We start from the raw sequence: 72089 nt of genomic DNA, 5'->3' as shown, positions 1-72089 counted from the left end.
ACAATCATTCAATCAGTTAGGCTTTGGTTTAAATAATTACCATATGATATTGTGATGTGTCTTGCCATTGCATGGGCTGTAGGAAGTGGAAGCAGTGTTGGTGTGGAGTCTTGAAGGAACAGTTTTTGTAAGGGCTTGGGGCACCTCCCTAGAGTGAGAGAGTTGAGTGACAGGGATCCGGGTTAATTAACAGTGCATGGAGAAAAAGGGAGGGGTGGTCAGAAGTGGCAGTTGTTGCTGGAGTGAAAGGAAGACAGCTTCAAGTGGTGAAGGGAGCAAAAAGTTAAAGAGGTAGATAGGATGAAGGTGAATTATTTTTATTATTTTGGAGGTGTCCCCATGACCCAGACAATGGGCAGCGGTACGGCACCACGGCATAGTCAATAAAAAGCCAATCGGCATTTGGAAGACTCCCCCGGACAAGCGGCTCCTGAGTGTGTTTTTTCGACGGGACATCACAATATATACGACAGCAAGGCATTTTATAGAACGTACAAAATTAAAAAACAAATGATATTCTTAAGTTTTTTTTTCAGTTTGAGTGTGAAGCTAACAGTTCTGTGGGTACCATGTCTTTGCCCCTACACTTTCTCTTCGAACAGTCAGGATGATCGTTTTTGACTTTGTTTTTTAGCTGTGCCCTAAAGAAATCTTAAACTTTACAGAGTTAGAAACATGCAACACCATCTGCTAATTAATATTTATAATACCAAAAGGCAAGTAACTAATATTAAGGATGCATACACAACACAAACACTAATCTATGGAGAATCTAAGCATTGCAATGATTGTTTTGCTCAAACATCATCCAAAGGACAGGTTTTCAGAACCAACAATGGTCTTACAGTGTTATTTTGAATATCAGTGCAGTACAGTATTTCATTTTTTTCATTTTATTTTTTTCATTTACAAAAACACACTTGACAGAATGTTGCTACTTTGCAGTATGCCATTAATATTTATCATGTTCCTCAGACAGTTCACTTGTATTTTATATATACAGTATATATATAACATGTAAAATGTTAATAAAGACTTCAAACTTATTTTACAAAAGTTAGCAGCACTAAATGAAATATTTGTTTTAATGACCTCTATGTTGCACCTCTTTGTCACAGGGGTCTGACAATGTGTTACTTGGAATTCCTTTAGCCCCTGTTGTGAGGCAGTACTGCTGGGTGTGCACTGTTCTCCTGACAGCGAGGCTCCGGTCTCACTAATATGTGCTAATTGCATTTCCTCTTACTAGATGAGAAGAATGAAAGTGTTATTTCTAATCTGGTGTTACCAGCAAATTCCTCATCAAACAAGCACATGCAAGAGGAAGATCATAAAGGTATGAGGCATGTGCTAAAATAAACAAACAACCATGCTGGAAGCAAATGGAGAGAAGATGACTAGGGGCTACTGGGGAGGGACTGTGATATTAATGGCACCACACACAAAAAACCCTGTGGCAGTACATTTATATTCTGTGTCCTGAAAATTTGTGGGTACAGTCTTGACATATCACATCTGCTTTTCAAAGAAAAATGTAACAAAAGTACACCGGTCATCTAAAATTTAAAAAGAGGTTCTTTTCAGTGTTCTTTAGTGCATTTTATTGGTAACACTTTAGTTGAGGCATTGCAAATATGTATCTGTTACTCATATACTTTTACATGACAAGACCTTAACAAAGGCTTTTTTTTGTGTTTTATAACTCTTTCAAAGTATCAGTAAAGTAGTTATTCATCTCTGTGCAGTATGCCATATTAATACCTGGTGATATACTGGTAAAACTACATGTGAGTATAAAAAGATTTACAGGTCTTATATTGAAATTTGCAATATCAAAAAAAACAAAGGTCGAAACTATGCACACAGACTTGTATACCTTAGCTTTTTTTCTTTCTGTTATAGATTGTGTTTATTACAACCACACTGCTGTCTAACTTCTGAGCACCTACCTAAATTTCACCACTCTTTGGTCCAGGGGGAATGCCTCTATAAATATAGAAGACCTGGGGCCTCATATATAAACGGTGCGTATGCACAGAAATGTTGCGTAAGAACTTTTCCATGTTCAAATCGCGATGTATAAAACTTACATTTGGCGTAAAGCTACGCACTTTTCCATGGTACCTCATACCTTGTCGTACGCAAGTTCTCCGCTCGGTTTTGCAGACTGGTGGCCCCCAGTGTTACTGTTCCTGTGTGGTTACACTTTATTTTCCTGACGCGGCTTTATAAATACACTGAAACTAACCGCATATTGTTTATTAGTGTAACGCATCTGATTGTAATTAACTTGTAACAATATAATGGTCCAGGGAATAGCCATAGTATTCCAGATACCATAACTGCTTTAGCGTTGTTACTCTCACTGCACCTTCTTTTTTTTCTTCTTTCAGCTGCTCCTGTTAGGAGTTGCCACAGCAGATCATCTTTTTCCATATTACTCTCACTGCACGACTCGGAGTATTTATATCACTGTATCTGAGTGTGAATCACAGCAGCAGCTGATTGGAAAGAGAATTATTGGTATACAGTTTCATGGACACGCTGTCTCAGCCACTGCAAAACGCTTTAAAGCCTTTCCTGTATGGACCTCGCGGTTCAGAAACAGTTTCATCCCAAGAACTTTAAATGCACTTGATCAATTGCACCTTGTAGAACTGTTTGTACTTATAAGTACAATCACCCCACTGTAAACTTACACTACAGTTATAATATCTCACAACCTGAGCCACTTTATAAAGCGCGTATTTACATATGATGACGATATCATTTTTAAGGTGAAATGCAGCAAAATATGTTTATAATATTATACAGATAAAACTTTAACTTCATTTAAATAATCTACTGTATATTCTTCACTGGGAGTGTTGTGAAGGATAGAATAATTAAACATGTACTACGAAGATATTTCAATGTTACTTAAGTGTTTTGAATAATCGTTGTTCTAAGCTTACAGATGGCTTAACTTCTATTACAGGGCTCATTGTGTGGTGATTGGGTATTTGGGGAAAGAAAAGCACTGACTGCAGTGACAGCCACGCCAATATATATTTAATATAAAACAGAAAGATAAAATAACAACACAGCTAAAAATGCAGCGAAAAAGTTAAATGCTTGTGTCATGAGCACGAGGCGGCTATGCAGTGTCTGCAACGGACGTGGCCATCCACCGTGCATAAACTACCTTACTGACATTGGCAAGTGAAGGAGCTACCGATTCTTCTTCTGCCCAGTGCCACCACAAGCCTAGAGCCGCCCCTGAGTACTGCTGCAATAAATTATTTAATTGAAAGTCACACACAATCACTGCACCGTGAAACTCATGTTTAATAACGTGCTTTAACTCCTATCATCATAAAAATGATATCACGTATACATCTCAGTGTTTTAGTTACTCAGAGAGCTGTAATATCACGAATGTAATGGATTCTGTGTCCAGTTGGAGGAAGAGAGCCGGTTTAAGAAGCAAGTAGTGATTCACACACATAAAGCACATAGAAGATCAAATACAAAACAAAGCATTTAACGTGCTACTTTAATTACGATGTGATTTGAGAAACTGGTTAATTAAACGATTTTAAGATGAAGTTTATGATGTTCAACTTTAATGACAAAATAAACTGTGTGATTAAAGTGGAAATGTCGAGATTGAAGTGGATATTTCGTGCTTTTTCCCCACTGTGTGCCTTTTTTTCTCTGTATCCTAATAAGCTTTCGTATGACACTCAGACAGTGGGCTACAACTCGCCTTTTCACGGCGACTTTGATATGTGACTTCTTTTTTATTTCCGGCACTGTGCAATTTTGTGAACGTGAGCTTTCAAGTTTCTCCAACATGCTATGTCACTCGATCAACTTCCTTTTGTTGATTATACCACGGTTTATTTGAACAAATAGTATGTTTTTCCTTTGCCTCCACTTGGTATTCGCTGAAATTCTTATATTTTCCCCCGTGCTTTTCCCATTGTCTTTTCACAGAAGGCTGCACTTAAGAGCGATTTATATTCATTTGCATATTCAAAGAGGCATAATTCTGGGAGGAGTTGGGGCGTTACATAAAGCGCGTGCACGAGCGTTACTTTTCACGCTGATCGGGATTTATGTAGCGGAAGAACGTGGAAGTTGGAGTACGCACAGATTCCTGCATCTGGATTTTTCTGTGCACAAGCACATTTCGGCTTTTGTGCTTACGCCATGTTATAGTGCGAGTTCTACGTACAGCGTTATACATGAGGCCCTTGGTCTTGTGTCTCTTTGATGCTTAAGATTTATTATTCTATCCCAAACAACTATATGCCTGTTCACTTTAAGGCGTCGGCCCCTTCACACTTTGTGTGTGGAGTTTGCATGTTCTTCCTGAGTCATGTTTTTTTGTTTCTTGGTAGATATGCTGAAGATGTGCTGGATAAACTCATTATTGATTTAAAAATTCCCTGGTGTGATTGAGTAAGAGTTCATTTAGGAATGTGTTTGCATTTCATTTGGTAAAGGTCTTTTGGGAGATTAGTCTATGGAAAGATGAAACAAAACTGGAACATTTTGAATGACGTGCCCCATTAAGAAATAACTGATAGTAAATAATTTACAAAATTAAAATGTACAGTACTAGTATTGTCTGGTACATGTTGCAAGTTTAGGCCAAATGATAACTTACAAGAAAGTGTTATTTTCTGATAATGTATAGTGACTGATATTCTTGTGAAGGAGTAAATCTCCATTTCTGACATTTATGGAAGGCTTAAACATGAATTTGAAGATTCCTGTATGAGTGTTAGCAGCAACAAGCAATGGGTATGGCATTCTAAATATGACAACACAGATTTGCCCTACAATGGTTACCTCTGAACTATCTCTAAAAAATGTGCTCACCAGAGAAAATCAACATGATAAGGAGAGAACTGGGAGTTGAGACTGGAGTAGGGCATCAACTATTTAAGAACATCTGAAATGGAGTTCTACCATTAAGGGATCTTCAGAATTCTAGAATAATGGCCTCAATGTGTCAACCAGAATGGGAATTTTATACAGAAGTAAAAAAAGGCACATAGATTTGATGGACTTATCCTTGGTGGATTTCTTTTGAAATGGCCTTGTAGAATTGTAAAGTAGGGCACAGAGTATTATACATAGTTCCTATTGCTGCTCATCCTTATGCTTGCACTTACTAATTATTATATTTCACTAAAACTATATTAATGTGTATTTTTAAGAAATATTAATATGAGCCTTACTTAACATGTAAACTTTACTCATTATCCTAAGCTAGAAATTTAAAAAAAATTGAGAATTCATTTCAATAAACATTTTAGAAATGCCAGATTCATTTTGCTTGCTTTTACTTACAAAACCTACAGCAGGCACTGGATGCTAGATGATGAACGTTAACCTTGTGTTTGTTGCTTCTTTCACCATCACTGATTCATGATGTGACTCTCAGCATGTCACCTAGCCTGCCTTTGCTCCAACTCTAAACTATTATAATTTGCTGTTTATTATTTTTTAAGCTGCCTTCAGTATCACAATCATGATTTGGAATCATTTTGCACTCTAATATAATACTGCTATGATTATTTATTTTTACTGTAATTTTATTACATTTTCATGTCAACATTTCGTTTGGCAGTAAAGAATGTAGATGTAATAATGGACTGTGACCTAAACTTTAAATCACAGATTAACCATATCACTAAGACTGCGTTTTTATCTTTTACGGAACATTGCAAAAGTTAGGCCTCTTAAAACATTGCAAGATGTTGAGAAATTAATTCATGTTTCTGTTTTTAGTCTCCTAACTGATCTACTTAGGAAAGACTTTAATAAATTGCAGTTACTTCAGAAAGCCACAGCAAGAATCTTAACCAGAAAAAGAAAATCTGAGCACATCTCACCAGATTTAGCATCATTACACTGGTTATGCATATGCTTTAAAAGTGACTTTAAAATACTACTAATAGTGTATAAATAATCTTGCTCCTTCCTGTATTTTGGAGTTCCCATTCACCTACATTCCAACCATAGATCTTCTAATGGTGGCCTGCGTATAATTCTGAGAGCTAAGCATAAAAGAAACAGTGAGGTAGCATTTTGCTGTTATATACCAAAAATCTGGAAAGCTTTATCACTTGAGATATGTCAGGCTAATTCTCTGGGTCATTTTAAAAAAACTCATACAAACCCACTTTTTTAATTGCTTTTTTGTAGTGACATTTTATCCTTATAGAATATACAAGCATAGAATACTATTCTTCAAGCATTTGCACTCATTACTGATCTCTACTTTTCTCTGCTTTCCTTTCTGGTTCCTTTGTGGTGGCCACATGATCGAGGCACTGTGCAGCCACCAGGGATACTGGAATGAAGGCAGGTACCCCAGCTGTCCAAGAGACCCACTGTGTTGAACCATCTGCGATAAAACCTGGAAACAGTGAGGAATGACTTCAAAACATTTATGATACATAGAATGCCTTGTGAGAGATGGCTGGTCATTTGGCCTTGGAACCCCTGCAGATTTTAGTTTTTTTTTTACTTTATCATCTGAATCATCTTTACAAAACAGTATTATATATAAAGTACTCTACTTTTCTGCACATGATGCACTGTAGTTATTCATTATTCTTGTCTACTTTAACTGTTTTTATAACTATTTTTTGACATTTTGTAAAGCAATTTGAGCTACATTGAATGTATGAAAATGTTCCATAGAAATAAATGTTATTACTTTTTATGACTGTCATCACCGTTTTGTGATTAGTTTTTTTCTGAATGTGGTCATGTTGTTGTTGGCAACAGTGTTCACTGTCACATGACCCATTGATGTCATGACATATGACCACATTTCATTGCTAGTGTTTCAGATGGTGGTACATTATTGGAAGCATCCAAATTTGGATGTTCAAAAAAAAAAAACAATAATTTTGTTAATATTACAAAAATATTTTCTGTAGGTTAGAACCTGTTGTTTTCATTTTTGTCTACATATTTTTATTTATTCTTTGTTTTGAACTTTGACAACCAGTTTCTTGCATTTTTCTTTCATAATTGAATGAGTCTACTCTATGACTACTGTTTTGGTTTTCTTCTTTTCCAATTAACTAATTTCTTGTTCTCAAACTTCAAATATTCGTTTGTATGGAAATTCTGGTCACAACAGTTCAAAATCAACAATAATTAAAATATGATTTGATGAATGCTAATATTTTTAGGTAAAAGAAATAGAAAATAATGTTTAAAAGATATAAGTTGGAACTATAACGAATGTAAAGTACCCGTTAATGTAGTTCACTTCTTACCACAAATTTTTAGAATCTTAAATTTCCAAGCTCTTTGCCTATAACATTCAGCCACTAACAATAGCAAAGCAATGCCAAGATATTTTCTTTATGTCACAATTTTGCGGAAGCCATTGAGTTCCTCTTGGCAAGGCTGCTACCCCCACAACTAATAATTTTATGTTTATATATAGCTTTTGTGGTGTAGTATGAATATGAGAAAATACATTTTCAGAAAAAGTTAGAACATTTCCACTACTTTGCGTGTCTTTGGAGCTGTAAGAGATTAAAAATAAAAATTTGTTACAGCTGGATTACAAGTCTGATTTGTGACATCAGCAAATGGTTTAAAATATTCTTCCAAATCAGAGTTTCAAAGACTTAAATAAGGATGTTTAACTTAAAAGGCAGCACTGTGGTTGGCTGGGCAGTATCAGTATGTAAAGCGTCTTGGCTCCTCTGTTTTACCATGTACTGCAGAAATTGCATTTTTATCTTATGTATGTGTGCCCTTCCTCTGGGGACTCCAGACATACAGTATGTCAAGTCAGTTGCCTTCTCTATATTGCTGTTGTGTGCACAGAGTTCTTGCTGTGTGCAGCCATATGCATACACAATAAACTGTCATCATGCCTACTTTTTTGTGCTGCTTTGAACACATTTCTCCTGTGGTACATTCTCTTTCCTCCATCAGTCATTCATTAACTTACTGAAGCCTACTTAATATTGTTCAGGAACTCTGCAGTCTATTCCAAAGAACTGATATAATGGATAGTTCCAAATTATGGTTCTTTGCATTAAATGCTCCTATATAGCTTTTTTTTAGTACTACTTCAGTTTGTTTGAATCCTGGTCCAGTCACTTTGTGAACTTGCATGGTCACTTGGATTATGTCCTGAGTATTAAAGTTTTTCTCCAAAATGTCAAATATATGTGAAATGGTAACACTGAACTGGCCTCAAAAAAACTGTAGGGGTGTTGGCATCCATAATAGAGATGTGTCCTAATGTGTACCTAATGATGCCAAGGCAGGTTCTGGCTGTCCTCAACCTCAAAGCTGAATTAATCATGATCAGGAAATTGATATATTGAATTTTGGGATGGTCAATTAGCTGGCAATACTGCATCAATGTTTTCTTTATACATTATGATGTTTAATTATAATCTCCATATTTGTGGGGATTTTCTTCAGGAATTCCCTCATCACCATGAAAAATTAATTACCATCTTTGTATAGACTTGAAACAGAAGAAAAGAGTTCATAAAAAATGTGTATCGATGCTGAGCTCTGCACAAGTCATATCTATTAGCAATAAGTCAAAAACAGGTTGATTGCTGTATATTCTTGAAGACATTTCACTGCTCATCTGGGAGACTTCTTTAGTTCAACTGAGTGAAATTCTCAACCATTTAAAATCTTATTGGTAATGCACTCATTTCCTATAGTCCAGTCACCATGGTGTGAAGAACCTCCAGAGAGGCAGGTGTTAAGTGTTTTACATGACTGGAGGTGTGAATTGTTGTGAAACTGCTGGGGTAAAGGTGTTAGGATAGAATTTTATGTGGCTCATAAATAGTGTCAGAGGCCTCTCCCTCTGTTTAGGGATGGTGTTTCCAGTCTGACATGGATGGCCTTATTTACACTTCTTTATAGTCAGTGGATTAAAACATGTGTAAAGGTTTGTAGTGAAACATCACAAATATAGTGCAAGTCCAATGGTTTTTGACTTACTGCTAATACTCATGCCACATTCTGGATAACTGAAAACCTTCACATACATATCTGCACAAATTAGGTCAGGATGATAATAAAAGTGAACTTAATACAAGTTATGGTACTTGCTGGTACAGTATACATTCATATGCAAAATAAATGATTTTGGAATTTGCCAGGGCGCATTATGACTGTTGCTTTTATAATTGCCAAATGATATACCTACTGCCTTTTAAATTCCATATTTTTTACCATTTTTAATTAAATTTTTGTTTTTATCTGTGTATCTATTACTTTGTGAATCATGTGATTTTCCCTCAAGAAAGGTCAACCTTAAGTCTCTTCCATATGGAATTGCTGCCAAAAAACAAGATCTGTCCATTTCTTTTATTTATGCTAAAGTACAGACCTATACTTCTAAATATATGTAACTCAGAACGGTTCTGAATGTTATGTAAATGTTACAAAATATGTAGAACTTGGGAAAGTGCCACACAAAATGAAACATTTTGTTTTCAGTCACTTGAACTACAAGTGTATACAACTGGATTACAGTGAAACCAAATGTCAAGGGCACAAGCAGGAAAAATGTGAAAATCTGAAACTCATCATTTATGTTATTCATTTGAAAGTGTCCAGAGCAGTCTATCTCACCTTTATTTTTCTGGGTCAACTAAATAATCACCTGGCGGCCATGCAGAATTTGCTACAAAACAGCAGCCGTGTACCTAGAAAACGACACGACGATATGTAACAACATGATGAAAAAAAATAACAAAACAAAGAATAGTAAAAAAGCAGAAATAGCCTGGCATGGGGTTGTTCTTACCAATACAATCACAGATTAAATAAAGAACAATGTGACTGCAAGATGTAGATTGCAACTCAAAGTTAGATATAGGGAACACTATAGATAAGCCAGCATACATTTATAATGAGTCTCTGAATAGGATACAGTAGAGACCCTCAAAACAAAAGTGACTATAGCACTTAGAAACTCAAACTGGGTTAACAAGAGTACTACTCATGCTCTTAATAAGAATGCCAAAAACTAGAATGTAGGTGGGGTGTAATGAAGTTGTTGGTCGTCCAAACTGCATAGAAAGATGCTGCTAAAAGGTATAAAAAGCACATTTTGCCATTTGTGAATAATAGATGAACACATAAATAACCTTTGTGTAATGTATAAAATAGTTGTTTATTTGGCAAATAGAAATTCTGATCTGCTATGCAGAATTCGTATAAACATTATGTATACACATTTTATTTTTTAATAATAATATAAGATTCTAGATTACAACAAGACCTCATAATTAAACTTTGCAGTGTCAAAATCTTTGTGCACATTTGAAATTGTAACTTTAAAAAGAAAACTGCTAGTACAGTCATAAGAAAACTAACGAAAAGTTCAATCACTGATCTAGCAGGAACAGTTCTTAACATTATGAATAGATCCTCTTTGACTGGCATAGTTCCTGCGCATTACAGGTTTCAGTTATTAGACTATTGTTGAAAAGGTTCTGAAAATACTTAATTAGTTACCTAAATCAAATTCACCTTTTTTTTCTAAAGTACTTGGTGAAGTAGTTACCACACAGCTTCAGTCTCACCTCTTATGTTACTAACTAGCAAAATACCCGCGCTTCGCAGCGGAGAAGTAGTGTGTTAAAAAAGTTAAGGAAAAAGAAAAGGAAAAATTTTAAAAATAACATAACATGATTGTCAATGTAATTGTTTTGTCACTGTTATGAGTGTTGCTGTCATATATATATATATATTGTGGCAGTAGGGGGCAGTAGTGCACCCTCGAACCCTCAGGTACGACTCCTGTCACCAGGTAACAGTCCAAGACCTTTTATTATTTTCTTACAGTGCACCAAGCACCTTCCACACTCTTCTCAAATACACACACACCAATAAACTCAATAACCACACAATAACCTCTCCTCCTCGCCCAGACACTTTGCTCCTCTCCCACCCAGCACAGCTCAGTGTCTGGACTGAGGCAGCGTCCTTTTATAGCCCCTGACCCGGAGGTGTTCCTGTCCCAGGAGTCCACAGTTCCCTACTCCTTCCGGGTCAGGGCAATAAGTCCATTACTTCAACCCGGGAGCACGCCATACCTTCCTGTCACATGACCGTGACGTACTCCCGGGTCATAAGGCACAACGGAGCCCATAAGTCCCCCCACAGCGACTCCTGGTGGCGCCCAAGGTATCCAGCAGGGCTGTGTATAAACACCACAGAGTCCATAAGGCCCTGCTGGACCTCGGAGCACGATCCCGCTGTCTGGAGAGCTCCTCCTGTCGGCCTGGGGGTGCGGACCGGCCTCGGAAGCCGGCAGTCTTCCACAATATATATATATACACACACACACACACATATAAACATATCTACATATACACATATCTATATACATCTACATATATATACATATATACACATATCCATCCATCCATTTTCTAACCCGCTGAATCCGAATATAGGGTCACGGGGGTCTGCTTGAGCCAAACCCAGCCAACACAGGGCACAAGGCAGGAACCAATCCTGGGCAGGGTGCCAACCCACCACAGGACACACACAAACACACCCACCACACACTAGGGCCAATTTAGAATCGCCAATCCACCTAACCTGCATGTCTTTGGATCGTGGGAGGAAACCGGAGCGCCCGGAGGAAACCCACGCAGACACGGGGAGAACATGCAAACTCCACACAGGGAGGACCCAGGAAGCGAACCTGGGTCTCCTAACTGCGAGGCAGCAGCGCTACCGCTGCGCCACCGTGCTGCCTATACACATATCAACATATATATACACATACATATACATACATACATACACACACACATATACATATATATATATATATATACATACATACAGATAAATATACTCGTACATATATATATATACACACATACATATATATATACACATACATACACACACACTGACACATATATACATATATATATATATATATATAATATACATATCTACATATATATATAAACATACATACATACATACATATATATCTACATATATATATATATATACTGTATATAGCAAAATCCCCGCGTATACCACATTGTCAGTTCAGCAGTCCGGTTGTAATATGACCAAGCTGTGCACTGAGATTACTTTTGAGAATGCAACGTCTAGTTTTGTCCAGGAGGAAAGCAATGTTGCCTCAAATCAATGGCAACCTTTTGTGGCGTGTGTCCCTGAGACTTATTAATTGTCATCGTTTACTGGAAATTTGAGGCATTTGAATTGAAATGGGAGATCAGAGGGTATAACGGTGATGCGAGGAATACATTTAGCGTGTGGCACTCTACTGTTTTTTTGTGTAACTGCCTTCACACAGCTTCCCCGCTGCTTTAAAAACGAACGCCATATAAGGCAGTTGTTTCTCCTTGCTTTGCGGTTCTGTACTGTTTTATTGTTCATTTATTACGATACTTATAGCTTTTGTGTAGCTATTCGAGACTTACTGTACCGTTCAGGTACCCATTTCGTTTATTTAATCCGCGGCTTGTATGCTATTTTTTGTTCGTTTATCATGATTAGAGATATTTATTGATTCCCTTCTTTAGCTGACTGCCTGCTCATATAAGACGCTACGCCAGCTTTTTGTGAAGCAGCCTTTACACAGCTTCTCCGCTGTTTTATAAATGAACGACATATAAAGCCAACCTCTTTCCTTGCTTTGCCAAGAAAGCTGCCTTTTTATTCAATCCATGGGTTCTCTGCTGTTTTATTGTTCGTTTATTACGATTATTATAGTTCTCTTTATATATCACGTTGTCAGTTCAGCACTCTGGTTGTAATATGACGAAGCTGCGCAAGCTCACTCTTGAGAATGCAACGTATAGTTGTCCAGGAGAAAAGCAATCTTGCCTGAAATCAATGGCAACCTTTTGTTGGGTCTGTCCCTGAGACTTATTACTTGTCATCACGAAGCAGAGCCTTACTGGAAATTGGAGGCATCTGAATTGAAATGGGAGACCAGAGGGTGTAACGGGGATGCGAGGAATACATTGAGTATGGAGAAACTCTAGAGACAGCGTGTGTATTATCTTGTGGATTTTTCTGTAAGTATTTGGTGGCAGCGTGATGAAGTTGCTTCCACAAGACCGCATTAGCTGCGGAGCTTAGCTCAGAGTGAAATGAGGTGAATGGGAGGGGAGAGGATGACGTCACTTCCCCACCTGCCTCAACTGTCAATCCCCCCACAAACACAGTCTCTCGGAATTTGCATAAGCACAGCCCTTCACCAGCAATTTTAACTTAGTTAAAAAGTGATCAAAACTCTCGTTTATACCCTGCGTCCTCTCATTAAACTTGTATCCCGTATTAGTCGTGTGCATGACAAACGCCAGCGGCAGCCTGTCTATGAACTTAATTTAAAGTTTAGGTTTACACTGTGCTTTGTTTCCGAAGTAGCTGCAGTCATGAATATGCTTGTATGCGTCACTGTGCATGACAAACGGCAGTGGGAGCATGTCTATAAACTTAATTTAAACTTACGGTTGACACCGTGCTTTGTTTCCGCAGTAGCTGCACTTATGAATATGCTTGTATGTGTCACTCGCTCGCTTCTTATTGTTTCGCTGCCTTCTCAATTGTATAATGCATGTTTTCTTCAGCGCTCTTCCTTGTTTTCTACGTACTGCGCTCACAGTCAGTTCACGTGATTACGTGGGAGGCGTGATAGTGTCACACGAAACTCCGCCCCCACAGCCATCGAGCTGAACTCCATTATAGTATATGGAGAAAAATAGGTTCCAGTTATGACCATTACGCGTAGAATTTCGAAATGAAACCTGCCCAACTTTTGTAAGTAAGCTGTAAGGAATTAGCCTGCCAAATTTCAGCCTTCTACCTACAAGGGAAGTTGGAGAATTAGTGATGAGTCAGTGAGTCAGTGAGTGAGTCAGTGAGTCAGTGAGGGCTTTGCCTTTTATTAGTATAGATTATTTAAGAAGCTCCAGTTTGACTTTCACACTGATCATAGTACAGAAACAGTGTTGTCTCGTTTTGTAAGTAAAATTTTATTAGTTTCTATATTAAAGAAAGTGCTACAGTAATTATGTTTATAGATTTAAATACAACGTCTTGACAACAATGACCACTTCATTCTGTAACACAGGCTTGAAAATTAGAATGTGCTGTCAGGCATCGCCCTTATGAGGTTTAGTTCATATTTATCAATTCAGCTTCAGTATGTATAGAAGTGGGTTGACAGTACTCTGTCATTACATTCAACTAAATATGGTGTCTTGCAGAGCTCAGTACTCAGACCTTTACTGTCCTCATTTTATATGCTTACACTGGGAAGTATCACTAGAAAATATAGCATCCACTTTCACTCATAATTAATTGAGAGATTGTGAAAATAGAAAAAAAAGAAATGTAATTTCCTGGGGTGAATGATATAGACTACAATAATATTCTGTGAGTTGAGTTTTTTACCCACTTGGTTTAATTATTAGTGTAATTGAATAGGCATATGAATTTGACACCAGTCTGTTTTTAAAAACATACTCAGAACACTATTTAAAATACATTTTTCTAGTTTAAAAATATTGGAAAAACTAAATATGGAGGATACTGAGAAATTAATTCAAACGTTTATTTCTAGTCAGGTTAACTCCAACAATATGTTATTCATTGGCTGTTCAAACTGTTCTTTATTTAGCTTTCACTTAAGTAAAAGTGCTGCTGCAAGAATCATTATCAGAACTAGAATGTACAACCATATAACCCCTACCTTAATTCTGAGCTGGTTTTCTTTTAAACTTAGAACTGATTTTAAAATCCTCTTTCTTACAGATATAGCTTTAAATGGCCAAGGACCTACTTAACTATTTGAACTTACCATTAGTTACAAGCCAGAATGTGCATTATTACCTTAAGATGCAGGTCTTTTAAAGATTCTAAAAATTTCTACCTCATGTATTATTGGAGCATCCTAAAAAATCATAGCAAATCAATTCACTTCAGACTCCGTGATGTATAACTCTTGTTATACGGGGCCCACTGTATTCACACAGCACACTTTAGCTCATTTGGCATTGTGCTTAATGCTTTTGTTGCCTCATCACTGTATTTTCCTTTTCATCTATGCATTGTTTTTATTTTTTCTCTGCTGCTAGGCCCTGTTTGGCTGGTGGGGTTAGATGGGATGGTTGGGGTAGCGAATATGTGGGGGTAGTGGGTGCAAATGTGGTATATAGTTTTCCCTTTTTCAAATGACCATTTTTATGTCTGTATTAAATTTAAGAAATTCAACAAAAAAACAAAAATATAAGGATTAAATGTCCTGCCGAGAAATGAAGAAGTGATTAATTTACTGAGCTAAACTGTGAGAAGCATGTAAAAATATAACCAAAATAAATAAAAATAAACCAAAACTAGAACTGAAGATGAAAAAATAGGCAAAGAGGTCAAACCAAATGCAAATGCGAGAAGCACAATAGCAAAAGGTTTCTTTTAAGTATATTTAAAATGTATTTAGGAGGGTGGTATCCGCAGATCAGATAATGAAAGGAACCCTCAGCTAGCCATTTGTCCTGTTGCATCAATGACCTGTTTGTCATAACCCCTAGAAGCCACATTCCTAGCAGCATAGGAAACAGTGCCAAATACGGCTCTCAAAATGTTGTTGGTAAAAGGACCAAAAAATTAGCATTCGAGATGTAGAAAATACCAAATAAATTCAGGCAAAACCTTATCACGACATAAATAAAGGAATCTCTAAACAACAGCTAAGGATCCCATCGAATGGTCTGCCTGCTTATCATTAATTTTTTTTTTTTGCTATTTGGTACGCTGTATTAATCCCCGAGGGAAAATTGTCTTTTTGAATGACCTTCGGAGGTCAGAGCACAAGGTCAGGTATTCTACAGTGCCACTGGAGCAATTTTCAGATTAAGGACCTTGCTCAAGGGCCCAAGGGAGTAAGATCCCTTTTGTCAGTAACAGGATTTGAATCGCCAACCTTCCAGATACCAACACAGATCCTTAGCCTCAAAGCCATCACTCCACCCTAGTTCGGGTTATTATTATTACATTTAAAAGTTTAATACGGTGTCTTGCAGGGCTAAGGGCTCAAAACTTTACTGTCCTCATTTACTTGTATAAGAGAAGTCCTTCAGTCTTAGCTTTTAAATACAGGCTGAAGGCTCACGATTTTAGTCTAGCATAACCCAGTTATTGCTGCTATCTCTTCTTCTTGTGTTTCTGGTTGTTAGTCATTTGTACAAAAATACTACAAAATTTGTAAAAGTACTACAATAATTATGAACTCTTACTGACACTTGTCTATGCTGTTTCTCTTTTTGGTATCCTGCCATGGCACTCTGCACCACTATTCTCTTTCCAAGCTGTTTTCCTGCCCATAGGAAATACAGCAGAGGTACTGGAAACCTTAGAATCTGAAGACAAAACTACTGATTCCTGATATCAGACTGTCTATCATAACATAATACTATAAAATGCTACAGGGGTTGTGGGCAGCCAGAGGCTATCCTGGCAGCACTGTATGCAAGACAGGCACAGAACTGCCCTGGACGATATGCCTGTCCATCATAGGGTCCACTGACAAACAGCCATATAGTCACAAACACACAGGGGCCAATTTGGAATTACTAAATGTATATGTTTATAGAATCAATATTGTCATGGGCAAAATGCACTATGAAATTCTTATTTGTTTGGTAAAAATAAAGAGTACAGATACAGTAAATGTTTTATGATCCAAATATTGAAAAATGATAAAAATAAGTCCATTAGAAGTAAGCAGAACCTGACACCTGTTTCCAAATTAGTTGCAGTAACCCCTCCTGGATAGAATGTGTGTAGTATACAAGTGGCTGGATGTTGATTCGTCAGGATTACTGTTGGTCAGAGAAAATCACCAAATCGTTTTTTGCAGCAAATTTGTTTGGTTTGCTAAATTTTCCCTGTAAATTGACCATGCACCCATCTTAGGCAAACCTTTTTTTTCCTAGTGTACCATGATGCTTTGCGAGCCCAATCATATAGCTGAGCAGCCATGATGGATGGGTATATCACTAACCAATCTGTGCGACCTGCCTAATTTATGTCATGCATGCACACAACATTTGCATATGCGTACTGTAAGAGTACTCCGACTAACACATTATAGGGCTGCCGATGTGCTTTGCAGAGCATATACATACAGTATATGTGTTATGTCAGTACCTGATCTTTACTCCAGTCAGATTTGCATCCTGCATGCGAAAAAAAAGTACTTGCAGTATTGTAGTTTGAGGGATACATTAGCCAACCATAATAAGAATATTATGAAAATACTTTATTATTCTGCATGGATTCATTGTATGTTGGCCTTCACTGCTGGATTAAACATTGTGAACTTGGCCCGGACACAGACAGGCGGACATGTTGTTTAAAACCACCACACGTTTATTAAACACAATATTTACAATAATAATAATGGTCACAAAGACCCAGTCCAATGGTCACACAGACCTTAATCACGTGCACAAACCCCAAATCCAAAGTCCTGGCCACAAATGCCTTTCTTCGGGCCGCCTCCACTCTTATCTGCCTCGTCCTTCTTCCACCCGACTCTAGCCTCGAATGAATGGAGACGGCCCCTTTTATAGAGGACCCGGATGAGCCCCAGGTGTTCCCGGCAATCTTCTTCTGGCCACGCCCCAGTGTGGCGGAAGTGCCGGCTGTCCTCCCGGCTGCTCTCCGGGCGCCGTCATAAATCTTCCCCCCAGCACTTCCTGGTGTGGTGGAAGTGCTGGGGTAACAGGTCCCCAAGGCACTGGGGTGCCTCCTGGCGGTGACCACGGGCCCCTACAGGGAAACGCTTCCATGCCCTTGACCCGTGGCCTCCAAAGCAACTCGGAAGGCAAACCCCACGTGATCCAGGCAGGGCTCTGACCCTCTTCCGGTCCCTCCTGGCGTCCCGGCCGGGTCATGGCCCCTGGCATCCCTGACAGTGCCCCACAGCCAGCGAAGACCACTCGTGGGTAAGAGCGACCCGTCCCGCGAGGGCAGCAGAGCCCCGAAACGGGTCCCACTCGAGGATAGCCAGGGTCCGGCCCCGCACTCCTAGCAGGGACAGGGGCGGAGACACAATCCGAGCACCAACCCATGGTGCATCCCTGCACCTCGCACAGGTTGTGCTCCCCCCTTTTACCGGCACCCCGGGGCCCCTCGATTGGCACCTCCTCCGAGACCTCCACGCCCCTTTGTTCCGAGCCACTCGTTCCCCGTAGGCTCCTCCAGCTGTGAGCGCACCTGCGCACCGGCAGAGAGATCATTCCGCAGACGGCCCGACATCAGAGGGCTGTTCCGCCACGAAGGGGTTCCTTCAGCTCGCCTGGGGTCTGTCCCTACAAAAGACAACACAGGGGCAGAACCGCTGCCAAAGCACCCGTCTCGTGTCACACATGGGCAGTGTTCCCCCCTCCAAACACCCCGGCACTTGCCTGATCGGCACCCTCTTCGTGGCTTCCGTGTCCCTCTCGATAATGGAACCGTCGGCACCGCCTGCTCTCTCTCCGCCGGCCTCAGGGATTCCCTCTGCTCCCTCAGAGGGCGGCCAGGCGTACGCGTGCACCCAGCAACGCGTCTCACAGTATTGGAGGAGGCGGCACCGAGCCGCTTAATCCTTCCTTCACTTTCGGACGCCTTGACGGTATGCGACTCTGCATTAACCAACACGAGCCCCTTTCCCGTCTGCGTCCCCAACATATTGGAGGAATCGGCACCCAGCCTCTTATTCCTCCGTTCACTCTGGGACGCCATGACGGTTTGAGACTCCTTATGGAAAAGAAGACGCCTCTGTCCCGTCTGCGTCCCTATAGTGCGGCGCAAGACCGCAGCCGACTCGGGGCGGAGGGCGCTAGGACCCGGGGCACTTAGCAGCCCGTGTCCATTCAGCGCCCTCGACTCCCCTCGCCCAAGATACAGCCGCGGTGCCGCACCTCCTGTCGGATGGCTGCTTACTCAGAACTGATCGTTATCATCACAGCCTTTTTCAACAGACCCTCCCGCATGCTGTACGGAGTAGGCTGTACTCACCGCCTCCGCCACCTCTCCGGCTGGAGATTCCAGCGCCGCGCCGTCCGTTGTCGATCGAACGTTTTCAGCGCCGCAGCGCCTTCCTCTCCAGTTCCAGCACCTCAGCCCGGAGGGCACATAGCATCTGTAATACACGCTGCTCCATGGGCTGAAGGGACGCCTCCAGCTCCGCCAGAGCAGCCGGCAAAGACAGGAAGTTAACCACGCGAGCCTACCTGTCTGTCAGCCTCCAACGCCGCCACTTCCTGTGGGCCTTCTCCTCCGCCCAATCGGTCTTCCCCTGCCCGTGATGGACATTCCTTGGTCCCGCTCTCTACAGTCATCGGCGGGCACACAAGACACACCGCCCAATCGCAAGGCCTTTCAGGGGGAGGGACTTCTGGTCCGCGGCCATCTTGCCTCCCCTTCTGCGGTGTCGACGTGCCTGCCGGCAGCTTTGCTGTTGCCAGTGCCTCTCGAGCTGCAGCGTCTCCTCCTCCGCAGCCCTCGCGGCTGCCGCTGTGCTGCCGGAGCCCCACAGACCAGCATGCGCCTGCCACTGACGTGGATCCGGGAAGTCCCTGTCTGCAAAAAAGAAAACACGCCTGGCCCCCATGGGCCGGCTGCCGCTAGGCAGGGAACTCACCTCCCCGGACTCGTCAAACCGAGGACACCTCCTCGGCGTGGCCTTTCTTGACGCCATGCCGTCCCGGGCGCCTCCAGCAACGGCGCGCTCGTTGGAGACCGCCGAACTCGTTGTAGGCATGCCGCCCGCCCGCATCAGGGAAATATGGCCTTCCTGCGGACCCTGGCGGTCCGTGGGGTTTTTTACCCAGCGGGCTGTGTGCACGCAGCACCGCGCGTGGGTGGGATCCCCTGCTGCACCGGGCCGTCCACAACAATATTTTTTTGATCAGGTCCCCGCCTTGAAACAGGCGGAGCATCCTGCCGGCTACGCCAGATGTGAACTTGGCCCGGACACAGACAGGCGGACATGTTGTTTAAAACCACCACACGTTTATTAAACACAATATTTACAATAATAATAATGGTCACAAAGACCCAGTCCAATGGTCACACAGACCTTAATCACGTGCACAAACCCAAAATCCAAAGTCCTGGCCACAAATGCCTTTCTTCGGGCCGCCTCCACTCTTATCTGCCTCGTCCTTCTTCCACCCGACTCTAGCCTCGAATGAATGGAGATGGCCCCTTTTATAGAGGACCCGGATGAGCCCCAGGTGTTCCCGGCAATCTTCTTCTGGCCACGCCCCAGTGTGGCGGAAGTGCCGGCTGTCCTCCCGGCTGCCTCCGGCGCCATAATCTTCCCCAGCACTTCCTGGTGTGGCGGAAGTGCTGGGGTAACAGGTCCCCAAGGCACTGGGGTGCCTCCTGGCGGTGACCACGGGCCCCTACAGGGAAAGGCTTCCATGCCCTTGACCCGTGGCATCCAAAGCAACTCGGAAGGCAAACCCCACGTGATCCAGGCAGGGCTCTGACCCTCTTCCGGTCCCTCCTGGCGTCCCGGCCGGGTCATGGCCCCTGGCATCCCTGACAACATGTTATGCTCTTCGATAGGTAGTGCAGATTGTGTAGTGACAGGGATGGCACTCCAGAGTATATAATGCAGGGTCTTTGTTAATTAGCTTAGTAGATGTAGAGAGAGATCAAGGACTTCTGAGTATTGTGGAGTATAATTTTACCTCAGGGTGGCACAGTGGTGCAGTTGTTAGCACTTCTGCCTAACAGCTCAGGTCACATTTTTGGCCACAATAATTATTTAGTATACTTGGCAGGTGCTACCCTAGTCATCAGGGACATTTAAAAGACCATTGCACCATTATAAGCCACTCAAAACTGGTTATGCTGCCCCACTGATTTCAATGCCTGTCTTAGAATTCATCAAAATTCCCAAATATTTCCATATATTTTACCAAACCTGATGCAAAACAAATTGATTGGCATTTTCTCTTCACTAATGGGGATCTCCAAAAGGCAAATTTATTTGGGTGTTGTTCCTTTCACTGCTTTCATTCTTTAATTTTTTGCTATCTTGATCATATCAATATGTGTTAATATTCAAGCATAATATCTTGTCCCACTATGTTACTGCATATGCATCAATTAATGATGCATCAGACTCTTGGGTTGCAGTTTTGACACCGATTGAACTCATTATTCAAAAAAATAAAGAAGAGACACTTTTTTAAGAATTAAAAAGCAAAGCTTCCTTCGACTAATCATTCAAAACTATGATTTCTGGTTCACCCATTTTAACAAAAGTTTGATCAATCACATACGCATACTCAATACTGGGCCAGTCTAGTGTCACTAATAAAGCTCTATCTATCTATCTATCTATCTATCTATCTATCTATCTATCTATCTATCTATCTATCTATCTATCTATCTATCTATCTGTCCAGCATGCCCATCCTTAGGACAGAGTTAACCTATCTGGACACAGGAAAGTATGCAGACTGCTTTCTAACAGCGAAATGCACTGAGTCTAGGCATATGAATAGATATTATTGTTTTTTTTCACAATTGAGCAAGATATATAATTACATGAAATGTTACATTAGGCTTTTTTATTCACAAGGCAAGTAAGTGAAAAAAATCATAAATGTTTTGCCAATGGTGTCTGCTTTCAACAGTAGAAGTCTGTTTGGAAATAACTGAAAAAACCCCTTTGAAGTTAACTTTACTAGTGTAACTGATGTCCTAATAAAACCGTAGACTTCCCAGTCCTAATTCCTTTTACATCTGCTAATATACTGTATACTGTGGCAGGTAAGTACATCACTTATTTTAACTTTTGCAGAAGGGAACTTATGTTAGTTGTGCATTATTTTAAATGTAATTTCTTTAATAATCACGATGATGATGTAAGCATATGCAGGTTTAGAAAATCAAATCATTTTTATTTAAAACCATGCACATTACAAAAAAAATATCAAAACATTGAGTTAAATGTTAATTGAGTAGCACTGGACAAGACATACTCTTGTCTTTTTTAAATGAACTACTTGTCAAACGGGGAAAATGATTTACCAACAATATTAATCTTATTTCCTCTATATTTACTTTTAAAGTAGATGTGGTCTTCTGAGCAAATAGTTTAACTATATTAAAACTTGTAGATGTAAATATTGTGCAACAGTTAAAGATAAAGATTATGCAAGGTTTCACTGTGTATTTGTCTTTATTTGAAAGGTAAATCAGAGTGGAGTTCTCCCTCCTGATTGATGGTTTACATTTCTTTAGGTCATGTCATTTGTACATGTTTTCAATGCTTATGGTAGGTGAATACTTTTTGAGTTACTATAAATTACCAAGAAAAAAAAAAAACACATCAAACAAACTACAGTATTATACATATGGCTTCATTTACACTCTTTGTTTTAACTGAGCCTACAAAAAAAATTAGCACAATACAATCAATCGACAGTTTTCTAGCTCTAAAGGATATCACACCTTTACATAAAGAAACAACAAAACAAGTATTTCAAACTGATGGCTGCATTTTCATCTTAGCAGATCAAAGGGCATCTCAGCCATTTGGTGGAGGAGTGTTTATCTGAATCTAAACACATTGAAAGTGGATTACTTGCCTCATCCTAGATGTACTGTAACTTGAGCAAACACATGGATGCTTGCTTTTCCACAGTTAACTCCAGCCCTATTCCTGTTCTGGTATTCAGTAAAAACTATCTGTAGCAGTAGCATACCACCACCCAGCTTTACTTTTTGTTCATCTGCTTAGTTAAATAAGAGGACTTGGAGAGCCGGAGACAATCCTTGCAGCTTCATGCATAATGGTAACCTAATGCAGACAGGTTTTGAGTCAGTTTCAGAGACACTAATAAACCAAACTCTCATCTCTTTCTGGCATGTGAGAAGAAATCAGAAAAATCATGCAGAATGTGAAACTGGTTCTCTGAGCTACCGTATGTGGAGCAGCATTGCAAAACCACTATGTCTCCATGTAACTCAGTTGAATAATTAAAATGAGAAAATGGTTGGAATGTTAAACATCATACACAACAAATCTTTCATTTGCTGCATGTATGAAAATTAATTTTAGTCAGTTTAATGTACTAAGTTACTGTACCTAGAAATGCATTTAACCCCAACTCCCATAGTACACATATTAAAATCAGTCTGCTCCTACAGTCGATTCAAATTAAATATAGCATTGATAAACATATAGATACCAATATATAAATATAATTGGTGTAACCGACTTGTAAGTCATTAATTGTAATGTAATTTATGTCATGTCATTTTCTAGGCCACTTCATCCAGACCAGGGTTGCTGTTGGTGGCTGGAGAATATCACGGATAGCATATGGGGCAAGGCAGGAAAAAACCCTGGACAGCGCACCAGTCTGTAATGGGGCACACACACACTTTCACACCAAACATACACTAGGGCCAATTCACCTCAGCTACATCATATTTGGACAATGGGAGCAAACCGGAGCACCCAGAGGGAACCCATATAGACACAGGGAGGACATGGGACGTGAACCTTGGTCTCCTTACAGTAAGGCAGCAGCACTAACACTGCAGTACCGTACCGCCCTAATGTAATTTATAAAATTACTGTATATACTCATGTATACGTTGGGTCTTGAAACCAAAACAAATCGATCATAAAATTAGACCCCGACTTATATGCCTGTTCAAAAATGCAGCACTTATTTTTTTTTAACATCTTTTTGTCTCCTCCAATCTCACACCAGTCTCTCAGACGCATCAAATTTTGTTGCAGCAGCACAGTTACCAATTTCTTTCGCCACTTCAACGACTTTTATTTTAAAACCAGCTTTATATTTTCTTCTGATCGAACGCTCCATCGTAGATAAGGGGTGCTCTTATGATAAAGATGTATGAAGGTGTGAGAGACAACAAACACAAATCAATGGAAACGTTGCTTCGGAATAGTTAGGGTATTAGTGTGTGGTCACGTAGGCACAATAGAGAGAGAGAGAACTTAGGAGCACGTGCTGATACAGCTCATTGCTGCACCCACATAGAAAAAAAGGCAGTGTGCTCAGTGGTTAATCTCTCAGATGGGCGTTAGCATGTCATAATCTCTTGGATCAATAGCGTAAGTTTTCTGCATTTGACTTATTTGACCGACATTATTAAATATCAGAAATCATATGATAAAATCAAGTCCCGACTTATCCTTGGGAGAACTTATCCGTGAGTATATACAGTAATTTAAAATTATCAACAATGAAATACTAATATATATATATATATATATATATATATATATATATATATATTTGATGCTTCCTGATGTCTAGTTATGGAAGATGTCAAGCTTTTTGGGGTTCCCTCCTATTTTTGGTCCTCTAGGCACAAAAACCCTTTATTTATAGGCCATTTTTGGACAGGATTTTGTGCAGGAAATTATACTCTTACTGTAAACAAATAGATGCCTTAAACAAAAATGATCAGAAGGAGTTGAAGTTAAGCATACCACATCAAGCCATATCAGGGGCTCACCTCCTAATGAGATATGAGGGGTCAAAGTTACTCCTTTTCACCAAACTTTGAAGAAATGGGGATTGGTAATATATACATGTATATATGCTGTTTCAAGGTTTCTGATTATGAATATAATGATGTTATTTTTGATTCTTTACTTGGAATCTAGTCCTCTATGGAACACTATCAGTAGGTGAAAAATGACATATTTCTATTATATTAAAGAATATTTAGGCATTAAACATTTAAAATGAAGCACATGCACTTTAATATTTAAAATCTTTGACACAAATATTCTTGTTTATTATTTAGTTCTACTTCATGAAATAAATCATGACATTTCTTATGAACACCTTGAATTAGGACGGCTCATGCTAATTTCGACTTTTTGGGAATTTTACATTTTTAAAAAAGAAATGTTATACCAACAACTGATATTCAATTAATAGCATGGGAATTTGAAGAGATATTTAGCTAATTTTAGGTAAACTTTGAAAAAGGATATTTTGAAAGAAAAATATACACAGTCATCCATCTTCTAAATCCGCTTTATCCAAAACAGGGTTGTAGAGAAGCTGCTTCCCATCCCAGCAAGCATAGGACTCAAGGTAGGAATAATCCCTGGAACGGTTGCCAGACTATTGCAGTGATTACTCACAACTCCACCCATTTTTGGGCCAATTAGAACCCACCAGTCAACCTAACCTGTATTTGTTTGGGAATGTGGGAGGAAAAGGAGAGCACCTGAAGGAAAATCCATGGAATAATAGGGAGAATGTGCTAACCACTGCAATACCATGCCTCACACCGAAAAACACGTCTCAAAATGAGTAGCTCCTCATACCTAGTTCTTAAAAGATCATATTGATGAAAGAAGTACGTTATGGGAAAAAATCCCATTAGTCCATGATTAGTAACAAAATTCAGGCTGGTGGTGGTTTTGATGGTGAAATGATGTTGAAAAGTTTGTGTTTTCTATTGAATAAAGTTATATACAGTATTTCAATACATCCTTGCTTATTGTGGTGACAGAGGGGGGTAATGTGTTGAATGTTGGTCAGGCTTGCAAGAGAGAATTTCCCTGTAGTCTGTACATGTGACAAGACAACTGGCACTGTGGCGCAGTGGTTAAGGCTTTGGAATTTAAACTCTGAGGTTGTGGGTTTAAATCCTAACACTGTGCGACCCTGAGCAAGTCACTTCACTCCCCCATGCTCCAATTGGAAAAAGAAAAGAAATGCAAACAAGTGTATCTCAAATGTTGTAAACTGGTTAGGATAAAGTCATTGGCCAAATAAGTAAATGTACTATTACTATATTGAGTGTCATATTAGTATAGAAACCATTGAAACGCACGAAATATCTGAATTTTCTTTGCAATTAGCTTTATTTCCTATTGGTAGCAGTGTACTCTTCTATACAAAGTGTAATGATCCAAGCTCCAAGGCTGGAAAAGTGCTGGAACATTTTGGGAATTCACCTTAATGGATACACTAACCCAGCATCAATGGCATTTGTAGAGATTGACCACCCTTAAACTTACAGTGGAACACTTTGGAGTCAACAGGACCAGCATGCTTTTTCTGCAAATGGAGGCTTTAATTGGTTTAAGGTACAGTTGTGCTTGAAAGTTTGTGAACCCTTTAGAATTTTCTGTATTTCTGCATAAATATGACCTAAAACATCATCAGATTTTCACTCAAGTCCTAAAAGTAGATAAAGAGAAACCAGTTAAACAAATGAGACAAAAATATTATACTTGGTCATTAATTTATTGAAATGATCGAATATTACATACTAGCAGAATACCCGCGCTTCGCAGCGGAGAAGTAGTGTGTAAAAGAAGTTATGAAAAAGAAAAGGGAAAATTTTAAAAATAACGTAACATGATTATTAATGTAATTGTTTTGTCATTGATATGAGTGTTGTTGTCATATCTATATATATATCTATATATATATCTATATAAACTGCTCAAAAAAATTAAAGGAACACTTTGAAAACACATCAGATCTCAATGGGAAAAAGAAATCCTCCTGGATATCTATACTGATATAGACTGGGTAATGTGTTAGGAACGAAAGGATGTCACATCGTTTGATGGAAATGAAAATGATCAACCTACAGAGCCCTGAATTCAAAGACGCCCCAAAAATCAGAGTGAAAAAATATGTGGCAGGCTAGTCCATTTTGCCAAAATTTAATTGCAGCAACTCAAAATTGTACGCAGCACTTTGTATGGCCCCTGTGTTCTTGTATACATGCCTGACAACATCGGTGCATGCTTCTAATGAGATGACAGATGGTGTTGTGGGGGATCTCCTCCCAGATCTGGACCAGGGCATAACTGAGCTCCTGGACAGTCTGAGGTCCAACCTGGTGGCATTGGATGGACCAAAACATAATGTCCCAGAGGTGTTCTATTGGATTTAGGTCAAGAAAGTGTGGTGGCCAGTCAATGGTATCAATTCCTTCATCCTCCAGGAACTGCCTGCATACTCTCACCACATGAGGCCAGGAATTGTCGTGCACCAGGAGCCACTGTACCAGCATAGGGTCTGACAATGGGTCCAAGGATTTCATCCTGATACCTAATGGCAGCCAAGGTGCCTTTGTCAAGCCTGTAGCGGTCTGTGTGACCCTCCATGGATATGCCTCCCCAGACAATCATTAACCCACCACCAAACTGCTCATGCTGAATGATGTTACAGGCAGCATAATGTTCTCCATGGCTTCTCCAGACCCTTTCACTTTTGTCACGTGCTCAGGGTGAACCTGCTCTCATCTGTAAAGCACAGGGCACCAGTGGTGCATCTGCCAATTCTGGTATTCTATGGCGAATGCCAATCGAGCTGCATGCTGGTGGGCAGTGAGCTCAGGGCCCATTAGAGGACATGGGGCCCTTGGGTCACCCTCATGAAGTCTTTCTGGTTGTTTGGTCAGAGACATTCACACCAGTGGCCTCCTGGAGGTCATTTTGTAGGGCTCTGGCAGTGCTCATCCTGTTCCTCCTTGCCCAAAAGAAAAGATACTGGTCCTGCTGATGGGTTATGGACCTTCTATGGCCCTCTCCAGCTCTCCTAGAGTAACTGCTTGTCTAGAATCTACTCCATGCCCTTGAGACTGTGCAGGGAGACACAGCAAACCTTCTGGCAATGATACGTATTGATGTGCCATCCTGGCGAAGTTGGACTACCTGTGCAACCTCTGTAGGGTCCAGGTATCGCCTCATGCTACCAGTAGTGACACTGACTGTAGCCAAATGCAAAACTAGTGAAGAAACAGTCAGAAAAGATGAGGAGGGAAAAATAGTGGCCTCCACCTGTTAAACCATTCCTGTTTTGGGGGTCATCTCATTGTTGCCCTTCTAGTGCATCTGTTGTTAATTTCATTAACACCACAGCAGCTGAAACTGATTAACAACCCCCTCTGCTACTTAACTGACCAGATTAATATCCCATAAGTTTCATTGACTTTATGCTATACTCTGATTAAAAAGTGTTCCTTTAATTCTTTTGAGCAGTATATTATATATATATATATATATAACACTATATATATATATATAACACTATATATATATATATATATATATATATATATATATATATATATATATATATATATATATATATATATATATATATATATATATATAGCAAAATACCCGCAGCGGAGAAGTAAAAAGAAAAGGAAACATTTTAATAATAACGTAACATGATTGACGTAATTGTTTTGTCATTGTCATGAGTGTTGCTGGCATATATATATATACACATATACATACATGTGTACATATATACACACACACATATACTATGCGGTGCGAAACAGGCAAATACATTGATTTTCGGAATATATAAAGTCGGCGTCAGAATATATAAAGTCATTCCCGAATATATAAAGTCAAAACTTGAATATATAAAGTCACTGTCGGAATATATAAATTCAAAACTTGAATATATAAAGTCAGCATCGGTATATATAAAGTCATTCCTGATTATATAAAGTCAACATCGGAGCATATAAAGTCATTCCTGAATATATAAAGTCAAAGTCAAAATATATTGATTGAAACGACTCTGAACTGAAGTAAGCTAACAAAAACGTATTCAGAAAAATAAATTAAAAAAACACTGTTCGGTTAATGTTTTGAAAATGACGCATGTGCCCTGCCCAGGATTGGGTCCTGTCTTGCACCTAGTGTTGGCTGGGATTGGCTCCAGGAGATCCCCGTGACCCTGTGGTCGGATTCAACGGGTTGGGAAATGGATGGATATTCCAGCACTGACTTTGTATATTCCGACGATGACTTTATATATTGAAGTTTTGTCTTTATATATTCCAGCGCTTACTTTATATTGTGAGCTGGAGGGCTTCGCTATTACTTGTGGGGACGAAACTTCACTTTGGTAACTGATCATGCTCCACTTCAATAGTTATACCGACAGAAAGATACAAACTCTCGCCTCATGAGATGGTTTTTGGGCTTACAACTTTACCGTTTCACAGTAAAACATCGACCAGGTTCTGAACACGTCAACGCAGACGTATTACTACTATGACGACTAAATGAGCCTGGTACAGAGAGTCGCTTGATTCACGGGAATGTGAATAAAGCTGAGGGGGAGGGTGTGAGCTGGAGGGCTGATCGCACCCCAAGAAGATACAGACGCCCCTGGGCAAACCACAACCCCTGAAACACAGACTACCCTCACATTGCTCTTTACTTTCTTATTTGCGCTGTAATGCGTAATGCAAACCTCGCACGATACTCCGCTAACTTAAAAGCCTTGTGCAGCGCCAGTCAGTTGAAAATTGATTGTTTGCTTGCTTTTATCGCTCTCTCTCTGCTCCTAGCGGAACTGTCATCTCTGACTTGTCATGGAGCACGTTTAAGCTCATGTGTTTGCAGTGTGTGAATAAAAATCCTTCTTGTTTCTACGACCTCCTGTGTCTCTGTGCAAATCTGTGACCCAAGCGTGACAATATATTCCGACGCTGACTTTATATATTCAAGATTTGACTTTATATATTCCAGTGCTGACTTTATATATTCTGACGCTGACTTTATATATTTAAGTTTTGACTTTATATATTCCAGCGCTTACATTATATATTCCGAAATATTCCAACGCCGTCTTTATATACTCAGGTTTTGGGAAGCGCTGATCAATGTAATCGGTGTACCAGGAAATCATGCATTGACAGAAGTTTCCCTTTGCTTGTAATTGAAACTGTGATTAAATGCATTATTTTTTTAATGCGTTATGGAGCACATGCATCAAAGCTTCTCAGCTGTGCGATTGTCAATGTAACCTTTTGTAAGTAGTGCCTGGAGGATTCAGTGTGGAGAAACTCTAGATACAGCGTGTGTATTAACTTGTGGATTTTTCTGTGAGTATTTGGTAGCAGCGTCACAAAGTCACTTCTGTAAGACTGCGTAGGCTGCAGAGCTCAGCTCAGAGCGAAATTAGGTGAATGGGAGGGGAGATGATGACGTGACTTCCCCACCCGCCTTAACTGTCAATCCCCCACAAACAGTCTCTCGGAATTTGCATAAATACAGCCATTCATGTGCAATTTTAACTTAGTTACAACTTGATCAGAACTCTCGTTTATATCCTGCGTCCTCTCATTAAACTTGTATCCCGCATTACCCGTGGGCATGTCAAACGCCAGCGGCAGCGTGTCTATGAACTTAATTTAAAGTTTAGATTTACACCATGCTTTGTTTCCGAGGTAGCAGCACTCATGAATATGGTAGTATATGTCACTCGCTCACTTCTTATTGTTTCGCTGCCTTCTCAATTATATAATGCATCTTTTCTTCAGCGCGTTTTGGAGCTCTTCCTGGTTTTCTACGTAGTGCGTTGACAGTCAGTTCACGTGATTACGTGGGAGGCGTGATGATGTCACACGAAACTCCGCCCCCACGACTTTCGAGCTCAACTCCATTACAGCATATGCAGAAAAATAGCTTCCAGTTATGACCATTACGCGTAGAATTTCGAAATGAAATCTACCCAGCTTTTGTAAGTAAGCTGTAAGGAATGAGCCTGCCAAATTTCAGCCTTTTACCTACACGGGAAGTTGGAGAATTAGTGATGAGTCAGTCAGTCAGTGAGTGAGTGAGTGAGTGAGGGCTTTGCCTTTTATTAGTATAGATTTGTGAGTGGCAAAAGTATATGAACCTTTGCTTTCAGTATCTGGTGTGACCACCCTTTGCAGCAATAACTGCAACTAAACATTTACGGTAACTTTTGATCATTCCTGCACACCGAATTGGAGGAATTTTAGCCCATTCCTCCTTAAAAAGAACAGCTTCAACTCTGGGATGTTGGTGGGTTCCCTCACATGAATTGCTCGCTTCAGGTCCTTCCACAACATTTTGATTGGATTAAGGTCAGGACTTTGACTTGGCCATTCCAAAACATTAACTTTATTCTTCTTTAACCATTCTTTGGTAGAATGACTTGTGTACTTAGGGTCATTGTCTTTCTGCATGACCCACCTTCTTTTGAGTTTCAGTTCATGGACAGATGTCCTGACATTTTCCATTAGAATTCTGTGATATAATTCACAATTCATTGTTTCATCAATCAAGGCAAGATGTCCTGTCCCAGATGCAGCAAAACAGGCCCAAACCTTTATGTTGGAATGCAGTGTTTTCCTTTCTCCACACATAACGCTTTTCATTTAAACCAAAAAATTCTATTTTGGTCTCATCCGTCCACAAAACATTCTTCCAATTGCCTTCTGGTTGGTCTATATGATCTTTAGCAAACTGCAGACAAGCAGCAATGTTTTTTTGGAGAGCAGTGGCTTTCTCTTTGCAACCCTGCCATGCACACCATTGCTGTTCAGTGTTCTCCTGATGGTGGACTCATGAACATGAACATTTGCCAATGTTAGAGAGGCCTTCAGTTGCTTAGAAGTTACCCTGGGGTCCTTTGTGACCTCACCGACTATTACACACCTTGCTCTTGGAGTGATCTTTATTGGTTGACCACTCCTGGAGAGGGTAACAATGGTCTTGAATTTCCTCCATTTGTACATAATCTGTCTGACTGTGGATTGGTGGAGTCCAAACTCTTTAGAGATGGTTTTGTAACCTTTCCCAGCCCAATGAGCATCAGCAACTCTTTTTCTGAGGTCCTCTGAAATCTCCTTTGTCCGTGCCATTGATACACTTCCACAAACATGTGTTGTGAAGGGCAGACTTTGATAGATCCCTGTTCTTTAAATAACACACGGTGCCCACTCACACCTGATTGTCATCCCATTGATTGAAAACACCTGACTTGAATTTCACCTTCAAACTCACTGCTAATCCTAGAGGTTCACATACTTTTGCCACTCACAAATATGTAAAATTCGATCATTTTCCTCAATAAATAAATGAGCAAGTATAATATTCTTGTCTCATTTGTTTAACTGATTTCTCTTTATCTACTTTTAGGGCTTGAGTAAAAATCTGATGATGTTTTAGCATATTTATGCAGAAATATAGAAAATTCAAAAGGGCTCACAAACTTTCAAACATTAACTGTAAAAGTAGTGAATAAAGTGGCACCAAGAGCACAGCAGCTGTGCTTGAGATGCTGAGAGTGCAAAAAAATAATTATAATAATCATATTTTATTTGATATTTTATATATCAGAATAATAAAAATGTTTGTGATGGTTTAAGGCTTAAAAAAGCAATTTGTATTTTTAGCTCAAATAAAAAGGTCTCAGGGCTTTTTCCTTATGCTAAATAAAAACCCTCTGTTGTTCTCTAACAGGGAATTAACTGGTGCCTATACTAATACTGTAGGTGTTCTTCCAGCTTTCCTTGTGTTAGGAACTGCCATGGCAACTGGTCACATATTCAGCACATGCCTTTTTACTGGGAAGGTGATGTATTCTGGCTTCATTAGCAATCCATTAGTCAGCATTTCAGCATATCTTTACACTCTGACAGGCAGGACACTGAAGTTTATGCTGCCGACAAAATGTGTTTCATGTAACAGTTTTGATTTTCTTATCTGAGTGCTTATGGAAGAAATGCAAAAGTCACTGTCCTCAGTGCCTCGGCTGTGAAAAAATCTGGATACTTGGAAATAAAACAGCATCTTGTGCCAGCAGGAGTTTTCTGCCATTGTGCACTCTTTGTGCATGGGCTGTTCTCAGAGAATTTTGGCTGATGGGAATGGGATTATAAAATACCCTGTTCTCTGGAACAGTCAGTGCTCTTTCTTTAATAAAAAAGAAGGAAAAAAAACTTGTTTTTTCTTTTTTCCCAAAGAAGTGGCCTCTACCTTGAATTCTGATGAGCATTTTTAAAAGCTAACCATCACTTTTCATCAAACGATGCCTAAAAGGTTTTAATCTACAAATTATAAAGCCTCAGGAATATATCAATCTCACTCCCCCTTAAAAATCTGTTTTTATCAGAAAGACACAATAATCGGAAGCTACTGACGACCTTCCACATGTCTCTATAGAGAGAAACGGGAGGCTGCTTCCTTTACAGTATCTCTGCACGGCTCTCATTCCTATTGTAACATAACACCTCTACTATACCTCTGGCAATATTCTATACACAGTGAATTTTATTTCTGGTGAAGGAAATGCATATTTCCTCTTTTTATTTTTACCAACAGGACTTCCATGACTTACAGTATATGCAATACTATTGTAAAAAAAAAGAGACTTTCAAGTCACATATTAAATTGACTTTATATTTTCCAAGGAAATACTGCCCTTTAGACATAATACCGTTTTGATTTGAGATTTGTAATAATAATAATAATAATACATTCCATTTTAATTTTGAAGATCTTAGAAATTTTATTTAATTTTTAAAACTTCCATATAAGAACTCTAAAACTCATGTAATCAGTGGTTGTACCCAAGGCTCCAGCGTACTCACTGCTTAACTTTACATCTGACTTTCTGATATTTGAACTATGACACGTTTTCTCTGTTTAAAACTGAGACATCTAGGGGTTGCCCCCAGCAAATTGGTCAGATAATAAGGAAACCAAGGCAATTAATTTATTTATTATGTTTTAAAGGACAATATATTCTTAAAATGACCTGCACCTAACTTATTGCTTTGCTCTGTTCATGAAATTCTCAGAGTAACCTTTAAAATAGAATTCCTGCCCTGTGGGATCTGTTCCTTGATCACCTATTAGGGTCTGGTATTGGGGGTATGCCCAGAAGGGATAGCACCTTTTTGGGTGGACTTGTTCTCCCCAACCTTCTGTGTGTGTGTCTGGTGCATGCCTGTGCATCTTATGCTACTAGGTATTTCCTAAGAAGCCAAAATAAAAAGAACTGAGGCATCTAGAACAATTAAAGTATGTGAAAGAAAATTTGACGATGTGTTTGCCTTTCAATGTGATTTATTGACTTTATTTACAACTTTTTTTCTTTTGTGTCCTTTTATATTCCAAAGGTGTGACTGTTAGGTTGATTGCCCACTCTGTGTGTGTAAATGCATTATCTTTGCATTGGACTTGTGGTCCATTTAGGGCTGGTTTCTTCCATGCACACAAATACTGCTGAAAAAGACTTTGGGACCTCACATCAAATCAAATCAATCAAATCAAAATCTTTATTGTCATTGTAACAATGAGACATTGTACAACAAACTTTTAGGTGCTATTTTCCAGTGCAAAAAAAAAAAAAAACACAATTACTCAAGTTAAAACTAAAATAAAAAGGGAATAAAATAAGTACCAAAATAGTCCATAACAGCAGTAGAGTAAAACCCTAAGTAATGAATTCTCTGGCAACGAATCTCATTTATAATAATGTCGGCAGCACATCTGCAAGTTCAATGGCCTGTCCTGGACTGCACTATGCTAATTATTGTGCAACTTATCTGCTTGTAGATAGGAACTTAATATCCACTAGTGCCTAAGTATTTCATGCATACTGCAAATATTTTAGTATTTTCATCATTTTAATGACAGGTTGAACTGGTCTTGGAACACTTTTTCCTTAAGAGACTGTGTTTCTTTAATATGGGAAGTGACATTCTTCATATCTTCTATAACTCTGTGATGGCCAGTGCAGTTGTCTATGCTATGGTGTGCTGTGCTTGTAAAAAAAACACTTCAAGAGAGGCCCACAGAATCAACAGGCTGAATTAAAAGGGAAAGCTCAGTTATAAGACCCCTTGGAGGTTGTAGCGAAGGAGAGAATTAAAACAAAACTCAGTCCGTTATGAACAATGCTGCACATCCTCCATCTGACACAACAGCATTGAGGACTTTCAATCAGTAAGTTACTCAGCAGAAGTGTGTCAAGGAACACTACTGGAGGGCCTTAATTCCAACAGCAATACATCTGCATAATGCCTCACTGTGACTGGAGCTGCCTAGTCAGACTTTTCTTTCTTTTTAATTTTTTCTTTGTTCAGACCAAAGTGTGTGTGTGTATATATTTATTAATTTACTTATTTACGTACTTATCTGCCTATTTATTTATTTATTTATTTAAAGAGCTTATGTAAAAAGCGATCTATCTATCTATCTATCTATCTATCTATCTATCTATCTATCTATCTATCTATCTATCTATCTCCCAATAGGTCATGAAAATGTAAAGTAATATTTTTAGAAAATAAAATACAGATTATAAAGAGGTTAGAAGCTGGATGAAAGAAATACCAGGCCATGCAAGGACAGATGGCATTTACTGCACCTGAAAGCAGGAGGCACATCTCATCTGTAAAAGTCCATTGGTTTGGGTGAGTGGCTGACAGTACGTCTTTTTTAATGATTCTGGCATTGATTTGGGTCATGGAGTTGGGGAAAGTAAGTACTGATGGTGTTACATCTGAACCAAAGTGGCAGAATGAATGTGCAGGCACTGGAGGCGGATGAAAATGCATTGAGCAAAAAGTTGAGGAAGATCAGGACAGCTGAAATTGTTATCCATATTCCTCCTTAGGCTCATTTATCTGTGGTTATTATTTTATTTTAATGAATGAAAGACCTGGAATGCATATCCTTGTTAAATGAAATTTTATCTGAATTTTTGAAAAATGGATGGATTGTTTTAATAAGATAGTGCTACAGTGCCTAGGACTAATGTCTCACAACTCCAGGTCCCGTCATTTTCTGTGTAGAGCTTGCATGTTCTTAGTGGATACATGTGAGTTTTTTCAAGGTACACCGGTTATCTTTTATAAAAATGATGATTAGGCTGTTGAATGACTGTAAATTGAAGCAAAATTAATAGATGTGAGCAAGAATGTGCCCTGTGATAGGCTAATGTCTCATCCATAAGTGGTTCCAAACTTAATAGACATGTGCTGTTATGGTATTTTGTTTGAAATGAGTGTTGTGAAAGTTCCACAGCATATGTGTTAAATTCCACATCCAAAATGAAGGTGTATTGTGTGGCAGAGATTTAATGCATCATTTGGAGAGACAGAAAAGGGATCATCAGAATTCTACCAAGGGTCAAGACAATGAGCAAAACCAAGAAATAAGTCAAACATTTTTTCAAGCATAAAATCAGGAGAAACAAAATATTTTTTTATTGTAATACTTAGAAGCAAGTCTTTCAGGGGTTTTCCCTCAGATTTCTCAAAGTTGGGGTGCCTTACTCAATATACAGTATTACGATGGTTTGGTATTATGGCTGGCCGAAGCAAAGTTAAAATTTATTGTCTAGTTACAGTGAAAGGAATAGTTGAATGAAATAATTAAAAATCAGGTGTGGTCTACTCTAGACTTTCTCGTATACTCATATAGGGGGATGGGTATTTGAGGAGTAAACTGCAAGACAATTTTATTTTTATATTATGTACATTATGGAACCATCAACAATAAATCAAATCAGATTAAAAATATATTGAACAATTATTAAAAAAGTAAAGTTGAATAAATCAGACTCGGCAGCTGCCTGAATAAAAGGTAAAGTTAACGGTTAATGGAAATAGCCCAAAAGTTGATAGAAATCTATGTGTTGCACCTAATACATGTATACAAAATCTGGTTGACCTAAGTGAAAGCGTACTCAAGTTATCATGTTTACATACACACACACAGAGACATAATTCCAAAAATTGAATTTTCTGATTCAGGGAAGTCTAAAATGTCGACATTCATCAAAATCTCAAAATGGAATTTTTGGCCATTTATAATACTTTCCCTATAATTCATATACGAGAAAGTAAAAAAAGGAAATCAGTGAAAGGTTAGAATCATTACACAAAAATCAAAAGAACTACTAAACCAAAATGCTAAACAAATATTCCTAAGTAACAACAAAAAAGTTGCTCTTTTTTCAGTGATCTTGATCCTAACATTTGTAATTTCATTTGTTATTCTGCAAACTTTGGAAGTAATGATGTCATTATGTATTCGTTAGCCCACTTTGTTAGGAGTAGACATCATCACCAACAACAGTGTTGAGGTGCTGATGAAAAATGACATACAGCTCCACCCTTCATACAAATGTTACACAAAATGGTGATATGAGGACTTCTCACAAAAAAAAAACTACAAAAATGAAATAAATATTAATAACAGAAATAATACTTTTAAAAATTAATAGAATGTGACATTTGTGACTGGATGTAAGTCCACAAAATATACATGGAGTCTCTTTTGATTCTAAAGAAAAGGAATAAAATATATATTTTTTTATTTTATTAATTTTATTATAATCATTCCATACAAATAGATCGATTTTTACACAAAAATAGGATTGAAAACAAATCGAACCCCACCCCTATAAAATAATAATAATTATTATTCTGTATTTGGCAGACACCTTAATCTAGGGCTACTTAGAAAATCAACAAACTGTATACACTGTACAGTACTGTACATTTGAGTGATTAGAAAGTACAGAGTTAACAAGCAATTAATAACACAGTTTTGAAATGCATAAGAAGCATACAGAACTAGAATGAAAGCTGTCTCACTTCAACTTAATTATTAATCTTTTCTTTTTGACAGATGGTTGCCATTATGTATATAACTGACCCATATTGACAAAATGCACAAAGTATACACCTTTCAGTGTGACTCAACAAATTAATATAATCTATCAAAATATTTACAATTTATCATACATTACTAGTAGCAAAGCTTATAACAATGTATTTATTATGCAGGAAACAGTTCAAGGATTCATTTGATAAAGTCACGCATATGGAAAGTATTGTGATGGAATCAAAAATACTACTGTGAGTTTTGATTAGATTTTCACCCATTTCTGAAAACAATGCAAACACTTTCTGAATGATATCTGCACATGTATTTGTATCAGGATATGAGTCCGTGGACGTAATAACTTAAAACTGAAACAATTCATCTGACTTAAACTTGGCAAAATTATTAGTATTGTTAAAAGCAAGAAGCTTATAAATTCTGAACAAAATCACTCAAACAGGTGATTAAATATAAGTTTAAGGAAAGTTTGCTTGAGTGTCAGAATATGATTCTGTGGACATAATAACTCAAAAAAGAAAGTATTTCATTTAATTAAACTTAGTACAGTTCTTAGTATTATGAAATGCTGCAGGCCTAAAAATCACTCCAGTGGATCAGACTACATCTCAAATCCATGGGCCTCTGGACCTGAAAAGACATCAAGCCCCCTTCTAGTCCCTGCCGCTTCCAAGAACCAACCAGCAGATATAAAGTTGCAATATCACATTGAAATATTTATTTGTATTTATAGACCACCAATCACTATCTATAAACTTTATTATACAATTTCAGTAGATAGTACATACTATGTAATTTATACAGCAATTTGCTTTGGACTTATTGTGCTTTCCATGAAGAGCTGGCAGCTGGGAAAAAAGCAATAGCTTCTTCATGTTTCCATTTTAATTTAAAACAGAAATACCCTGAACTATCACTAAATGGGACATAGAATGATCATTGTTTGGCTGTCTTTTTCCCCCCATGTGTAATCACAAAAATAACAGTCATTAGTTTGCTCAGACTGAGATTATTGAATACTGTAGTGCAGTTTCTTTGATGAAACACACTGAACATCCAGCACTACAGCTCGCAGTGAGGTGTACCTGTGTGATTCTGCAGAGCTAAAACAGCAGTATAGCCATCAACATTATTTCTATTGAATACCCTAGCTAAACCAACCAACATAGGGCAACATCTATCACCGGGTCTACATATGGCAGAAAACACAACTAGAGAAGCGGTATAGAATAATTATAAATAAATAATATAGATGTCACCTCACAGAGCTTTCTGTCTTGCTTTTTTACTCTCATATCCACTAATATTAATCATAAAGCCCAAGTTATTAGTCAGTTCTCCCTTTATGGCCATTACAAAGAGTGACTTCTAAAGGCCATTTACTTACTTATTTCATGACCTTTGGGCCCAGGCCCAAATGGGGATCCACACATGCAGCAGATGCCCTACAGAGATAATGATGTTTTGCTTTATGCACATCATTTGTGTCACAACTGCTACATTGTTTGGAAAGAAGAACAGGACATGGTACTTCCATTTTATTCCATACACATGATTTCCTTCAATATTCTATTGGTAAAAATCACAGCTTTATGTAGGAAAACCTAAAATTGTTCATAAAATAACTCTTAAATCATTAAAACAAAACCAAGCCTTTGCAAAAGAAATAAATCAACCTTTCTTTTTGTAAAGAAAACAACTGCAGACTTTCTGACACTGTTGTTATTACAAGTTTTTCTTAGTCTTACTTCTGCACTTTCTTAGTTTAGTTTAAAACAGAGGGTTAGGGTTTTTGGTATTTTTAATGCTTAATACAGTAGAGATCTGTTTTATTTATAAGAAAAGCTTTAGCTTAATAAAAAATTCTTGGTAGTGTATTCAGGAAAGAGAGCCCAGTCCCACTGACCTATACAGGCTATTTGCCATGATTGCTGCAATTATGTATACATTCATCTTCCTAGTGTGCAGCAGCAAATGCAATTTTCCATCCATCCATCCATCCATCCATCCATCCTCTTCCGTTTATCCATGGTCGGGTCGTGGGGGCAGCAGCTTCAGCAGGGATGCCCAGACTTCCCTCTCCACAGCCACTTTATCTAGCTTTTCTGGGGGAATCTCGAGACATAGTCCCTCCAGCGTGTCCTGGGTCTTCCCAGGGGCCTCCTCCCGGTTGGATGTGCTCGGAACACCTCGCCAGGGAGGCGTCCAGGAGGCATCCTGATCAGATGCCCGAGCCACCTCATCTGACTCCTCTCGATGCGGAGGAGCAGCGGCTCTACTCTGAGCCCAACCTGGATGACTGAGCTTCTCATCCTATCTTTAAGTAAAAGCCCAGACACCCTGCGGAGGAAACTCATTTCAGCTGCTTGTATTCGCGATCTCGTTCTTTCGGTCACTACCCATAGCTCATGACCATAGGTGAGGGTAGGAACATAGATCGACTAGTAAATTGAAAGCTTTGCCTTATGGCTCATCTCCTTTTTCACCACGACAGACCGATGCAGAGCCCGCATCACTGCGGACGCCGCACCGATCCACTTGTCGATCTCACACTCCATTCTTGCCTCACTAGTGAACAAGACCCCCTCTGGAGCCAGGCCTGGAGTTGGGGCTTGATGGCGAGAGCCTGGTGGCTGGGCCTGCACCCATGGGGCTCAGCCAGGCACAGCCCAAAGAGGCAACATGGGTCCTCCTTCTCATGGGCTCACCACCTGTAGGAGGGGCCAAGGAGGTCGGGTGCAATGTGAGTTGTGTGGTGGCCAAAGGCGGGGACCTTGGCGGTCCAATCCTCAGCTACAGAAGCTGAAATGCAATTATAAAACTGCAAAATGCATAGTTTCTAGCTAATGTCAAGAAATTACTGAAAGCACGCAAAAAAAATTATCAAGTTGAGTGATCAAGTGTATTCTTCTAAATTTCAGTTCAACTAAGTTAAAACGTTCACCAAACTGATTTATGCAGCATTACACAACATGTCTACTTACTCCCAAATTCAAATCATATCTATGAAATGTGGTCAAGTGAAGGAACTATAAGTTACCACTGAAACTGTTGGGTCACCAAACCAGTCGTCCCCATTTAATTCTCACAAAAGAATTCCTTTTTCATAAGAAACAAAAATTAGGACCAGAAAGTCTCTACAAATTATTGTCCTCAGGCTAGAAAGAGACAGAGTTCTCCGCAGGTAACTCCATCCTATCTCTGGTTCGGTACAAGGTTGAACGTCTGCTCCTGTCAGCAGCAGGATTTATCAAGTGGGGACCCAAAGGGGTGGAGTCTATTTCCCTTACTGGGCATCGTCTCCATACTGTGGTGGGAATAAGAGAGGAAAACGTTAGTGCCAGCAACCTCTCTAAACCCAAAATAGTAATATATACTTGAGAGTTAACAATTAAAATAAACATTAGCTCTTGAAGTAGGCACTGGTGGCATGATGGCTGCCCCACCATTCTGGGTCTGAATCTCTTTTGATTGGTGACACTGAACTGGCCCATGTAAGGTGTTCTTTGCTTTGTCTAACAGTAGATTAATGGTCTTTCTGCCTTGTGCTCAACTCTAAACAGGCTCCATATGGATGTACTGTATTTAAGTGTGTACATGAATGTCTCATATGATAGAGTCTGCAGAGTTGTTCTGATCTTTTGCTGCTGAGGTACGTACATCCCTTACAACTCTGAACTGAATTAAGCTGGTTCAATAATGGAAATAGGTACTGGCCAGCATAATATCACAGTATTTAGAGCTCTTCTCTCACAGATCTCGAGTGCTAGATTCATATTTTAAGTTTGCACCTTTATCATGTCTGTGTCAGGGTTTTCTCTGGTTACTTTAGTTGCCTCCTATATGTCAAGATGTGCAAGATAAGCTGATTGGTGACTTAGTGTTCCCCCAACCGTAGTTAAGTACATGAGTCTACAATTTGTCCTGCTATGGTTGAGTGCCCCAACAGCTATCGCATGTGTGCACTTTTGCTTGATATGTGTCCTGTGTTTGCATAAACAGGTATGGAAAATGAATGAACACAGTAGGTGTTGTGTGTTTTCCAGGTTACACATTTTGAAACAGGATGCAGGGGATGAGCTTTGTATACTTTTCAAATTAAATTAACTAAAATAAATTACTATAGAAGGTGTAATGGCATTTATACATGTCATCTTTTAAAGGAAATGATCCAGTTAAATGAACACTAAATAAACATCTCCTACAAATGTCAAAGACTGCACATGTAGTCAGAGTGCAAAAAATGCATTATTTTTTTTCACTACCACCCCTTGCATCACTGCTAGAGACTTCCCCAAGCCAACAAAAAGCAGTCTGGGAAATGAATTCTTTATGATTCATGAGGTGGAGATAATAATTATTATTTTGTTATGTGTTATTACTTTTGTTTGTTGACTTTTAACTTTTTGTTTATTAGACTTTGTTTGATTAGATTAAGTTTTTGGGACTTGTCTGCCTTAGGAATGCCTTTCAGATAACTTTTTTGCTCAGTTGTGTTTTTCTTTTGTTAATAAATATCCTCTTTTATAAATCATCTTTGTTTGCTCTTTTATTTACAAGACAGGGATTTACAGTCATTCTCCTTCTTGAAGAGCTTGGGCTATACTTTGGGACATTTCTTTTGATTTTTGAACTTTAAAAGCCTGTTCTTCATTTTCAACCCCAGCTAGGTCTGAAGCCTCCATTAGCCAGGGTTAGGCTTACCTTGGCAAAATACCTGTTTCGTAGGCCACGGTTGTTTTTGAAGTTTTGGTGACTGTGGAGAGAAGGAGTAGTTAACTCTGTAATGACAATAGATACCCTGGAAACTACAGTATTTACCTATAATTGACAGAACAAGAAAGAACAAGTGTCCTGTGAGATGATTTTGAAACTCCTTAAAGCTGCTTGAAAGTGCTTTTCCCAGTGGATGCCTGTTTTTCTGTATGTAGAATGAGTAAGGCAAAGGAATGTTAACAAGAGACAAGAATTCATACTGGCTTATAAGGCGACCTGGAAGAGTTGGATGAATCAGAACCATGTTGCTCGTTTAAGGGCTGCCATGCATTCCCAGCATTCATTTGATGCGTCCTTTAAGCATGTCCTCAGAAATTAATGTAACGTGTGTGTGAGTTGCAGTTCCAGCAAAACAGTCAAGAGTCTTTGTTTACTATCAACAAGTGACAGCAAGCTGCTTTGCAGATCCTACAGGATCAATGTGTGTGCATCGATGTTTGATGAATGGTTCAAACTTAAATGCTGACATGCAAATGTATTTGTGGTGCTTTTCTTCATCTATTTGTTGCATAGGCAATAAAAGTGTCGCATATTCCCCATTGTAATGACACAATACATTTTAAAGGTCTCACATACCATTTCTGTGCCGTCTTTTTTTTTTTTGTACCTTCACAACACCGAATGTATTGAAGAGCATTTCAGCCACTGAGAAAAAAAATTAGGGATATAGTGAAGAAAAAAGGTCTACAGGTATTTTGTAATTAAATTGGAAATTTCGACTTTAATCTTGTAGTTTATTTTGTCATTAAAGTAGAATGTTGTAAATGTCATCTTAAAACTGACTTAGCTGTTAATTGCTACGTGCTTCTGTGGTTTCCTTCTGCGCAATTGCCACATAGAATATGTTAAATTTATGATACTCCAGCTCTCTGCACATTTAGAATCCTTAGATTTATACTTGATATCACTTTCATAATGAAATGTGTTAAAGCAGCTACGTTACATTTTACAGATAAATTGGTAACTTCATTTAAATAATAAATACTATTAATAATAACACATGTGGGGGTGGCATGGTGGCAGAAAAGTAGCGCTGCTGCCTCGCAATAGGAAGTCATGTCCCTGGTGTTCCCTGACTGGAGTTTGCCTGTTTTCCTGGTGGGTTTCCACAATGTGCTCCAGATTCTTCCCAAGGACATGTAGGTTTGAGGACTTGGTGATGCTAAAATGACGCTAGTGTACTGTATGTATGTTCTTGTATTCACCTTGCAATGAGCTGATGCCCCATCCAGAAACTGTTTCTGCCTCACACCTGATGGTAGCTGGAATGGGCACGTCCCTAGATTGATGGATGTAATCATTAAACATCCATCCTTTATGGAGATATTGTGGCAAGGTGTCCTGGGAATTTAATGGATGTTTTGGGCAATTCACAATACAGTGAGCTGAACGTTGTTTTCTCTGCCTTGTGGTGGAATCCTCCAGATTTACAATAAGTACGTTTGCAAGTATAAACAGTACTGCATATCAGTAGTATCCGCAGGTGCACACTTCACATCGCGTGATGTATAAGCCTGGCCAAAAGATGAGGTATGAGGATATGGAAGGACTGAAAAAAAAAGGATTGTTATTATCCTCCAATCCTTTACATCACAATCCCCAACTCAGAGACATGGCATTGTGTTCCTCTTTTAAGATGCAAAGCCCAGAAGCTTCCTGATGGACCTGATTTTTTATGGTAGGGGGCTGTTTCTGTTGTCAAAGAATAACCACCTTGGGTTCTGGAACTGATCCTACGACCTAGTCTGAAGTGACAATGGGAACGTAATTGAACCCGCTTCAGTACCTTGTGCCTCTGTAAAACCCTGTTTGTTATTTTAGTGTTTTGGTGTTTTAGTGCTTTCTGATTATTTTGTATGTGGGCTGGATTTTTCTCTGCTTGTCAAATTTCATTTTACCTGCCTATGTATGACTACCTGCCTTGTTTATTTTTCAAAAACTCTTCAGATTTTGAGTTTACCTATTGTTTTTACCTGCTAAGGAGGCATTTTCTTTTGTTCTCACACAATAGCACATTTTGCCTTTCAAGGTTGACAGTGCATTGTCTTGTTGACTGCTCTCATGGCAATGAATCATCATTTGGGAAGCCACAGATAAAGGAAACCTGTTAGTGAGGGCCACTGCTTCTGGAAAGAAAGATGGGATTTGGTTTAATATCAACAGTGTGAAAAGTTTGGTTCAGAATTCCCTGGTGGGAAGAAGTGAGGACAGAGCTAGAGAAAGAGGTACAGAAAGAGCTGTGTGAATTAAGAATCTCATGTGTCTTCTTCTGTGGTACTAGGGAAGTATGTAATAGAGTAGGCCACCCATATCTGACAGACATGAGCAACCATCTGTTCTGGAAGCCTTAGGGCAACAACAGAAAATCTGTGGATGGCACAATCACTGTGAAGCTGCCTTAAATATTGTTGTGGTGATGATATCATGCATGAGGTGGCAAAGAGTCATAACCAACAATAAAGTGCACATGTGGTGGCGTCCATGATAAATGAAAAAAAGCAATACTAAAAATAGATGACTACTAAAATGAACAAAAGAACAAAGAATTAAAAAAACCAAATTCTCCATAGTTTCAAACCCCAAATTAATGAGTCAGAAAGCCCCTGCCTGTGGTCTGACATATTCTAGGACAGGGGCCATAGGGAGATAAACTGACAATGGAAACTGTTGTGGATATACCAATGGAAATAGATTACAGAAAAGACACTACCAGTGAGAAGGAGAGCTAGGTCCTATAATCAAATAGTGTGCCATGGAAAATAAAATGGGGTTCCTGTAAGGTTAGGGCAATAACAAATTCCTCCTGGTCACTAAGGGTAGTATACTTCTGTATTTGACAGAGGTGGTTAATGCTCCATTAAGTAAGATAATGCTGCTGGTGCAGTAGTTGCAGCCCTGGAATGAAGGAATGTTAGTGAAGGACAGAAAGGTTTATATTAACAGTTCATCATTCCTATAGCAGAAGAGCCCTTTGATTTTGTACATGGCTTCCTATGACCCATTAGAGCAAGCAGATGTCTGGTCCTTTAGTTAAAGCCTAGATCTCATAATTGCAGGAACAATGCAGCTCATTGAGAAGAATTTCATCTGTTATTCAGTAATGTTTGTGTCATGATTTTTTTTCACAAAAACTTAAGAACAAGATTTACTTTAAAGGCTAGGAAAGATAGATAGGTAGATAGAAACTTTATTAATCCTGAAAGAAATTTCAGGGTTACAGTAGTAGACATTAAAAAGCATGAATATACATACTGTATATCATAATCTTTAATACATTAACAAGGTGCAAATACATGTATAATAATAATTATCTATAAGTATACTAACAAAGTTTATAATTTCTATGTTTAGTAATTAGAATTACACATATTTATCAGTTGCATATTTCACAGTACAGGGTATCAGTCAATGGCACAGTATCTAAGGTAATCTAATCTAATCTACTGTATATTGGCATAGTATATTGCACACAGTGTCATTGTCTGCTAAGATATCTACTAGAGCAGTTCAGCAGCATTAAGCATACAGGGAACAATACCACATCGGCCAAGGGTTGACTTTATTATAGAGCCTGATGTCTGAGGGTAGAAATAACCTCACATCATACTTCTTGAAATATACCCCTCCATTATTATAATAAGAATAAAGTGTATTCAAAAGAAAAAAAAAGTCAAAAATAAAAAAAAAAAGGAAATGGCCAATATGATTTGTAACCCAAAACAAGCAAATCAAACAATAACCAAAGCCAAATCCAGAATCCAAAGGAGAGTATATTGCTTTGGAGCAAAAAGTCCAAAAATCAGAGAATCCAGTTGTTATGCATCAGCTTGAATGCATGTGTTTAATTGTTGTTTGTGAATTATTATTTCTTCTATTTTTATGCATTTTCTGTTTTTTGGTTTTTTTTGTAATTATGTACTTTCTTTTTAAAAGGCTTCCATTCCATATGCTTTGTGGGTGAAACCAGTGGAAGTACGACCACCCTTACCGTCACCACTGCTGGGTCCTCTCTTAGCCTTTATTTGGAGGCCAGAGCAAACGATTCAGCCAGTGGCTCGTTGATGTGTGATTGAGTTTATAGCATTTTTTTTTGTTTGGATTTAATGAATTTTGTGATTATTTGTGCTCTGTCTTTGGTAATTGGCTAAATGATTATATATTGAGATGTGTTTACCTCAAATTACCTTTTTAGGCACATCTTTTTTGTGCTTTTAAGCATTTTTTATCTCCTCTTCTATCTTTCTAAATAAATCCCCTATTTATAAAGATTCTTCATTGGCTTTTTGCATACACGCCAGGGTTTGCAGTAATCTCCTCTATTGCAGGGCATTTTGATACACTGTATTTTGGGACATTTCCCTATATTTTGAATAGTTAAGCCAGTTTTCTTCATGTTGGGCATAGCTAGGTAATAGCTTGCAGACAGTTGCCAGGGTTAAGATAGTCTGGGCTGATTCTCTACTGGGTTGGCCAGTGAAGGTCCTGGTCTGCTTCTGTAGGTCTTTAGGAGACATCACACTCTATTTCTTCATGCTTCTGATTTCATTATGTAATGTCAATACTATTCCAGAAATAAACAAGAGAATAAAGTAACATCACAGTACTAGTACTGAGTTTTCTCACAGCTTGTATTGGGCTGGTGGCAGTGCCACATCTGCTATGCATAACTAATAGTAATTAAATGGAAATGCATTCTAAATACACAAGGATAAATGCAGAAAATGATTTTACAAAATAACAAAACACAAAAGCCTATAACGTCTTTAAGAAGGTCGTTTACAAATCACTACCCAAAAACTATCAATACATTAAGTAAAACAAAAAACACTTGAGCCAGGGATAAAACTTGCTGTACAGTTTAACACTTGATTTTTTTCCCTACAGTAGATCTGATAATCTTTGACTGCACTTGCACTTATATATATTGTTTAATTCTACTTATTTTTTTAATGATTTTTAGATCTTTTATCAAGAGAGCAAGTAATTTTTTTGTTAAAAAACTGGGAAATGAATTTGAAATTAACAACAGCAGATAATTGCAGATAAGCCCATACATGGATAGGCAAACCCTCAAATTTTGAGTGAGAGAAAATAGTTTAGGCCAGATATTCAAAATGGATTGATGTCAGAACTCTTGACCAATGAATGGGTTGGGGCATAGGTTTTCAACTCAAAAGAACAGAACTATGGGAATTAGTCTTTCCTGTTTATGATTATGCATTTTGCACATTTTGAGCAATCAGCTGGATAACAGACATGTGGATTATGCAACGTCAGCAACGTGACAATTTTTGGACGTTTTCACATTTTTTGCCATTGTACGGCATGGATGACCATTGCGTTCTATTATATTTTGGCAGTTTTTCAAAGCCATTTCATTGTAGTAATTTTTTATTATGTCTTATGCTTGTCCCTCTTATATATAAATGAAAGTTTGAATTCCACGCCTGGTAATTGAAAAGAAAAATTCAAAAGTCAACATTCTAAAGAAAATTTGAGCTCTGAGCCACGGATAAGTTGAACCCAATTTTTTGGGACTATTTTGAATACTAGAATTCTTGGTTTACCTGTGAATATATATGGTAGTTGTAAGCCCACAACAAGAAATGTACATCATGTCTGTTTGTGGAATAAGCTGGTTTAGTTTTCTTTCCAAACTCTCTCACTGTTCACATTTGCTCCCTCAATCAAACTATGCATTACTCACCTCTGCAGTTAAATGCCTTTTCAATATACTCAATCCTAGCCCTGCTTGCAGGAGTCATCTGTGATATTCTGACTTTGCAATGCTTCTTTCTTATTACCCTTTAAGACACTGTACCCTGAATACTCATTTAATAGTCCAAATATCAGCAATTCTTAACTAGCTGGCTTTTGGTTTACCAAAGAGGATCCAAGAGCTACCCTCCTGAAAACAGTTGTGTACAAGTATGTTCCATGTGCAGGTTTGGTTCACTTTTAACTCTAAATTTTCTAGTGTGTTTGCCAATAGACTGGAGTTCAATTCAGGATTACAATCTGGATTAGGATTAGAATTAAAATTGGATACCTTGCATCCAGTTATATATGGAGAGCCTTCAACTCTCTGTTAGTGACTGATGAAATGTCTGTGAAATGGATGACTGGAAGTTTTGTGCACAATTATAATCAAATTATTTTTTAAATAGAAATGTATCTTCCAAAAACTAATGTAATCGTCAATAAAATATATGATATTACAAAGGCAAATTTAGTGGTGGATGTGATAGAGATAGACACCTTTAATAATCTTGCTGGAGGCTTTTAAAATTGGAATGTAGCATTATAAAATTAATTCACCTGGCAGCTAATATTTTAAGACAGACATTAGCACATCAGCTTTAGGGGAAATCTGTCCTGACTCGATATTTTTAAATAGTCAAAAGGAATATAGATTAGAGAGTTAATATTTGACCATGAGATAAATAATATGCAGCATCTTTTAATAGATTCAACTAAAAAGGAAAAAAAACAAGTGTGGTGTTTCTTGACTTTCACAGTATATTCTTCTGTTTCAGTAGTCTGTTTAGAACAAAGGGGTTTAGTTTAATTAAAACTTACTAATAGTTCAAAATATTTACATATGAAAATCCATCCATCCATCCATTTACCAACCCGCTGAATCCGAATACAGGGTCACGGGGGTCTGCTGGAGCCAATCCCAGCCAACACAGGGCACAAGGCAGGAACCAATCCTGGGCAGGGTGCCAACCCACCGCAGGACACACACAAATACACCAAGCACACACTAGGGCCAATTTAGAATTGCCAATCCACCTAACCTGCATGTCTTTGGATTGTGGGAGGAAACCGGAGCGCCCGGAGGAAACCCACGCAGACACGGGGAGAACATGCAAACTACATATGAAAATACACTACCAAATTATTTTCGAAGAACAGTACATTTACATGCAATTCACATAGAGTATATATATGTTTAAATTAATAGTATACAAAAATCTATAAGCTTTGTCTCAACTGCTCCCAATGGAGGAATTTAAAAAACATCAGTGTTCTAAATGAAGCAAAATATTGGAGAATTATGAAAACTACACTAACAGTTGATCATTTTTTGAAAAATGAGGACAGGAAAACATACCCTCCAATCATGATTGTTAAGAAAATATACATTTGGAGAATCCATTATTCAGTGGCATAAGCACAGTCACAATCATGCTGAACTAAATCAAGTGGTGGTCGTCCCCCTCTGCCAGGTAGACAAAATATCATGTGACAAAATCTGGCCTTCAAAACTACAGCATAATAACATGGTGGTCTAATGATATGTCTGTCACAAATGATGACGTGCATTAGCTTCATAAACCTACTAATGGCTTCATATGCACAATAAACAGAATATTGAATTAGCAAAAGCTGGTCATGATGATAATTCTGAGGTTTCTGTGCCATAAAGCTAAATGCTTTAACTCCTACAGCTATCATTTATATACCCATGTCTGTCCCAGACCATTATTTTTCCTGCATTTTCCCCAGCCCTTCCTGTCTGTGGCTGTTGCTGTGAAACTCTAATTACACAGCAGTCAAATGATGGGAGGAGCAGGAGAAACAAGTTAGCACTTGGTTAGAGCTTTTGCTCAAGCATTTATAAACCTTGTTCAATACTCAGCCAGAGGTGAGTTCCCCTAGTCATTTTTTTGTAGTATTTGGTTTTTATTTAAGTGTATGACCTTGTTCCTGCTTGTTTGGATTTTATTTTGGTCTTATGCTTTTTTGAATACATGTGCTTCGCATGTTGCCATCTGCCTAGACTGAGCATTCTTTGGATTGTGGAGCTGCATAAAACTGAATTTTCTTTATTTTGCTTCTCTTGGATTCCTCTCCTCCTAGCCACCTACTGAGATCTGCAACTTCACACTGGCACATACAGCCTGCTGAGCTCAACTGAGTGCTTCTGAAAGCACCATTGGGTTGGCCATACCTGACTTCCTTTCATTTTAAGACTTCCTGATTTTCTGAGATTGCATTTTAAAGGAATATACATATCTAAAGTTCTTTTAGAAATGAGGCAATATACAGCTTTAATGTTTAAAAATTATTTTTAATTTGACCCTAATCTTAACTGAAAGTCTATGTACAGACTTAATAATAGGAATTATATAATCATGCATGTTAGTCCTGTGAATAATACTTATTGCAGGGTCTTTCAAACATTTCTTCTTCTTTTTTCAGCTACTCCCATATCTTACTGTCGTCTGCATCTTGCTTAGTCATACCTACCACCTGCATGTTCTCTTTCACCACATCCATAAACCTCCTCTTAGGCCTTCTTGTTTTCCTCTTTCCTGGCATCTCCATCCCTAGCATCCTTCTCCCAATATACCCAGCAACTCTCTTCTGCACATGTCCAAACCAACACAATCTCACCTCTCCAGCTTTGTCTCCAAACCATCTAATTTGAGCTGACCCTCTAATGTACTCTTTCCTTATCCTTTCCATCCTCATCATACGCAATGTAAAGCTTAGCATCTTTAACTCTGCCACCTCCAGTTCTGACTCCTGTCTTTTTGTCAGTGCCACCCTCTGCAGCCCAAATAACATAACTAGTCTCACTACCACCTATCACAAATCACTCTTGACACTCTTCTCCACCCACTACACCTCTTCTTCACCTCTCTTACACACTCCTTGTTACTCTGTACTGTTGAACCCAAGAATGTAAACTCATCCATCTTTACCAGCTCTACTCCCTGCATCCTCATCATTCCACTGACCTCCCTCTCATTTACACACATGTTTTCTGTCTTGTTCCTACTGACCTTCATTCCTCTCCTTTCTAGAGCATATCTCCACCTCTTCAGGGTCTCCTCTACCTGTTCATCCTGCTCCCTACTCTTATTACAGATCACAGTATCATCTGCAAAGATTATAGTCCATGGGGATTCCTGTCTAATCTCCTCTGTCAACCGTTGCAAATAAGAAAGGGCTAAGAACCAATCCCTGATGTAACCCATAAAACACATCTGTCACTCCTACTGCAGAACTCACCACTGTCACACTTCCCTTGTACATATCCTGTACCACTCTTGCATACTTCTCTGACACTTTCAATTTCCTCATACAATACCACAACTCCTCTCTAGGCACCTTGTCATATTCTTTCTCTAGATCCACAAAGACACAATACAAGTCAGACACCGTCAGAGCAAACATTGCATCTGTAGTGCAATTTCCTGGCATGAAACCATATAGCAGCTCACTAATCATCACCTCCCTTCTTAACCTAGCTTCCACTATTCTTTCCCATAACTTCATACTGTGGCTGATCAATGTTATCCTTCTGTAGTTACAACAGTTCTTCTATACATCATTCTTATTCTTAAAAATCATTGCCAGTACACTTCTCCACTCCTCAGATATCACCCAAGATTGCATTAAACAATGTAGATAAAAACTCTACTGCCATCTCTCCTAAACACCTCCATGCTTCCACATATCATCTGGACTACCAGTCTTCACATTCTTTGACCTTTCATAGCTGCCTTTCCTTCTGCCTATCTAATCCATTGCACTGCCTGGTTCACTATCTCCACATCATCCAAACTTCTCTCTCATTCATTCTCTTCATTCATCAACCTAAAGTAATCTTTCCATCTGCTCAACACGACCATCCACCCCATCGTTTAGGAGTTTGTTTCCATCATTATCCTTTATCGCCCTAACCTGCTGCTCATCTTTCACAGCTCTATTCCTTTGTCTAGCCAATTGGTAAAGGTCCTTTTCTCCCTCCTTTATGTTCAACCTCTCATATAACACATCATATGCCTTAGCTTTAGCTTTTGCCACCTCTCTCTTCACCTTATGCTTTATTTCTTTCTACTTCTGTCTACTTTCTTTATCTCACTGACTATCCCACTTCTTCTTTGCCAACCTCTTCTTCTATATACTCTCCTGTACTTCCCCATTCCACCACCAGGTTTCCTTGTCCTCCTTCCTCTGTACAGATGTTACACCAAGCACACTTACCACTCCTGCTGTAGTTGCGCAGCTGTCTGGTAACTCTTCACTGCCTGTCTTACCTCCTCCTTAAACTCCATCTTATAATCTTCCTTTTTCAACTTCCACCTCTGTCCTCACTCTGCTCCTTTTTCTAATCTCCAATGTCATCCTACAGACCACCATCGTATGCTATCTACCTTTGTTTTCCCCTGCCACCACTTTGCAGTCTCCAGTCTCCTCTACACTGACCAACGTGCATAGGATCTAATCTACTTGTGTGCATCTTCCTTCACTCTTCTATATCAGGTTTTCAAAAACTGAAGGTAAGAAATGGGTACATTTGTAAAGCCTCTGAGCAATAAATAGTAATATTTTACTTCATTTAGATAGTGGAAGGTTACACAAAAATTCCAGTCACTGAGAGAATTCCTGCTTTTTCATTGTTTTTTAGGGTAAGCAGTAGTCATTTATTTTTACTAGCAGCAATCATTAATTGCAGATACATTATTGGGGTTGAATGATAAGCAGAAAAATTGAGAGGGAAAACATTCAGGCACTGAGTCCTAAGTGACATCGCATGCACATTCAGATTATTGTAACTGAATAACAACAACAACAACATTTATTTATATAGCACATTTTCATACAAACAGTAGCTCAAAGTGCTTTACATAATAAAGAATAGAAAAATAAGACACAATAATAAAATAAAATAAAATAAGTCAACATTAATTAACATAGAATAAGAGTAAGGTCCAATGGCCAGGGCGGACAGAAAAAACAAAAAAAAACTCCAGACAGCTGAAGAAAAAAATAAAATCTGTAGGGATTCCAGACCATTAGACTGCCCAGTCACCATATTTCTATATACTTTGAAAACAACTATAACACAAACATAATCATGGAAGAAAAGTCCATGACATCCTTCTCAATGTTAAAATTATTAATAATTGTGTTAAAAGTAGCTGATAAACCTAACAGCATAGTGATTGGAGGGCTTCTGGCATTGGTGAAAATTCAAGTGTTACTGACTACACAATTTAGTTGGTTCTTTGCTGAATCTTTTCTGTGGTTAATGTGAACCAAAACTTGTGTAGCCATTGTTTTTAAAAGGACTAGAACAAATATGTTTGAAATGTGTTTAATGTTGAACTATATTATGGTTTAAATCAAATTTCTTCAACAAAGGTTTCACAGTGGCCATTGGAAATGGGAATGGATTCTGTAAGTGGAGTAACTGAGGTATATATTTTATAATGAAATTAGGACATGTAATTGGTTTATGTTTAGAAATCTGTAATATAATTGTTTGCTCTGTTAATAAGTCTCTTGCTGATATGATCAAATTAAGGTAGAGACTCTTCATCAAGATGGTCTCATTTTACTTTATAGTTGGACATCCTAGTTATTTTACCTGTGCTTTTTGGTTTACATACTGTAGCTAGGAAGTCAAACATTTCAAACTATGGATTTATCAAAGATGAACATTTTATTTTTCATGTTATGAGAAATGTTGCTAAGTGTACAATTTCTGTTCTGTCTTTAAACTGGTGACATGGATGGTAAGGGTCTAACTTTTGACTTCTTAGTTATTTTCTCTGTGGCTAGTTTAGCAGGGCTTATTTTGGCCATTCTTTTATTGCTTAAGATCTGTATGAAGCTGAATTAGAAGCGTACAAATTATGTAAAAAAAAAAAACTCAAAACAAATTTTAGTTTAAACTAATGACAAAGAGGTTCCTATTACAATTTTCTGCAATGTTGGCAGAAGCTGAGCAATTCCTGCTATAAGTCACATAATATATAATTGGGCTGCTGGAAGGCATGGAAAAATTCCTTTATACTGTAAATGCTGAGCAGTGGTGTTTAAAATATGTTTAGGTTCCAGGTCTTCAGGTCTGTAGGCCTTTCACTGTGGTTTGGGTTGGGGGTCGCATTAACTGAAACCTTATGAAAGCTGATACTGCTAAGTGGACATTGTTGTTAGGGATCCAAGGAAATGCTCAGTAGTTTCAGCTATCTTTGCTGGGTATACAAGCAGTAATTTATTGAAGTTTTATAATTGGAGAATAGTACCACATGTGCAGTCTATCAATACTAGCTTCACAAGAAAAAAACATTCACAAGAATGTAACTCGGCCATTCCTCTGATCCTGTTTTCCTCTCAGTATAGTCTCAATACACACAACAGATATCTATCTATTGTGAAGGCTAGGGAGCACCTGTGAACCCCACACCCCAAACATAAACACACAAGTCAGTCCGGGTTCAAATAAAAGGTGTTTATCATACAAATACTTTGACAAGCACAAAACAAGGTATTTCTTCTCCTCTCCTCTCCTCTATCTATAGCACTGCTCTCCTCCAGTTGAGTGTTGCCTTCCTTCTGCCAAGGTCCGACTCGCCTGGACAAAACAGCGTAACCCACTTCATTTAGGACCTTTTAATACTTCTTGTGCCAGGGCTTTTGCCCGTTTGAAGTACTTCCGGGACTAATGGAAATTCCCAAAATAACAGGGAGTGTATCTCCAGGCAGTGCCCTCTTGCGACAGCCATGGACACCAGCAGAACTGCGTTACCAGACTACAATTCCCAGCATTCCCTGGTGGTGTCTGAATAGACCGATACCCAAGGCTGCTGCCATCTAGCATCCTGGGAACTTCCTGTCCAGTTAAGGAATCTTCTTCTTCTTTGGTTGCGTCCATCCATCACCTGGAGAGTCTTTTTGAGTAGGGCACCTTTCCCTCTCCTGTCCAGGATGCCTGTTCATCCATTTGGGGCCTCCCGTCTGGGTAAGGAACCTTCCCCTCTACTGGTTGAGATGCCTGTCCATCCCATGTGGCATTTACGCTATCTATCTATCAATCTATCTATGCATACAGTTAGGTCCATAAGTATTTGGATAGTGACACAATTTTGCAGACAAATGGCTGTCATTCCTAAACTGCTCATATAATATTTTTGGTAAACCCTTTAAATTAAAGCTGAATGTGTACAGTTCAATCACATAATGATTACTTTATTTCAAATTCATTGTGGTGTGCATACACAGCCAAAATTATGAAAACTGTGTCTCTGTCCAAATACTTGTGGACCTAACTGATATATAAACACAATACGTACTGTACAGTATATATGATTATTATAGTTATACATGTTTTTATCTGTAGAGTGATCTGTGCTGTATTTTGTATGTTCATCTGTTTCTTTGACATTATTTTGACAAATAATATTATAGTACATAGAGGCAATTTTAAATGCTTTATTTATAACTCAAAGTATTTTATTTTCTGTTACATAGGCAAAAATGCTTGGTGGGAGAAACAGATTTTTCCTTGCAGGTGTTATGTCAGAAGTTCATGTCATAAAATAATGTCATTGTTTTAGGAACAATAGCTGGCACAGCATGGGAAAGGCTACTCTGTTTTGTCCCCCTTGTTTCTATAATCAGGATGTCCTTGATCTGGAGAATCATGAGTAAAATTAAAAGAGGCATATCTGTAACTACCTCTTATGAGAAACAGAAGGATTTTCCAGTTTTGATGCATTTTACCAGAATAAAATAATGAGGGAAAAGTCTGCTTACAACACAGGAAGACTAAGAAGCAATTAAAAAAGCAGGATTTTTCATTCAGCTGGATCTATTACATTTGTAGAAATACAGTGTGTTGTGAAGTTATTAGGCTGAATTTAAGAATTTTACCAGCAATTGAATTTAAAACATTTATAAATAATGAAATGTATTGTATATTTTGCACTCTATCAGCAACAAAGCTATTTTATTTCCTGGCAAAAAACCCCTAAAACTAGTTGTTAATGTCTTCACAATGAAAACAACAGTTTTAATTAACATATAAAAGCATGGATTTATATGTTAGAGAGCAAAACTTGGTTGAGGCCACTGAGAAGATTGACTCCCAGAAAACATAACTAAGTAGTTTAAGGTAGTAAAAAATGTGGAATAGTTATTAGATGTGAAGTTGATCTAAATCCAAAAGTATGTTAATTGCACTGCAGAAAAAAAAAAATCTGAAATTCTTTGCAGATCTTGGGTGTTTCCAATACATTATATTCAGGACAGTTGATAAGCACTTCTAAATGAACTGATGACCTTACATTCAATGGGTAGTGCTTTCTTATTTCATTCTTGAATCAATTTCCTCTTAGTTTCTACTGGAGCCTTTCAGTATATGATTCACTATTAATCAGCAAGAATTCTACAAACTTTAGTGTTGCTTTCTATAAATCAGAAGATGTGAATTAGTTCCCCATTTTGCCTATCAGTGTAGGAAAAAACACTTTAATACTGGAAGCCTTTGGTTGCACTTTTCTTATAAAATACAATATGACACAGCAGTGATAACCACCATGTCACTTTGTGAATTATGATTTCCAATATACACACAGTACATTCTCAAAATTTCCAGTAGATTATTCAGTTCCCAAAAGTTAATTATTGACATATAAGCCTAAATACTGTAATGTGAAATATAGAAGCTGTTTATAGTTGACCAGAAAATAAATTTGCTTATAAGGAAAGAGCATATATATATCTGGGAAATTACATCAAGTACATCAGCCACATTAATATCTTAATTATTCAGCTATGAATAGTATGGCTAAATTTGGTAGTACCTCATGGATCCAGCTTCCTGAGTCCATGTGAGCCTTGCATGTTCTTCTCATGTGAGTTTTCCACTGGCAAATTGAACTTTCCTCCCATACCTCAAAAGGCAGGTTGAATTGTCATGAGTGAGAATGTGCAATAGTAGGACTTGTGATGGGCTGGCACTATGCTTACAGCTGTTTCTTTTCTTATGCCTATGCCACCATGATAGGCTTTAGTCCCCCACTGACACCAAATTGGATTAAGCAGGTCTAAATATTTTATGAATACCTTTCATAATTGTTAAAGGTGACACAGTAAAAGAGTGCAGAACAATTTCATTTTATATGCCAAGAGACAAATGCACATGTGACTAAAGTTCTTAACACTATTTATTTATTCATTTATTTTGCATTGCACCCTTCACAGTATATATTCAGAAGATGGCAACAGGTTTACAACTATATACACACATAAAAATACAAAATCTTGCAACCTTTGGCAATCCTGCCCATCTTGTTTATGACCCCAAGCCTGGATAAATATAAATAGTGAGTATCAAGAAGGGCATCCAGCTGTAAAACTTTAGCCAAAACCTTAATGATGGAATCAATCCAATCAGCTTCAAAAAATGAGGGGAATACCCTGTAGGCAACAGACAGGGGCTTTGCCTGGCCCCGGTAGAAACTGAGCGAGGGCTCCTGGGCCAGGGGCAAGCTCGGCTAAAGAAGTTAGTCCAGAAGAAGAAGACAGGGGAGGGACAAGAAAAGAGTAAGCTAAAGGTAAGAGTGTGGGCACTGAACGCTGCAACAATGACCAGGAAAGGAAGATAATTGGCAGATCTAATGGAAAGGAGGAAAAAGTTGTGTATACAGAAAACTACATGTAAGAAAAGAATTGGGAGCAAATGAGTAAGGTAAGAAATGGTGTGTGTATAGTACTATCCAAAGAACTAAAAGATTGTCAGTGCGAATAGGAGGAGCAATAGGTTGATGAATATCAATCTGAGCTTTGGTGAGACTGAAGTTAACATCATTTGTGCATATACTCTTCACATAAACTGTGGGGAAGAGGACAAGGACATTTTATGGCCACAAACGGATGAAGAACTTAGAGCAGTAAAAGAGGGAGACAAGGTGATTGTTGGTGGTGATCTAAATGGGCATGTGGGAAAGAGTAGAGAGATGATAGAGAGAATACATGAAGGGTGGGTAGTAGAGGAGAGAAATGGGGTGGGTGAAGAGGATAGTAGATTTTGCCATGACATCTAATTTGGTAATAGATAAAACATATTTTGAAACAAGAAGCAAAAATCACCTTGTGACTTACAATAGTGGAGGAAAGAGAAGACAAAAAGACTCTAATGTGTAGAAGATGTAATTTGAAATAGATAAAAATTGTGAGGTGATAAATGGGGCAAGTGTGGCAATGCAGCATAAAGGGGTAGTGGTGGACTGGAAGATCAGAATTAGCAGGAGAATAAAACCAGAGTAAGCAGTACCGAGGATAAAGAGGCGGAGATTAAAAGAGGAAGGGCTTAAAAATAGGTTTAGGGAGAAAGTTTTAAGTGAAAACTGGCCCAATGACAGTAAAAATGAAATACTATTTAACTGTCTTTTGTTGTTGATGAACAAAAATTTACCTTGTGAAATTTCATACACCTTTTTATGTTATCTTTTAAGGGTGTGATTGCTTTGCCTTTCAAGTGCATTAAATAGCAACATATTAAACCTCCCTAGTATTTTGTTATTCGGTTGGCCTATTTGGATGCCTAATTTTTTTTGTAAGAATTATAATATTTGGTTGCTTTATCTTCTATCTGTTGTCTAGTTGTTTGAATATGTTTAGATCTGCATTTTTTTAAAACTGGGCTTACATAATACAGTCAAAGGTACTCTCTCTATAGGCAATGATCATTATAAAACCATATTATGAACTATAATGTAAAAATGCAATACAGTACTTTGATTTTCCAAGTATGACAGTATTTACAATGAGGCAGCTAAGCCCCTCCATATATTAAGTTAATAAGCTTATGGCAGGTCAGCAATCTGCACCAGAAGAACTTTTAACTGACAGCACAAAGTGAGATTAATCAAGAATGACACAACAACCACAAAGACCACTGAATTGTGTGTAATTTTGTGAGTCATTTTAAATCCACATTTCAAAAATATTTTTGTGAAAGTTTCCATCTATAAGGACATCACATTTATAAAGACATTTCTTTTGCCGTAAACCAATAGATTCATTTTTGTTTTATATATTGACTTTGGTAAGTAGATCATTATCAATGAACTTTAAAAAGTCATTCACACCATTACACCAAAAAAGGATTTAAACAATTATTATTTAACATTCTGCAATTATAACACAATTTGGCACCAGAGATTAATTTTGCACCATTTCTGAGTTCATTTATTAAAAAATAATTGGACTGTTATGCAGAAGTATTTGAAAGAAAGTATTCAGTGTTATTATTACCATCTTTATTATCTTTTTTTTTGTTTTATTATTTATTATCTTTGCCCAGTTGGGGCTGAGCAATCTCATGTCCTTGGAACCCCTGCAGATTTTTTTTTCTTCAGCCCTCTGGAGTTTTTTTTGTTGTTGTTGTTTTTTTCTGTCCTCCTGGCTATTGGACCTTACTGTATTTTTTGTTATTTAGTATTGCCTAATCTTATTTTTATATATATATTTTTTCTTTCTTCAACTTGTAAAGTACTTTGAGCTACATCATTTGTATGAAAACGTGCTATACAAATAAATGTTGTAATTGTACAGGTAGACTATATACATGTGATTTAGTATTAGTATAGCATGTTATTAATTTATACTAAGTACTAGGTTGAACACGGTCTTGAGCTTTCTGGAAAAGGAAGCTCAAACTATACTATGTGAAGGCTTTATAAAGTCAAGTTGAAAAACAATGTCTGCTTCCTTAATAATTTGATTAGATCTCTGCTTTGTAATGCATTATGTTTTAACACAAGTTATTAAGGAAAGTTTGTATTGTATCAAATGTTTGCACCCTGGGTAGATCTGCTGCCTCATGGGTCTAGTGTGCTGGGTTCTAATCCTGGAAAATGTTGTTGTCTATATGGAGTTTTTATGTTTTCATCATGTCTATTCAAATTTTTCTGTCAGTAAACACAGAAATATGTTTTAGATGACGTAATGATTCTAAATCGGTCCACTGTGAGATTTAACTTTAGGTGGGCCTGGCAGTGGACTAGTATTCTGAGTCTGGGTTGTTTCCTGCATTTCACTCACTGCTCTTGAGACAAGCTCAACAAACTGGCATTAACTAAACTAATAGTGTCTGAGAATATTAGGTGCTAGCACAGCAAAATGCCCATTTAGTAAAACAAACACAATAGAACAATTGTAAGGCCATCTGTTTCAATCACATTGTGCATTTAGGAACCTCTATTCACCTAATATGCTAGACCTTATGTCCATCTTTCTTTGTGGTTTTTTTCACCTTTGTTCATCAGATATTCCAGCCCTCTTCTGGACACCTAATGATATTACACCTCGTCACGGACAGATATCAGACATTTTCTCTTTTGATACTGTATATAGTATAAATAAGCTAAATTTAAATCTGAAAATAACAAAGTTACAGTATATTCACAATGTCTATGATGGAATTTTTTATGTATACTTGCACTGAACTTTGAAAACTTATCTGCTCAATCATTAATATGTTTATTCATATATTTTAAATTAAGCATGCATAATTTTGTTGACATCATCTTAATTGTACAGTATGTATAGTTAAATTCTGTGGTTTCCATAACAGTATTACCTGGAATAACTATAGAGAAGTGAAAGTATGTTGGTACAACAAAATGGTAAGTAAATACAGTAGATTAAACATTTGAAGGAACCATATGGAGAAATCTTTACCTGAGATGTCATTATCACTAGCTTTACAACAGTAAACAATATGCATAATGTGAGCCCACAATAACAAAATGTATTAAACAGTAGCATCCCACAGGTCATCTCATGTATTTATGAAATAAGTGTGGTCTTTTATACTATTATACATTAACTAGCCAACCCGCGGCGTAGCATACCAATGGGGGTTTACAAAGGGTAGGGACGTAATCAGTGCGAGCGTATGACCCGCACGTTCTGGGTATTTCTCGTTTGTGGGGAACAATTGCAAGCCACGGTCTCCATCACGAATGGGGTTCAGCGGCTTACGCACGGCTCCATTCAGTGTAGCGCGCGTGCAGTACCGGACATACAAGTGCATCACAGACCTGTTAATGCTCAATCTCACGTGGCTGAAAGCCACTTGTCAATCTAAGAATTTGGACGCCGACCGCTGTTGAGTCATGTAACTATTTGGCAGGTGGGAGTCTCGTTCGTTTTCGGAAATAACCAGCCAAATCGCTCCACCAACTAAGAACTGCCATGCACCACCCACAGAATCAAGAAAAAGCTATCAGTCTGTCAATCCTCTCCGTGTCCGGGCCGGGTGAGGTTTCCTGTGTTGAGTCAAATGAAGCGAAAGGCTTCACACCTGGTGGGGCCCTTCCGTCAATTCCTTTAAGTTTCAGCTTTGTAACCATACTCCTCCCTGAACCCAAAGACTTTGGTTACCCGGTTGGCTGCCCTGTTGCGGGGCCTGCATTGGTGAAGCAAGTGAGACGGTAATGAAACAGAGGCACAGGGCTTATTGGTTTTTAAAGACTGCTTCCTTCATTGGGTTTTAACCAATGCACGGAAAGAACCAACACACAATCGTCCGTGTGGCGCGGAGGGTGGAACGGGAGGAGAGGAGAAGGACATCCACTCCGCTCCCTCCGTCATGCTAGTCTGCTGATTTCTCGTTCAGTATGCACTGCTTGCTCATGTGCCCACCTTCAGCTCGTCACTTGAGTCGTTGTCGTCTTTGTACAGTCCAGATACATCTGTGACTCACATACACTTTTCATTGCTCTGTGCGGTTTTGGCTGCCTTTCTATATATAATCCACCAAGACACCCGACCACGGTAGTAGCGAGGTGGGAGGGGGTGTGTACAAAGTGCAGGAGCATCTAAGAAGACGCATGTTTGTCGTGGATGGAATTGCTGTATGTAGCATGTAAAACAGTTTGCCAGGGTGCACGCGGTCGTGCGTCGTAACCGAAAACTCGTTTTTTAAAGACTGCTTACTTTATTGTGTTTTAACCTCAGTTGTAAAGGAATGTTTTAAGGATCCCATGGGATACCCCTCGCAAACCGTTTTATACGCTGTATATGGCGATTCACCTCCGCGAGAAAAATGCCTCTATTAACAATCAGCATTGGTCGGAGCTGGATGTTGCCTCTATGACAGACGAATATAAATGACGCCATTTTTTCTGCGTCGTCGTGTCTGAGTTGGTGGGCTTGGCTCTGCGAGTTGTCGTCGTATCCAATGGTCTTGGAGTTGGTGGGCGTGGCTCCTTCCTGCGTGCGCCATAGGTGTCTAACTTGTCGGCGGCTTAGTGAATCCATACCCCTTCCGGCGTGCTTTCCATTTTCGTCTTGCCTTAGTGAATTATATATATAGATGATTGTGTCTTTTGCTAGTTCCTTACACCTACAGGTGCTGGTCATAAAATTAGAATATCATGACAAAGTTGATTTATTTCAGTAATTCCATTCAAAAAGTGAAACTTGTATATTAGATTAATTCATTACACACAAACTGATGTATTTCAAATATTTGTTTCTTTTAATTTTGATGATTATAACTGACAACTAATGAAAGTCCCAAATTCAGTATCTTGGAAAATTAGAATATTGTGAAAAGGTTCAATATTGAAGACATCTGGTGCCACACTCTAATCAGCTAATTAACTCAAAACACCTGCAAAAGCCTTTAAATGGTCTCTCAGTCTAGTTCTGTAGGCTACACAATCATGGGGAAGACTGCTGACTTGACAGTTTTCCAAAAGACGACCATTGGCACCTTACACAAGGATGGCAAGACACAAAAGGTTATTGCTAAAGAGGCTGGCTGTTCACAGAGCTCTGTGTCCAAGCACATTAATAGATAGGTGAAGGAAGGACAAGATGTCGTAGAAAAAAGTGCACAAGCAATAGGGATAAACACACCCTGGAGAGGATTGTTAAACGAAACCCATTCAAAACTGTGGGAGAGATTCACAAGGAGTGGACTGCAGCTGGAGTCAGTGCTTCAAGAACCACCACACACAGACGTATGCAAGACATGGGTTTCAGCTGTCGCATTCCTTGTGTCAAGCCACTCTTGAACAAGAGACAGCGTCAGAAGCGTCTCGCCTGGCCTGAAGACAAAACTGCTGCTGAGTGGTCCAAAGTTATGTTCTCTGATGAAAGTTAAATTTTGCATTTCCTTTGGAAATCAAGGTCCCAGAGTCTGGAGGAAGAGAGGAGAGGCACAGAATCCAGTTTGCTTGAGGTCCAGGGTAAAGTTTCCACAGTCAGTGATGGTTTGGGGTGCCATGTCATCTGCTGGTGTTGGTCCATTGTGTTTTCTGAGGTCCAAGGTCAACGCAGCCGTCAACCAGGAAGTTTTAGAGCAGTTCATGCTTCCTGCTGCTGACGAACTTTATGGAGATGCAGATTTCATTTTCCAACAGGACCTGGCACCTGCACACAGTGCCAAAACTACCAGTACCTGGTTTAAGGACCATGGTATCTCTGTTCTTGATTGGCCAGCAATCTCGCCTGACCTTAACCCCATAGAAAATCTATGGGGTATTGTGAAGAGGAAGATGCAATACGCCAGACCCAACAATTCAGAAGAGCTGAAGGCTACTATCAGAGCAACATTGGCTCTCATAACACCTGAGCAGTGCCACAGACTGATCGACTCCATGCCACACCGCATTGCTGCAGTGATCCAGGCCAAAGGAGCCCCAACTAAATATTGAGTGCTGTACATGCTCATACTTTTCATGTTCATACCTTTCAGCTGGCCAACATTTTCTAAAAATCCTTTTTTGCATTGGTCTTAATTGAAATTCTAATTTTCCGAGATACTGAATTTGGGACTTTAATTAGTTGTCAGTTATAATCATCAAAATTAAAAGAAATTTTTAAACATTTGAAATACATCAGTCTGTGTGTAATGAATGAATCTAATATACAAGTTTCACTTTTTGAATGGAATTACTGAAATAAATCAACTTTGTCATGATATTCTAATTTTATGACTGGCACCTGTATGTAACACTATCTGAGATATAACATTTATAGAAACATTAAAGTTTAAATTGTCTTTTGATTTTACACACACTCCTGAATAAGCAGGCATTTATTTCCCACTGAAGGATAGGCTCATAAATAAAAAGTATTAAAACAAGTTATCCAGGCAAAAAAAAAGTTGTATTTATTAAAAAATGCAAAAACCTAAACCAGAACAAAAACAAACCAAAGGAAATGCTGCAAAATAAGAAGAACAATAACTGAATTCAAAGAGAGATCTGTTCTACATTTCAGTTTGTAAAGGAAGCACTTTTGAGACTTCTAAGGATTATCAGAAAAGGAAAAGTAGTCATAATTAATAAACCACCAAAAATATTTTTATAGCAAAAAATAAGCCCAAGGGAAGGGTAAACAAAACAAATAATGGAAAGTTACAAAAGAATAACTTGCGCTTGTAGCCGGCATTTTAAAAAAGAGATTTTTCTCAAGCCAGGGTCTGAGACAGGGTAGCGACTGTTGAAGAATGGGGTTGTTGTTTGAGTGGAATAATTTCTCCATTCCACTTTCAAGATAAGGTTTGGGGGAAGAGAAAGAGACTAACAGAGGATGATGGCACACCAGGTGAGAAAGAGGATGAATCTGTGAAAATGAACAAATCTGTTACAATACATAGAGTATGTGCAGATAAAGATTAAAATGTTGTGCTATAAACAATAAATTAGTGAACTTTTATTATGAAATAGAATGAATGAGTACAGTGAGAAGAGAAAAAAATGAACATTAACAAAAATCTACAAGTCAAATGCACTAAATAATAACACCAAAACTGTAGCAAAAACGTTATTAATCTCACTTTACTCATTTAAAATATCAAGGATTTCAGAACATATACTAATTAAGCATCAGAACTAAGTCTAGTTTCTGTGAATCCCATTACTTTCACAGTTTTTTTACACACTATGTTATTTATGGGATATGATGTGAAAAATATATAGGCCTAGTACAGTGTGAATATATATATATATATATATATATATATATATATATATATATATATATATATATAAAAATAGGTTGTTAGATTACAGTATTGTCATATGATTTGCAGAAACACGAATGAGCTTGCACTGAACCTGCAGGGTGACTTTCCCTTGCACTAAAACAGTGAGGCTTTTGGCTTTTCCTCGTAGATCTGTAGCACTGAGCCCTAATGGTAACCTCTCCTTTATCAGATTCCTTATTTGAATCTGTGATTGACAAAGATGTTAGGACAATTGTAACAGTGTTCGCCACAGACACAAATTTCTGGAAGTGTAAATTACGTAGAAGTCAGCTCTAAACACCAACGCTGGCAATTTCCTGTGGGTGGTCCATTGACTTTGACTTGTCAGAGATCTAGAAGCTTTTTCTAACAAAAAAATTAATGCCATTGTTGCTGCACTAGTTTGAGCATCTCACATTAAATCATATCGTCTGAAATTAGCAGACATCAATTTCTCCCCATAGCAGGCTTGAGCAAATTTAAAAGCATTTTATAAATAATAAGTATTCTGGCAAAGTCTGGCAACAATTGAAAGAAAATAAAAGTTTAAAGTGTAATGCAGAGGTTAAAGGAGAACCAGCAAAACTTTAAAAGACTATAATAATAAACAAAGGGTAAAAGGAGAATTCAAGATAGCTCAAATTGCATCACCATTTCCAAGTTCTTACATGTAAGAGGACAGCGATGTCAGGTGTCCTTTCAAGAAGAAAGGCACATAAGGAAGTAACATCAGGTTTGAGGGAACAATGCAGTAAAGCAAGATAATATTTTAAGTTTACAAAAAAAAATCACTAAGAGTATTTCAGATCTTTTTATTGGATAACATCCTATTTCAGCCTTTTTGTATATGTTTCTTTTTAGGCAAACTCTAAAATTTGATGAAACAGGCATGTCTTGTCTACCAAATAGTATCTTTAGTCATCATCAGGAAAATTCTCCCAAGTTGTATGAGATTTGTGATCTGCTCTAAATTTCTTGAGTATAAAATAAACAATTTTCCTTGTTATGTGCTGAAAGAAAGTCATTAAGTATTATTTACGGATTTAGTCAAAGTACATTTCATCCAGGAATTCTTTTAAAGCAATGATCTATAACGCCTATGTTCTCTTATGAGAACAGTAATTTCTGCTATTGCGGCATTGGAAATTATACATAAGCTTTGTGTTGTGAATAAAGTTTTTTGCCAAACAATAATTACATTGACCAGTTTTCTACAGTCTAAGCACTTTCTCATGCATCTTGAAATGGTTCGACAGTCTTGTCCTTCATCATGTGGCAACATCTTGCTAAGTACTTTAAATTTATGGATTTAATAAATGCTGTATTACATATTTCTGTTAAATCACAAGACTTGTTAGAGTGTACAGGAGGAGCCTTTACAGCTTTTACCACTACATTAACATATATATGTGTTGTATAGAAATGGAGAGCACTGTTTGACGTTAATTTAACGTAATTCTGTGTGTCATACACACTTACATTAGGCATAGATGTGAAATTTTGAGATAAACAAGTGCTCAAATGATCAGGTACAGTCGATAGAAATCAATGGTTTAGGAAAGTTTTTATAGCCATCTGCCAAATCAGAGAAATAATCATTTTCACTTCATCCATTTTTAGACTCTGCCTTGAAGGTAAATTCCAGTTGTCTTTAGTAATATTGATGATGTAAATGAACAGTGGAGCATTCCAGTGAGTTAGGCAGGTTAGCTTGCAGTCAGCTGAAAACTTCCAGCTATTACATTTGAAAATACACTATTTTAAAATCAACATTAACTATAAGGAACTCATAAATATTAATTCAGTATCTTTCTGTTTATATTCCAGAGTTCACTGTTTGTTTCTTTCTAAAATAGCAGAAAATGTTTACTATGATTCTTAATCTGTCTTTCTTATTTTGTATGCATGTATCTGGCCTTTCACTGTTTGTATCCATCCATCCATTTCCTAACCCGCTGAATCCGAATACAGGGTCACGGGGGTCTGCTGGAGCCAATCCCAGCCAACACAGGGCACAAGGCAGGAACCAATCCTGGGCAGGGCGCCAACCCACCGCAGTTCACTGTTTGTATTTATTTTTTTAAATGATAATATATCAATCATTTATTTTTGATTCATGCATTTGTTAAATTATTTCAAAACATCAGTCAAAAAGGTCATGTTTGTTGTTTTCAACTTCAACTGTTGTAGCTACCTCTTTTGCAGGTTCCCAAAGTCGAGCAGCTACTGAGTTGGCAAGGTAGGTTAGTGAAAATTAAAAAAAAACAAACCACAAAATAAAAAAAGTATTTACACAAGCAGAATTAAAGGCAAAAAGAGAAAAAATGTTTCTTCGCTGTTTCATTACAATCTTAGCTTCCTCATGTTAAACTTCAGTTACTTTCTATACTTAAAAGTTGTGTTACTTTTTTATGACAAACTTACATAGGCGTCCCTTCAATATGTTCAGTACTGTTTGCCCTCCATGCCTTACCAACTGCAAAGCAGATCATAAACTGAACTAGTCTTTAGTCAGAATGACAAGAAATAAATAGACTATTTCATTTACTATAAAGCACATAGGTGTTTAACAGAACCTTCCATTGACTATGCATTGACTAATATAAAGGTATACATTTTAAAATAACTAGGAAAATACTTCTAGCAATTTAACTATAATTAACTAACAAATGGCTCTTACAACTGTATTTGACATAGTGTCTTTAATTTTGTGAATACTGTATAATTGTTTTAGTAGTAAAGAATGTAGCAAAATTTTCAAACACCATGATGACATGTTTTTAATGACCTACTTAGTAACTAACTGAAAAACACACTGGAACTACAAGCAACAGTGCATGCTAGCAATAGACAGACATTATCTTGAGCATAGTAGCAATATGTAATCTAACTGTAGAGATTACAGTGTGACTCTAAATTCTCTATGGCTATCCCAAAACTGAGAAAAATTATCATTCCAGAACATGGAAGGGCTAGCAATTGAAATTTTTAATAATGCTGTGCCAGGTTTTATTGCCACTGAGGGTAAAATACATAAAAAAATGCTAAAATATTACATAAAAAATATAAACAGTATATCATGGCACTAGAGAAAAGCAACATATTGGATGTTAGTCAGACATGCTCTATTTTATACACATTGAAGTACTTCTACTGCTACTACTATTGCTCAGATCCTGTCCCTGGCCTTACTTTTGTTTATTGCTTTATGTTTGTTCGGTTTTTCTTTGTTAACTACTTAATCCATGATTTTGTTTTGCTAGTTATTTTTCATTAGCTTCATTTCAGTTCCATACTTAATCATTTATTGCTTAATGCCCTTTAACCCCTTTTCTCTTTTATTGAGTCCCAAATAATTAGGTGTGTCCCGTTAGGGCAGTCACTTAAGCCTGTTGTATTTAAAGGTTTATCAGGTCTCAGTTTAGTTGCTGAAGCATTGCTTTCTCTTGTCTTTGGCTCGGCTTCACAGCGTAGATTTGTCTTTTCTTATTTTATATTAAAAGTCATACTGTGTTAGTTGATATTATACTGCTCACAAAAATTAAAGGAACACTTTTTTTATTGGGCCTGGCATGAAATCAATTAAACCTGTCTGATAATTTTCTGGTTGGTTAAGCAGCTGAGGTCATTGTTAATCACTTTCAGCTGTATTGGTGTTCATGGACTTAACGACAGGTGCATTAAAGTGGCAACAATTAGAAAACCCTCAAAACAGGACTGGTTTTACATGTGGAGGTCATTTCAAGTTTCTCCCTCTTGATCTTTTTTGGCTGGTTTTCCACTCGTGCTAGTTTTGGCTTGAGTAATCATCTCTACTGGCAGTATGAGGCGATTCCTTAACCCTACAGAAGTTGCACAGGTTGTCCAACTTCTCCAGGATGGCACACCCACACGTGCTGCAGCAAGAAGGTTTAATGTGTCTCCCAGCACAATCTCCAGAACATGGAGGAGATTTCAGAAGACTGGCTGTTATTCTCGGAGAGCTGGACAGGGCCGTAGAAGGTCCTCAACCAATCAGCAGGACCGATACCTGCTCCTTTGTGCAAGGCGGAACAGGCTGAGCACTGCTCGTGCCCTACATAATGATCTCCAGAGGGCCACTGGTGTGAATGTCTCTACCCAAACAATCAGGAACAGACTTCATGAAGATGGCCTGAGGGCCCGACGTTCTGTAATGGGCCCTGTGCTCACTGCCCAGCACCGTGGAGCTCGACTGGCATTTGCTCAAGAACACCAGAATTGGCAAGTCCGCCACTGGCCCTGTACTTTTACAGACGAGCAGGTTCACCCTGAGCAGCTGTGATAGACGTGAAAGAGTCTGGAGAAGACAAGGAGAACGATATGCTGCCTGCAACGTCGTTCAACATGACAGGTTTGGTGGTGGGTCAGTGATGGTCTGGGGAGGCATATCCATGGAGGGACGCACAGACATCTACTGCGTAGGAAATGGTGCTCTGACTGCCATAAGGTATCGAGATGAAATCCTTGAACCCATTGTCAGACCCTACGCTGGTGCAGTAGATCCTGGTTTCCTCCTAAAGCACGACAATGCCCAGCCTCATGTGGCAAGAGTATGCAGGCAGTACCTGGAGGATAAAGGAATTGAAACAATTGAATGGCCTTCACGATCCCCTGACTTAAACCCAATAGAACATCTGTGGGACATTATGTTTCAGTCCATTAGGCGCCGCCAGGTTGCTCCTCAGACTGTACAACAGCTAAGGGATGCCCTCATACAGATCTGGGAGGAAATGCCACAAGACACCATCCATCGTCTCATTAGGAGCATGCCCCGACGTTGTCAAGCATGCATACAAGCTCGTGGGGGCCACACAAGATACTGAAAAGCATTTTGAGTAGCAGAAATTAAGTTTTTGAAAAATGGACTAGCCTGCCACATCTTCATTTCACTCTGATTTTAGGGTGTCTACACAATTGAGCCCTCTGTAGGCAGAAAACTTTTATTTCCATTAAAAGACTTGGCATCCTTTTGTTCCTAAGACATTGCCCTGTCGTTATTTGTATAGATATCCAACTTCATATTGAGATCTGATGTATCTAATGTGTTTCTTTAAAGTGTTCCTTTAATTTTTGTGAGCAGTGTATATAGTGAAAAAGAATATTCTTTTGGTTTTGAAGATTGACTTTGCTCATCATTCTGGGGTTTTCCCTTTTTTGCTTAAAAATAGAAATGAATTCAGTTAATAGAGTTATTATTAATGCTTTGATAATTTAAGTTGCCTATTTTTTGCTTAGGCATTTTCCCCTTTTTATATGAAACTGTTATGCTCGGCTTTGCAGTGTAAGTATTTCCATCTCGTTGGGCCTCGGTTGTAGTGCTGTTAATTAATATATAAGAAGTACTATGTAACAATGTATTTTTATGTATACGATATCTGTATTTTTTTCATAACAGGTTAATATTATTATTTCACTCGAGTGGCTTACGGTTAAACATGCTACATGCTGTCCTTGGTGGTAGTGGTGTGAAAGACTACAGCAGAACTCTTTATTAAAGGACATCACCATATCGGTAATGTTACAAAGGTAAAATAAATCTGATTTCTTTAAAGCTGAAGCCTGCTGAATGTCTCACTTCTCCATCCATATCAAAGCCTAAAATTATACTACCTCAGTATATAGTGGATTTGAATAAACGTCTACCAACAAAAACAAAAGTTATTAATTACTTTTACTCACTCAGAATCACTGACCTGCTCTCTTCGTGTCACCTTCTGAAAAACATTTCTGTCAACTGTATAACAAATACTTGGTATGAACACACAAGAAAATATCTTTTGAAAAGAAACATTTATGTGATGGTGCAATCAAAAACAGTCACAAGAAAGACATCTTGGGTTTTAACTAAAGTAGCTCTGGAGAGCGGGTCTTGCTTGGGTGCTCTTTCCTGTTGTAGGCTTGGGTCCAAATGTAACACCCTCATTCTGGGAATGTCCTGAGTTTATACAGCTCTGGCCAGAAGGAGCAGGCCTTCTCTGGCCGATGACGGCAGGGTCAGTTGCCCTCATTGGGCATCTTCTTGGATCTGTGGAGGAAAGAGACAATACCATCAGCAACAGTGCCCCTTGCCCTGGCGTGGTTTCACATACATGAGATGAGCCCTTAAGGTGATCGATCAGATGCCTATGTGTGACACTGTTTAATTGCGGCTTGGTTCACTTGGTTAACTTAATTTGTGGTGTGTTTTTTTTTTTCTATTTGCTTTTTTAAATGTCAGAAAGAACTGATTGTTGATTGGTATTGTAAACTTAATGACAATATGCAGGTGGAGAACAGTGTTGGCTTTTTCAAAAACACATGGCTATGAACTGATAAAAATGTACTGTGATCAGTTCATTTCAGAATTATTGTCACAAAAGGTGAACACAGTAAAATGAAGTGCAGGCTTGGCCATGTGCATCACACCACCTCTATCTGGCTGCCCCATTTCGCTTCATATATTATGTCAAATATAACAACACAATAGCCTTGTCGAACTTTGCTCATTTGGCTTCACTTCATTTGCTTTAACTGGCTTGCGCAATTTCTCTGTGTGATCACTGTCAGCACTGCGATGAAAAGAGAATGCAGTCTGTTAGAATGTCCCACTCACTACAGCATTATTAACAACAAATATCAACAAATAAAAAAGCAAAGTCAGGCAAATTTTCCTTCAATGTCATAAATTTTCATTCCAATCCACCATAAAAAGTCTTGAGAGTTTGGGGTATTTATTTTTTCTTTTGGGGTGGGTTTAACCCTAAATATTGATATATCGAAATGTCCTTTCTTAGTGGATGCCTACTACCCTAAATGTACCATCCTGTCAAATTTCAGCTTTTTAGCTAAATGGAAATTGTGTTTTTGTTGACAGGTGAGTTAGTCAACTTTGCATTATATTGCTTCAGTTTATTTTGAGTTTTTTATTTCTTTCTACTAATTTTCTTGTCTTCATGTCTATACAATAAGGTTTAATAAAATTTAACTTAATTACTA

The sequence above is a fragment of the Polypterus senegalus genome, chromosome 3, assembly GCF_016835505.1.
Source record: "Polypterus senegalus isolate Bchr_013 chromosome 3, ASM1683550v1, whole genome shotgun sequence".
Lineage (NCBI taxonomy): Eukaryota > Metazoa > Chordata > Cladistia > Polypteriformes > Polypteridae > Polypterus > Polypterus senegalus.
This window is presented reverse-complemented; position numbering follows the sequence as displayed.